General features: G+C 43.5%; 1 protein-coding gene across 1 annotated transcript; it reads right to left on the bottom strand.

Annotated features, from left to right (window-relative positions):
• Positions 1–19,931: 19,931 nt before the first annotated feature.
• Positions 19,932–64,445, bottom strand: HTR2A (5-hydroxytryptamine receptor 2A). Its single transcript, XM_030565151.1, has 3 exons — positions 63,370–64,445; positions 58,625–58,825; positions 19,932–22,217 (listed from the first exon to the last, which is right to left on the bottom strand). The coding sequence occupies exons 1-3, from the start codon at positions 63,773–63,775 to the stop codon at positions 21,418–21,420; spliced, it is 1,407 nt and encodes a 468-aa protein (XP_030421011.1). The 5' UTR covers positions 63,776–64,445; the 3' UTR covers positions 19,932–21,417.
• Positions 64,446–72,089: the final 7,644 nt, after the last annotated feature.

Here is a 72,089-nt window from a genome sequence, read left to right as displayed (position 1 = left end):
CATTTGGTACCTCACTGGCCTTATGCTGTCAATGCAGCTCTCCTAGTGAGTGTCAGCGGCTTCACGGTCAGATTTGTAACACTGTCTGTGAAGATCTTCCCCCTGATAGTTGATGCTGAAAAATAGGACGTATGTCCTTTGCAGTACTCAGATACTGAATCCAAAGTAGATGAGGATGCTTCTGACACAACCAGGTTGAGGAAATGGCAGCCACAAGGCATGAAGAAAGCTCTTGCATTCAGCACAAGGATCCTTGCCTGGACGCCACTGTTTCTTACCCTCATGTTTGCACCATTGTCATAGGTTTGGCCACAGCAGTCCTGAAGCTTTATTTTATTGTAATTCAAAATATTCATAAACAGTTTTGTAGACCTTTTCTAGTAGAGTCCTCCACAGAGCAGAAACAGTGTTCCTTTACTTGGATATAGCCATCCATGTCATTTACAGTAAGATTTGTTGACATCTTTTCACTCTGACTAACGTCAGGAGTGCAGTCCATTATTATGGTGTAGTACTTAACATATTGATGTGGCTCAGCAAAGTGATCAAGTACCTTCGTTGCCATAAAGTCAGTCAATTCGTTTTGAATTATTATGGTACAGTAATTGTCCACAGCTTCTTTATGAACTACTTGACGTAGTTGTTCATGCATGACATCCTCATATATCCCAAGAAACTCTGCCAAAACAAGAAAATTACTATTAATTGTTCACTGAACAGCTTACGAATGAGCCCTGGAGAGCCAAAGTATTCTTTGCAAGGAAGCAGATAATTACGATACAGATGCTCGAGCACATTCCCCCAGTGCTGGGTTTCTACATTAATAACATGCTGGTTTTCTGCATCTGTGCATTTATTAGCATGATCCTGGACTTGACCTCCATCCATTTGGAGGAGGTTGTAAAATGACTGGATGACTTTTCATGTTGCTTCAGAGCATCAGCTAATTTATACCAGTAATTGTAGCCAGAAAGCGCAATGATTTGGCATTCTTATCAAATATTTTGCAACAAAAACAGAATACTTTATCAGTTGATCTTGAATAAACTACCCAACGCCGATTCAGTTTCTCACCATTCTTAGGCACTCTTTTGCAGTGACTTTGAGAAGTGTCGCTTCTGCTCATTTATTGGAAACGTCATATCCTTGATTTTGCCTGGCTCATTCAAAATTGTACAATCAATATTGACAAAGTTTATGATTGCTAGCCCGAATGCAGGATCTGCTATATCAATCTGTGGTGTGCAGTTTTTCTCACTGCTGTCTTCTGTCATCATGCATGGCTCATTCTTCTTTGTCATTTCTCTCCTGTTCATGTAAACCAGATTCTTCTTTATCATTATTCTCCTTTACACCACCAGGAAAACTGGACTATTCTCCATCACTTTTCTCACATTTCCCTTCCTTATCTTCAGGTAAATCTGCTAATTCCTTAGTAATAGGACTTCAGTCATTTACACTTCACTCCTCAATTTCTTCTGCACGGGGATGATCGCTACTGCCTAAAACCTGGTCTGTTTCAGATATTTTGCACTAAAATTTGCCACTTGCTGCAAACTAGATACAATTATGCTTTTTGCTTATTATACTGTGCTCCTGAAGACTTCTTCAGGGGCATCTTTTGTTTCCTTCTAGGAAAAAACAGACAGTATTAGGGAGAGCAAAAGTCTATGTTCCGCAGTCTTAGAAAGATATCAAACATTACATATTAAGCATGGCAAAAGAAGTAATGGTATTTCTTTCATGCTGTTGCATAGATAAAGGTTTGATAGATCTCTCTGGCATCTAATTAAATATGTCCTTTATTGGTTGCTACTTACACTCTTCAAGTCTTAAAACACAAATACACTTTCACAATTACACAATAAGATAAGGTTCACAATATTGCAACTGGGCTCTCACTTTGTTCTTATAACTCAGTGACTGGTGATGCCCTGCCAAATACCTGCAAGGGCATGGCTAACAATACTCTAGGAGGTTCAAGGAAAATATAGTTCTCAAAGTCTGGAATGTTCCATGAGATTCTACAAAGGTTTAGAACATTCTAGGACGTTAATGAAAATGAGTCCACATACAGAATACCTGAAACATTTTACTTCAAACATTCTATTTTCCCCTTTTGTCGCTAACAATGAAAACAGCACCCTGCGCCCAGCACTCCCAAAGCCTGGCATCCCAGGCAGTCACCTGGGTTGCCTGCTCCTAAATTCAGCCCTGACTAGTGCCCTGGGCTGCAAGGGCCACTCAAGGACTCTCAGAAGCTTTCTTAAAATTCTGCTAAATTCTGTAAAATGAAGAGGATTACGAGGATTTTCTTGCCTCTTATTCAGCTAGATTTCTTTTTGAAACTGCTAAAACATCCCTGCCTAAGAAGATTTATCCCTGGGGTTCATAAATAATTCTGAAGAGCAAATGCCATTGGAATGGACCAGATTGTACCAAATGCCAGGCATTTAAAAAAAATTTTTCCCAGGGCAGAGTGTATTCATAGATCTCCCTAATCAAGTTTTCATATTCAACATCACTTCCCAATATCTAACTGAATAATGTTGTCCATCGTTATTATAACAGTTGCTCTGATTGGTGACGTTAAGATTCTACTTGGCCTTTTTACCCTACTCCTAATGTGCCCATTCTAAGGTCAGACACAATGTAACCCTGAGTATGTTGTCCATCTAGCTCCCAAGGGCAATCTCTTAATTTTATTATCAGTATGTAATGTTCTTAGCATGCACAGCTACTGTACAATCAGTAAATAAATACTGAGAGGAAAAAGCCCTATCTCCCACTTGAAGCCTGAGAACCAAAATGGAGCATATGTGGTCGTTGCTACTTTGCAGTAAACATAGGAAAATTGGCTGCTAATGCCTGTGAACTGAGAAATTTAAGTATTCTGTTGTAGGTCAGAGTTGCTGGTTTTGGATTTTGTTTTCTCTATCTGTATCTTTTGTATAAAAATTTTTGTAAGGGTTTTTGTCTGCTTTTTTAGCAAAAAATAAAGGTGAACTCTAGATTGATATAAGACGATTAAAAATTGTGGGGGAGGAGGGAAAACCTACTTATTCAGATACCCTTTTCTGAAAACATTTTACAATGTCCAGGAGCAGCACCTACAAAAGTTTTTCAAAGTTCTTGTGGATCAGTTTTCATTTTCAGTTACATTTTGTTCCCTGAATTTTCTCCAGTTTTCCTGTACTTGATGCAAATAAAATTGTTGAAATTCAGGCCTTTCGTTTATGTAATAAGATTCCAGGAGTGTCACTCTGAAGCCTAGAATGTCTGTCAGTGTGAAACAAAGGAAACAACTGCAAGCATGGTTGAGAGCTCTTTTTGTTCAAATATCACCAGCATACTGAAGCTACTGGGATTCAGTCTGTTACTGTTCAATTTTTAAGAGCTTTGCCATTTTGACTTTATGAATAACATCTGTACAACACAAGCTTTCAGCTACTAGTTCACTTACAAGTTCAAAGCTGGCTAAGTGCTTCTGGGGTTGTGTTGTAATATTAATTACATGTGAGGATGCCTAGAACCTCATATACTCATCTTTTTATTACTTAATTTGAAATAGATAAGTGTGGCCTTATTCCTAACCCTACCCTGTGAATCTTTTTTTACTTAGGACTCAAGTAGAGCCAATTTGTGCTGGACTGGCCCCTTCTATGAGTGCTTTCTTCTCCTTTAGAATCTCTGATTTCATCTTTTAAAGAGTTAATCTCTAGTCTGCAGGGTTGCAAAGAAAACCTTCAAAATGTGACTGATGCAGCAACACCTCCCTGAGTCTGCAAAGAGTCTGAAACAATAGAGCTGAGACCTGTGAACTGCTTCATTCATCTAAATGGACACTAACTTACATGCCCAGTGGTGATAAATGTCAGCATTATTAGCTATTTTGTTCTTCCTCAAAGCATGTTAGAAATAAGAGGGACATCCTATAATGAAAGATGAACACAATCTGCTTTGAGTGGCATCTCATTTTGGAGTTTGGAGGAGTCTTATAACCTATTTTTCCTCAACCTGACCTATGGCATCAAAAGACCAGTGGGTAGGTGTAGAGTTCAGTGGAACTTCTAAGCCCTACCAATCCATGGAGTCCAGCAGGACGTAAATTGCAAGGTGGAATCTACATGCAGCAAAGCTCATAACGTAGAGGTTCAAGTAACAATCATTGAACGCAAGTCTTCTGGGTCATGATTCACTTTCTATGGCACTAAACAAACTGCTAGTAAATAACACTGAAGAGTTTACAAATAAGTCTTATATCAACAGTGTTTATTAGAAAAATTAAATAGGCTATTTGGCCTGCAGACCTCTAAAAACATGTTATTTGTAAAATGTATGGCTCATTAGATTCTATCCCAATTTAAACTTCATTCTTCCCTCCATCTGTAGGAGTTTTTATCCTTGGTCTTTCCACTGTTTCTTCACACTCCCTTTTAGCTTTGTTTCTCCTTTCTTTTTCTTCCTTTAAACCCTCTCCTTCACTTTATTTCCCATCCATGATTTTTGGCACATGGTTCTTGTCTTGTTTTAAAGTGCTAACATGGCTACACCTGCATTCAGCTCTGACCACCATTTATGTATGTCACAGAAGGCCAGATACCCACGCAGTCTGGTATCTTGTATAGTCCCTTATACATGGGCAAAATGGGTTTAAAATGATACTGAATCAGAATGGTAGTGTTTGACACCCAATTTGTACATGTATAAATGACTACTCAATTGGAGAAGCAGACCTGTGGATCGCACCATTGTGATCCATCACTTTAAAACAAACTCTGCACAGGAAATCTCAGAATGAGGGTGTAACAAGGGGTTTGGAGAGCCTGGCGGCTTAGTAGTTGGCATGCCTGACCTCAGGCCCCTTGCTTCTTTGGTTAAGGTGCCTCAGTATTTTAGGTGGTGGGTTGGGGAACCAAAGCCCTCCAGGTCCTAGCCCAGGCCCTGTGGTGAGTCCAGGGCCAAATTAACTCTCCTATGGGCCTGGGGCTATTAGATTTTGTGAGGCCCCTGTATACAAGTCTTTTTCCTAATTTAAAACAAAATGATCACAATTACGGCATTGAGGCTATTAACACTATACTAAACTTGCCTTTTAATTAACATAAAGCCATTCTGTGGTTACATCTCAGTCTTAAAAAATATAGACTAAAGTTAATTCAAAATAGCCTACTTCTTACCTTAAAACAGTTGTTATATTAGTTTCTTTCTGGGAAGGAGTTTGGGTGCAGGAGTGGGTTCCAGGCACAGGCAGAGTTTTGGGGTGCAGGAGAGGGTGAGGGGTGTGGGATATGGGAGGGAGTTTGCAGAAGGGGATTCTGACCTGAGGTAGGAGATTGCAGTGCAGGAGGGGGTGTGGGGCCTGGGAGGGAGTTTGGGTACAGGAGGGGATTCTGACATGGTGCAAGAAGGGGTGCAAGGTACAGGCTCCAGCACTTACCACATGTGGCTCCCAGCTGGCCGGCAGGCAGTGCAGCAGGGCTCAGGCATGTTGCCTGCCTGCCAAAGCCGCATGCTGCTCCCAGAACCAGCTGGCTCCTAGCACGCCTCTGCGGCCCCTGGAGTACAGTGTGTCTGCATGCGCTCCCCTCACCAGCACGCAGAGCTACCTTCCCCTCAACCCTTGCCACGTGCCCCAGAGATGTGCCAGCAGCCAGCCACTTCCGGGAGCGGCATGGGGCCACGGCATGCAGGCAGTCTGCCTGAACCCTGCTGTGCCAGAGCCCCCTTACCCCGGGACCTTGGGCTGCAGCCCCTAAAGACCCTGCATTAATCCAGCCATGGATGAGTCGACCTCTAAACAGGGGACACTCACAGCCAGGAGTATAAGGCCTGATCTACGCTACATGGTTAGGTCAACTTAAGCTGTAGAAGAGTCTTCACTTAAATTTGTGTCAACTTAGCTGTAGAAGAGTCTTCACTTAAATTTGACTCCCCCAACATAAGTGCCTCTCTACACCAATTTAGTAACACCATATCCCCGAGTGTCATAAACTCATGGTCCATGTAATTAGGTTGGTACAGTGTCCGTGCAGACACAGTGTTGCTTACACTGATTGTTACTGGCCTTCATAAGCTGTCTCACAATGCCCCACACCATCTATACAATCAATACAAGTGCTCCAAGTGAAGATGTGCACCACTGACACAGGGAGCCAAGTGTGCATGCACCAAAGCAATTTAATTACTGCAATGGCTGTATGCCGATGTAAGTTAGGTCGACATTGTTTTGTTGTGTAGACATGGCCTAAATCCACTGCCCTGGGTTACTTCCTACCACTGTCCCATTGGCTTGGGGTGTGGACCCTATAATCCAATTCACTGGAGTGGCTTGCCCCCAGTAGCACCCCCTTGTGGAGCTTGGGTGGCACCCTGCAAGTCCCAGGTTTCTTCAGGCAGGGCAGCCAGACATTTGGTGAAGCCAAACCTCACAGTGTCTCTGTGCTTCAGTCACCCAGTTACCAGAGGCTTCTAGGTCTCCTCCCCAGTCTCCGTTGGTGGGGAGACAGTGCTTATTCCCTGGTGGCTACCTTGGCAGCCAGGCTAGTGACCTGTCCCCTCAGGTGGGAAGACAGCTAGCTCCTGCCTTTTCACCAGTCAGCCCTGAACTGAGTTAGACTTTCTCCTTTTTTCCCCCCTCCAGGCTTAGCATTGGCTACAGATATAACAGGGTGAGGCTAGCTGGGTCCAAAAGCTCTCTAACCCCTGCTGCACTGGTGGGCAGTTTCTCCACTTCATCACAGAGGGGTTTCCTTGAAGCCAGGAATGGTGTGATGGAGGGTATGTCTACACTATGGAGCCTGTGCCAGCATAGCCATGTTGGCATAGCTATATCAGCATAGCCCCCCCAGAGTAGAGGCAGCCTACACCAACAGCAGTTTTTCTGTTGGTGCAGGAGCACCATCTCCTTGAACAACATTGGCTACATTGACAGAATACCTCTTCTTTTGATATAGCTGCATCTATATTGAGGGTTTTGTTAGCATAGGTATGCCAGTCAGAGGTATGTTTTTTTTTTCACCTCCTGACCAATATAGCTATGTTAACATAACTGTTAAATGTAGCAAGCCAAAATAGTTATTTTTTTTTGTCCTATACGGATTTGTTTTTGTCTGTTGGATACAGCAGTTAACTCTCTTTTTCTTTCCTTCTTCTTCTCTAGAACAAGTATAAATGATTTCAGACAGAATAATTAATACCAAATACAGAGTAAAGAGAACCCTTCAGATACTGGGCCAGAGCATGAGCAAGTTGAAGTAGGAATTTCCAGTTGGAATTTGCCTCAGTAACTCTTGGAAGAGGTCCTTAGCTCATCCATCACAGTGGCTCTAAAACAGTTGTAATTCCAATCAAATGAATCATCCAGGGCACGCTAAGTGATCTTGATTTTGTCTATCTAAAAATGTGCTATATCTTTTTAACCCACAGAACTGATGTGATGATCTACCCACTTGCTCCTAGGTCTACTCAGGGTCCATCTTGTGTAGTAGGAGGTTCGGATTGACAGTTAATTGAATAGAGCTAGCAAACCTCTAGAGCATTAACTCCTGCAATTGTTACCAGTATTGAAATGAAATGCACAGCTACAAAATGGGGAATCTAGGCTAGGTGGTGATCTTACTGGAAAGGATGTGGGGGTTATAGTAGATCACAAATTGAATATGAGTCAACAATGTGGTGGTTGCAAAAGAGGCTAATATCATCCTGGGGTGTATTAACAGGACAGTAATATGTAAGACACAGGAGATAATTGTACTGCTCTCCTCTGCACTGGTGAGGCCTCAGCTGAAGTATTGTGTCCCATTGTGGCTACCACACTTTAAGAACAATGTGGACAAATTAAAGATAGTCCAGAGAAGAGCAACAGAAATAACAGAGAGTTCAAAAAATCTGACCTATGAGGAAAAGTTTAAAAAAACTGAGCATATTTTGTCTTGAGAAAAGAAGACCTGAGGAAGGGACCTGATAAGTCTTCAAATACAATAAGGGCTGTTTGTGACATACCAGGGTGAACTCCAGACCAAGGAGTAGCTGTCATGCCTGTACTGTGACCTGGAGTGCCCTTTAAAATGCCTTGCTGTTGTGCAACCAACCTGGACTGCTCAAAAACAGCATGTAAGTCACTCCTACCTATGTGTGTGCTGCACCCAGCTCATCACACCTTGGCTCTTACCAGCCTTAAAAATTATCATAGGATGACCCCAACACACTCCCAGTCCCAGATTTCCCCCCAAAACATATGTCCTGTACTGCCCACCCCGTCCTGGATAGTGCAAATATATTAAGTCAGTTCTTCCTTTAAGGGAAGAATATGCACACAACTTGTTACCCCAAATGGAGTTACTCCAACTTGAACACGCTGGATTAGATAAAACAACAAAAATAGTTTATTACCTACAAAGAGATTGATTTTAAGTGAATATAAATAATGAAGCATAACAGTCAGAAATGGTTACAAGAAAAATAAAAATAAAATGCTTATTGGTGCCTAACTTCATTAAATTCAAAGCAAAGTTTTCTCACTACACTCCTTCAGCAGTCCTGCCGACCAAACTCTTTAGGTCAGGACTCCTCCCTCAGAATCCAACAGCTGCTTCCTTTGTCTCTTCCAGTGCAGTGAATGCGATGGGCAGAGAGAGAGAGGGTGTCTTGGTATCTGCCCCTTCTTTTCATAGTCTTATCCTTCCTTTGAGAAGCATTTTGAGCTGGGAGCAAGACCTTTGCCTCTAAGGAACTGGTTTGGCCACGCCCCACACTTATCTGGAAAATGTGTTTAGTCATGACTAAGGCTATGATTTTGATAGGCAGTGGGTGCCTCAGCAGCTCCTCATTTTGCCACACATATTTTTCGTAACGATCATGAACAGGTCACAGGCTGCTTATTTTTCTTTATTGGCTGTGACCTGTCCATGACTTTTACTAAAAATATGCATGACAAAATCTTAGCCTTAGTCATGATTTCATCTTATGTTTATAACTTCATATGTAGTGCTGCTACATGCAATGTGCCATATTATTGATCAGCAAATTATGAGTTTTTAAATGATATCTCACCAGGTATACCTTGTACAAACACTATTACAACAAGGTGTACCGTGTGAACATAAATATATACTGTCACACTGTTATAAAGAGGACAGTGACCAACTGATAGGATTAGAAGTAATCGGGCTTAATCTGCAGCAAGGGAGATTTAGATTAGGTATTAGGAAAACTGTTCTAATTTTAGGGATAGGTAAATTTGGGAATAAGCTTTCAAGGGAGCTTGTGGAATCCCTGTCATTGGAGATTTTTAAGAACAGGTTAGACAAAACATCTGTCAAGGATGGTCTAGATTTGCTTGGTCCTGCCTCAGCACAGGGGGCTGGACTTGATGTGCTCTTGAGGTCTCTTCCAGCTTTCATTTCTATGATTCTATGTGCATTCCTTCTTAATTAGTATCAGTTATGGTCCCTGCCAGAGCTGGTGTGTGGATAAATGGGTTGAAACTACTTACTGTAGGTGGATTACATCACTGACAAGGAGCTGTAGTAGTGAAGTACTGAACATAAATCCAACTAACTAAAATTAAGCACTGATCAAAGGTTGGATAGACTGTAGCACTATTTCTTTCCCTGGCCTGTCTGGCACACTTCCTGGGTACAACCTGTTTGGGTGTTACTCCTTTGTGATGCTGGCAGACCAGGTGCCAGGTCCTGCCAAAGCCCTAGGCTAATTGTGTATTAGTATATATCAAAGTGATTGTTAAATGTATGAGAGTGTATTTGATTTTTAAACTTCATGAAAACTAATGGGATGTTGCATGCATTGTTAAGGGTCCTCTCTTGGGGACCATGGCTTAGTGGTCATGGCTACAACTCCTGACTGCCAAAGGGGTTGTGGGGAGGGGAGCCTGGGCCCTCCCACTTTATCGGGATCCAGTACAGGGCCCTTTGGGCCAGGGCTGGCTTTAGGAAGTGTGGGGCCCAATTCAAACAGTTTAGATGGGGCCTCGGCAGGGATGACTAAAAAACACATGTAAAAAACACATGGGGCTTGTACTCACCGAGTGGTGCTCAAGTCTTTGGTGGCACTTCGGCGGCAGGTCCTTCACTCGCTCCAGGTCTTTGGCGGCACTGAAAGACCCGCCGCTGAAGCGTTGCCAAAGACCCAGAGCAAGCGAAGGACCCACTGCTAAAGTGCCGCCGAAAATGCTGAGTGCTGCCAGGTAAGTAAAAATTAAAAAGGCGCCTCTAGCCAGGGAAGGGATTCTCACTGGGTGCGGGACCCTCTTAGGCGCAGGGCCCGATTCGGGGGAATTGGTGGAATAGACCTAAAGCCGGCCCTGCTTTGGGCTACAGTAGTCTGACAAGCAAGGCTGCTTAAGATTGTCCTCCCTGGGTCTCTTCCTTTCACCACTCCCACCTCTTCCCTCCCGGGTCAGCTTAGTCCAAGGCTTTCCTCTGATGCAGAAACCCAAACCACAATAAGTAAAGGGGATTACCAACATCCAAGTTCCACAGGATACTTCACTCTCAGGTTGCCTCTGGGGTGGGTGTGCTTCCTTCCCTCCTAGATGGCCCCTTTGGACAGGGGTGTCAGAGTCTTAGGCCTGGTCTACACTACGCGTTTATACCGATTTAAACAGAGTTAAACCGATTTAACGCTGCACTCGTCCACACTTCGAGGCCCTTTATATAGATATAAAAGGCTCTTTAAACCGGTTTCTGTACTCCTCCCCGATGAGAGGAGTAGCCCTAAAATCGGTATTACCACATTGGATTAGGGTTAGTGTGGCCGCAAATCAACGGTATTGGTCTCCAGGCAGTATCCCACAGTGCACCACTGTGACCACTCTGGAAAGCAATCTGAACTCGGATGCACTGGCCAGGTAGACAGGAAAAGCCCCGCAAACTTTTGAATCGCATTTCCTGTTTGCCCCGCGTGGAGCTCTGATCAGCACGGGTGGCGATGCAGTCCCAAATCCAAAAAGAGCTCCAGCATGGATCGTACGGGAGATATTGGATCTCATCGCTGTATGGGGAGACAAATCTGTTCTATCAGAGCTCCGTTAGAGAAGACGAAAGCCAAAGCATTTGGAAAAAATCTCCAGGCTATGATGCAGAATCCACAGCACAGTGCTGCGTGACAAACATAACGGAAAGCCAAAGAATCAAATGGATGCTCATGGAGGAAGGGAGGGGGGACTGAGGACTCCAGTTATCCCACATTCCCCGCAGTCTCCAAAAAGCATTTGCATTCTTGGCTGAGCTCCCAATGCCTGTAGGGTCAAACACGTTGTCCGGGGTGGTTCAGGGTATATCTCGTCAATTTACTCCCCCTCCCCCCCGTGAAAGAAAAGGGGAAAAAATCGTTTGTTGACTTTTTTCAATGTCACTGTATGTCTACTGCATGCTGCTGGTAGACACGGTGCTGGGGCAATGAACAGCAGCATCCTCTCCACTCCCTTCCCAGGTGGCAGGCGGTACAGTTCAGTAGGACTGGTAACCGTCCTCGTCATCAGCCCGTGAGTGCTCATGGCTGGCCTCAGGTGAGGTTGGCCAGGGGCGCCTGGGTAAAAATAGGAATGACTCCCGGTTCTTCCCGGCAGATGGTACAGAATGGCTGGTAACCGTCATATCATCACCAATTTACAGTGGCACAGCAGATGGTACAGAATGACTGGTAACCGTCTCTGTTACCTTGCAAAGGCAAATGAATGCTGCTGTGTAGCGCTGCAGTACTGCCTCTGTCAGCGGCATCCAGTACACATACGGTGACAGTGACAAAAGGCCAAACGGGCTCCATGGTTGCCATGCTATGGCATCTGCCAGGGCAATCCAGGGAAAAAGGGCGCGAAATGATTGTCTGCCATTACTTTCACGGAGGAAGGAATGAGTGATGACATTTACCCAGAATCACCCGCGACACTGTTTTTGCACCATCATGCATTGGGATCTCAACCCAGAATTCCAGTGGGCTGGGGCGACTGCAGGAACTATGGGATAGCTACGGGATAGCTACCCACAGTGCAACGCTCCAGAAATCGATGCTAGGCTCGGACCATGGACGCACACCGCCGAATTAATGTGCTTAGTGGGGCAGCATGCACTCGACTTTATACAATCTGTTTTACAAAACCAGTTTATGTAAAATAATAGCATTTATTTAAATATTTTTGGATGCTTTCTACATTTTCAAATATATTGATTTCAATTACACCATAGAATACAAAGTGTACATTGCTCATTTTATATTTTTGATTACAAATATTTGCACTGTAAAAAGGAAACAAAAGAAATAGTGACAAAGGGTCCTGTGGCGCCTTATAGAATAACAGACGTATTGGAGCATAAGCTTTCGTGGGTGAATACCCACTTTGTCAGATGCAAGCTTATGCTCCAATACGTCTGTTCATCTATAAGGTGCCACAAGACTCTTTGTCGCTTTTTACAGATCCAGACTAACCTGGCTACCCCTCTGATAAAAGAAACAGTATTTTTCAATTTACCTCATACAAGTACTATAGTGCAATCTCTATCATGAAAGTTGAACTTACAAATGTAGAATTATATAGAAAAAAATTGCATTCAAAAATAAAACAATGTAAGACTTTATAATCTACAAGTCCACTCAATCCTACTTCTTGTTCAGCCAATTGCTCAGACAGTGAGAACAGGCATTCGCATGGCATTGTTGTAGCCAGCGTTGCAAAATATTTACATGCCAGATGTGCTAAAGATTCATATGTCCCTTCATGCTTCAATCACCATTCCAGAGGACATGCGTCCATGCTGCTAACTATCCAAAGCAGAACAGACCAACGCATGTTCATTTTCATCCGCTGAGGCAGGTGCCACCAGCGGAAGGTTGATTTTCTTTTTTGGTGGTTCAGGTTCTGTAGTTTCCACATTGGAGCGTTGCTCTTTTAAGACTTGAAAGCATGCTGTATACCTCATCCTTCTCAGATTTTGGTAGGCACTTCAGATTCTTAAACCTTAGGTCGAGTGCTGTAGCTATCTTTAGAAATCTCAAATTGGTACCGCCTTTGCGTTTTGTTAAATCTGCAGTGAAAATGTTCTTAAAATGAACAATGTGCTGGGTCATCATCCGAGACTGCTGTAACATGAAATATATGGCAGAATGTGGTTAAAACAGAACAAGGGACATATAAATCACCCCCAAGGAGTTTAGTCATAAATTTAATTAGTGCATTATTTTTTTAATGAGTATCATCAGCATGGAAGAATGTCCTGTGGAATGGTGGCTGAAGCATGAAGGGTTATGTGAGTGTTTAGCATGTCTGGCACATGAGCCAGTGAGAGAACCACCAGCTCGAAGAGGCTAGACCCTGGCCTGGCCCACCCCTTCCACCTGAGGCCCCACTCCTCTCTCCCCCTTCTTCCCCAAGCCCAGATCCCCCCTCCCCCGCAGCCACCAGCCCCCTCCTCCCCCAACCCCAGAGCACCTGACGGGAGGTGCGCAGCCCCCCGGAGAACCAGGCTGGTGGGTGGCACCCTGGAGCACTGGTAGGGCAGGCAGCGTGCAGCCCAGTCCCCCAGAGCACCGGGCAGGTGTGCATTCCTCCTCCCTCCAGAGCACGGGGTGACGCACGGCCCCCAACCCCAGAGTACTGAGTGAGCAGGTGGCATGTGGCCCCCCAGAGCACTGTGCAGGCAGGCAGCCCCCCCTACACCCTAGAGCACCAGGCAGGTGCGCAGCCCCAGGAGCACTAGGTGGGTGGGCAGCACACGGCCTAGCCCCCCAGAGCACCTGACAGGTGTGTGGCCTCCCCCCCAACCCCAGAGCACTGGGCAGCGCGCACTCCCCCACCCCAAAGCACTTGCAATGCTGGCTACAACAGGGCCGTGTGAACACCTGTTCTCACTTTCAGGTGATGTAAATAAGAAGCAGGCAGCATTATCTCCCATAAATGTAAATAAACTTGTTTGTCTTAGTGATTGGCTGAACAAGAAGTAGGACTGAGTGGACCTTGTAGGCTCTAACTTTTTACATTGTTTTGTTTTTGAGTGCAGTTATGTAACCAAAAAAATTTACATTTCTAAGTTACACTTTCATGATAAAGAGATTGCACACAAGTTCTGTCACCTGGTGTGGAGGGGAGACAGGGTCACGTCTTCCTTTTCATCCCTCCTTGCCTCCTTTGGGTGATTATTGCCCCAAAGGGCACATGCAGAGTAGTTCCCATACTCCCCTGATTATCTCTATTAGTATTACAAAATTGCTAGTTAAAACATTGTTGTTTGTAGTGTTGCTGGAGGCATGTTGGTTCCAGGATATGAGAGAGACAAGGTGGCTGAGGTAATATCTTTTACTTGGCCAACTTCTGTCGGTGAAAGAGACAAGCTTTCGAGCTTACCCAGGTCTTGGAAGAAGAGCTCTGTGTAAGCTCGAAAGCTTGTCTCTTTCACCACCAGCAGTTGGTCAGCTAAAAGATAATACCTCAATTACCTCATCTAATTAAAACATGTTAATTAACACATTTCTAAACATGATGCAATTTCCTAGTCTAGAAATAGTTTTACACTGATGTAACCCCAATGACTTAAATGGAGTTACTCCTGACTTTCACAAGTGAAAGGCTCCAACCCTACAAATACTTAAGCATGTGAATAACTTCACATGTGAGCGGTCCCATTGAGTTCAAATGAAAGAATCTGGCCCCTCAACTTTTCATTATATTTGGTCCCTTCTGGCCTTAGAATCTATGAATTTAAGGTTCCTGGTCATAATGAAGTATGTGAAGATTTTATTGAATTAATAAATTTTTGGACATAATTTATCATACTGTGTTAGAATCATTGTTATAACAGTTTACAGTTTCAGGTGAAATAAAGGCCTTTCTGATAAAATGGCTGTGACTAAAGTAGCAATATCAGTGTCAAATAGAATGAGGTTGAAGCACACCTTCAAGTGGTTGTTCCCGGAATCTTGTTCTGTTTGGAAGATCTATAATGCCAATAGTAAAGTCATCTACAGTTATGTGCCATGTGGTAAGTATATAATAAATTGGTTATACACCCCAAAGAACATAACCGCAACACAGAAACCTGCCAAATATAACCCACATTTTCAGCAGTTCAAGAATTCAATTGTCCCCTCAAATCATGCAGTGATAAACTTGCAGACCAGACATCTTCTCTTGTTTTACAGCTGGAACTGCCAGATGGATGAACCAGATGAATTCTCTTTTAACAATTAGGGCAAACTACATAATAAGTGTTAACTCAATGAAGGTGCTTTCAGAAAAACACAGAGGAATTCTGGTACCATGACTACTACTTACAGTAAAGCAGTCTTTATCTCACTCCTCCCACACTGCCACAGAACTATATAACTATATGTAAACATTCACTGATACTGGAGTTGCAATATGCACTTTGCATGTCATTGAAACAGTCTGGGACTTTTACTTAATTCTAAATGGAATTTAACTACATCTGAGTTCATTATAATGAACCCATGCTGCTGAACTGTGAAAGCTGATTTTTATTAGTGACTGAAAAAGCCAAATACCTGTATTCTTGTCTATTTGTTACATTATAGAATACTATGCATATGATTTTTTCAGTGATGGATTAGTTGCAAAATAATACCTGGGGATTGTACTTATTGAAGAGTAAACACCTTATCCACACAGAAAGCAACTATTCAAGACTGAAATCTTCATTCAGATTTTGGATTCTATTATTTTGAACTACTACTGCTTATTGAATTGTCTACTTTAGTTTCCTTCTGTTCAGAGGTGGTGCTACCCCACTGGGGGCCCTAAGCAGGAATATTTTGCCCCCCCAACACATAATAAAAAGTGAATGGGGAGCTCCCTTGAGCTGCTCACAGGCCCCTATGCAATTGCTTAGTCTGGTTATGCCTAATGCTGGGTCTATTTCTGTTAAACCAGAATCCTTTTGTTTCACAAAACTGCAGACTGTTTATCGTGCGAACAAGCAGGATTTATTTAAGACCTTGGTCCCAACTGGCATTTCTAGGCACAATTGTAACATAAATAATGAAGACGATGATACGGCTGGCTTGAAAGAGTTTGAAATTGAGCTTCAGCAATGGAAATCAGAATGGATATGTGAACATACAGGTACTGGGTCTGATTCTTGACTCGCTTACAGCAGTGTAAATCAGGAGTAATGCCACTGAGGTCAATGGAATTACATTGGTGTGAAACAGGAATAAGTGAAAGTAGAATCTGTCCAACATAGAGATGCGATAATATCTTAGTACAAACAAATAGGATTGTATGGAATGATTTTTGAAATCGGGGTTTTCATCAGATACGGTTAACCCAGTGGTGCCTCACTGGTCAATGAGTAAAGGAGGCTTTTTTCCTTAATTTGATAATTTGTGAACAATATGAGGGTACATATTTTTAGCTGTATATTACAAAGCCTGATGAAGCTCATGTGATTACCACTGGGTTTTGAGAGGGCGCTTTATTAATAACCATCGTACTTTAACACACATTACAGTTGCTAATAAAATCATATGTACTGTACAGAACAATTAACAGTTTAATGTTTTAGGAAGTTGTTTATTTTATGCAAATAGCAGGAAAACAAAGCATTAAATAAGACAACACATTTTGATTTCTTCTTATGATAATAGTCACTTTAAAAAAGTACCAAGAGATGGCGCTGCGGTCATGCAGTTGAAGTAAAATTTATGAATATGTGAACTGCCCTTATATTGTAGTTTATTATGGCACTTAGTAATCTTACCTTTATAACACTCCCCTGAGTCAAATGAATTTGATAGGCTGATTAATATTGTAAGTAGCTTGTTGCTAGAACTGAGATATTTACAGTTAGATATATATAGCTCATCTAAACAAAATACGTTTTTGTTGTAGAGAAATACATTCATTGGAAAGGTAGAATGATCATAATTTCCATGTGTTTATTAAGGTCACAAAGTTCCTTAAGGTGCTGTTCTGCTTTGTTTGACTCTAACAAGATGTTTAATATTTTTTAACCTTCAGCAAATATAGTTCTCTTAAAATTTACCAAAACAAACAAACAACCTCCCCCAATAACTTAAGACAAAATTCCAGTTTATAAAGGAACTGATGGCATTTGAGTGCTTTAATCTGCTTGGCTAGCAGTGGGATTTAAGAAAACAACTAAACATTAGAGCACAATTTCACATTTAAAGTTTTCAAAATACAACAAATATTTTTCTCTTCTGTGTATTTACATAAACATATATGTTATGTATTCAAAATAGAATGCATCTTACCATTAGGCACCAATTACATACATACAGTACACAATTGCATGAATGGGATAGAAATGGAGGATTTTTTGCCCTACTGTATATAAAAATGTGCACAGTAGCCACAAACTAGGAAAATATTCTATAACAGAAGCTTAAAATCACTGGACATTTTTCAGATGCTGTTGAAAAGTTATAAACAGCAGAGGCCAGTTGAAACATTTTAGATGAAAGGTCTTTTCCATCAAAAATGCTGTTAGATTGTAAATCAGGGGTAGGCAACCTATGGCACAGGTGCCGGAGGCAGCACACAAGCTGATTTTCAGTGGTACTCACACTGCCTGGGTCCTGGCTACCAGCCCAATGGGCTCTGAATTTTAAATTTAATTTTAAATAAAGACTCTTAAATATTTTGAAACCTTATTTACTTTACATAAAACAATAGTTTAGTTATTTATTATAGACTTCTAGAAAGAGACATGAAACCTTAAGTTAGAGAGTGAATAAATGAAGACTCGGCACATCACTTCTGAAAGGTTGCTGACGCCTGCTGTAAATGTTTCTCTGATTCAGGGTGGAAGAGAGAGAGAGAGAGAGAGAGACCCCATCCCAGAATAGCCAATAGCCTGCTGATTCAGAGGACAGAGACTTTAAATTGGGCCTCCTACATCCCAGATGAGAGCCCTAGCAGCTGAGTTATGTTGGGGTGGGGTCTAATTTTTTTTTTTCACAAAAAATGCCACAAGGTCTCATTTTTCTCTGATGTGGAACCAAAACAAATGTCAAAATTTCAATTTTTTTCATGAAGTGGAATAATTTTCCCCTGCCAGCCCTAGTAAGCAGTATTGTATTTCAGTTCAAACAGTGGCCAGATATCAGCAGGGCGCTATAAATTCTGGTTTTGAAATTGCTAAACCCTGATGTCTACCAGTAATAAAATTTATCTCTTAGTTGATATCTATTTATTAACTGTCTCGCAAATCTATTACTGCAAAGTAGAGGGCTGTGGTCCTTATTCAGGTAAAGCTCATTGACGTCTATGGGAATGTTGCCAGAATAAGGCTACAGGATCAGGTACTGTAGCAATCAAATTGTCAAAAATATTTATGAAGAGCCACAGACATTCATCTTTGTCCGTTATGCATTCCATCATCTTTGTTTAAAGACGCTACTAGGGCTAAAGCTGTTGTTCTCCCTGCATAAACAACTATCTGAGAGCTAATGATATTAAAAATCAAGTGTGTGTGTGTATTATGTGTGTGTGTATATACACCTCTACCTTGATATAACGCTGTCCTCAGGAACCAAAAAATCTTACCGCGTTATAGGTGAAACCGTGTTATATCAAACTTGCATCTAAGTGTGCAGCCCGCCCCTCTGGGGCACTGCTTTACTGCGTTAAATCTGAATTCATGTTATATCGGGTAGCATTATATCAAGGTAGAGGTGTGTGTGCGTATATATATTTATATATATAATATATATATATATATATTATTTCCTATTATTTCCTAATATATATATATATATTATTTATATATATATAATATTTATATATATTATTTCCATGTCTTGTACATTGCTTTCCAGTGGAAAGGTACATTCTATTACCTATATTAATTAATTAAAAGGACACTGTCAGGTAGCATAGGTCTAAAATATAGGTTTTCTTTTAATAAGTGTTAAAGAACTGTACACTAATAGGCATCCTTTAATGAAATGTAAAACAATTAATTAAAATCACTTGTTTAGACTGCAACATTTCTTCCCTTTAGTTTGCAACCTGAGCAATGTTTGTAACCTGAGCAACATTGTACTAGTGTTGTTAGAGACAGAAAATGAAATTTTCTAGAAATTGGGAGTCTGCTTTTCTTGGCCAAGCTGAATAAGATGCAGAAAATAAATAAACAGTATAATCAGTGGAAATTAAATGCTCAGTTATGTCTGTAAAGCACAGCCCAGGGTGGAGATTGTATGCAGAAGCACTCACCCACTCAGGAGCTTCAGAAAATATTGTGGTTCAGATAAACACCATGGCTCTCAAATCGCCTAAGTATGCACTAGTGGCGAGTAATGATTGCACTGAAGTCAGTGCAGACTGAAATGTGACTTGTTCTTTGCACCAGGAAATGTTCCTATGACTCATCCACTGTGCAAGTGGTACAAGGCCGCAATAGGCACTAAATTAGATTTTTAACATTGTTTCATTTTTCATCATCTAAGGGAATTTGGTTTGGGGCCAATTGCTTAAGTCCTCATTCAGTATTTACTCACTCTTTATGCTGGTGAAACTCAGTGACTTAATGAAGATATTAGGGTTTGGCTCATAACTTTTAACCAAATAGTGACCCTTTATTTTCAGTTGATTGGCTCTAAAACTGGACTGTACCTTGCTTTTCTTATACCTGTTTGTAAAGTCCATGTAAGGGTACGTCCAGACTACCCGCCGTATCGGCGGGTAGCGATCGATTTTTCGGGGATCGATATATCGCATCTCATCTAGATGCGATATATCGATCCCTGAACGCGCTCCCGTCTACTCCAGAACTCCACCGGAGCAAGCGGTGGTAGCGGAGTCGACACGGGGAGCCGCGGATGTCGATCCCTCGCCATGAGGACCCGAGGTAAATCGATCTAAGATACTTCGACTTCAGCTATGCTTTTCACGTAGCTGAAGTTGCGTCTTAGATTGATAACCCCCCCCCCAGTGTAGACCAGCCCTAAGTGTCTAATATTTGGCTGCAATCTTGCAGATAGTAGCAACAGCTGTAATTTTACTCCCACACAGAATCCTACTGGGTTCAGTGGAAATACATGCTACACCTAGTAGTAAATGTTTGCATGATTAGGCCTTTTTATCAACGTAAAATATTTGATGCTTTTTTAAATAATCCAAATATCCTGCCATTACATCTGTGCAGGTAGAATCCTACACCATTTGCAGAATCTCATTATTTTCAGTGGGCCTCCACAAAATGTAAGGATCTGCCCAGGCATCCCTCATTAATATTGTAGCCAAATAATGCAAGCAGCCCAGCATTCCTGAGCAACCCTCTAGCAACAGCAAAATAGTTTGCATATGTGATGGAGGAAAATCAAATTCTAGTAAGAAAAGAACAACACTTCTTTTTCAGTCTTCTAATTATTCTCAGTATAGAAACATTAAAACAAAAAAAGGAAAATACCATAATAATGTCCTTTCTAATCAAGCAGAAATGAGGAAAGATATTCTGTTAAAGCCCACTCCTTACTCATGCAGAACTCCAATTGAAGTTAATTATATTTGAAACCTATGGGAGCTGTAAAGAGAAATGTCAACAGGATTAAAGCTGAAATTATTTAGTGGTGTTGGTCCTGATTTTCCACCCTGTTACCTCACTTACACTGTTGTAAAAACAGTATAATGTAGTAGAGAACCAAGCTCAATAGAGGCTTTTTGTAACAAAGTCTGAACCAGTGCATGTGAAACATTCAGAATAGAGGTAAAATGAAATAAAAAATATAGGTCAATAATCATTGTAGGGACAAAGGAACATTCAAATTTAGTTTACTTTTGAAGAGAACTAACTTGAAGAACAGAACAAATGGCAGAACATTTCAAAATTGTAATTGGAAAGGAAAAATATCCATAAAAACACCAAATTTTTCACATAATTGATCTACACAGGTTTTCATAGCATTTTCTTTAATATTTATTTTCTTTTAAATATATATCTATAAATTAACTGATGTTTTCTTTTCCTGTAAAATCCTGTAAAGTGCTCATTCAGTTAATGATAATAAAATTACATTGTAGCAAGACAAATTAATTCAAAGGTAACCAGCAAGTAAACCAAACAATAGCTTTGTTTTCATTTGCAGAAGGAAAAGAAACGCATTAATTTCTTCACAGCCCATGGTATAATAATACAATAAATTGCATTTTTCTTTAAGAAATATATTATTTAGGATACTAAAAAAATAAGTTTAATAACGCCTGTGCTTAAAACAGCTGAAATACTGTATGAATAAGTGCACATTTGATAGCATTTTAACCCTGTTTGTCATTAATTGGATAACATGAGTATGTGATGCTATTGAAGTTCTCTTAGACAGGGCTAATGTTCCTAAGCTATCAAAGCTTCTCAGAGTTAGATGAAGTTTTCTGAGTACGTACCATTGGTTGCCATGGCAGCTGTTGACAGGCTAACAGAGTCACACACCGCTAACCTTTTCACGGACTGGGCTAATACTGCCCTTTGAGGTACTATCTAAAGGATGTATTCCGATTGTAACCATAGAATAATCCTTGGCCATCATTTTAGCCTCTTTTTTTAAACTCTTCATTTGTGCTAGCTGGAGTTGGCTGGAGTTATATGCTAAAGCAGGTATGGTGTTCACTAAAATCAGCTGTAAAGGCTTCTTCTCCTCCTTGTATCGACATTGAATATAACGTGAGAAAGCAGAACGATAGGTTTTATTGAACAGTGTGTATACTAATGGGTTGACAGCTGAAGAAAGGTAGCCAATCCAGACAAATACATTAAGCAGTCCTCCAATGACTTCTTCATTGCAGGATTTCTTGCAAATGACTGCCATCACATTGGTGATGAAAAACGGGCACCACATCACAACAAACAGAAAGAAGACGATACCAAGAACCTTGGAAGCTTTTTGTTCATTACTGATTGACTGCATAGTCCTCCTTCCTGAATTCCCCAGCTCTCTGTTCAAAGAGCGTTGAAAGAGTTTCTCTGATGACAGAGAACTTTGAGGGAGAAAACTAAATGAAGCAAACTTGGTCTTTGTGCCAAGGTCATTAATGCATAAGGTAGCTTCTTTCTGAAGTGATTTTATAGTTAAAAAATAGGTGACCACCATGATGGTTAAAGGAATGAAGAACGCCACAAAAGAGCCTATTAAGACAAAGCTTTCATCAGCCAGCAGGCAGCTACCTTTCTTGAACACTTTGGAATCATCTTGTAGTCCAAGCACAGGTACTGGCATTGAGATACCTGAAGATTGGTTAGAAAAAAGAAATAGAGAATTTCATGCACATTAATGATAAATAAATACCAAAAAATACACATCATTTGATGAAACATGAAGTGTGGTATACAGTTACTGGGCATAACCTATAACTGATACAAAGTGGTTAGATTAAAAGACATTCCAAAACTAATTCAAAGTACCTAGAAACCACTCCCCAGTGCCTCCAACTCATGTGCAACAGTCTGCTGGTTCCATTCCTGTCTCACCCTTTGAGCTAGGACTACAGTGGAAGCACAGGGAAAGAATGCTGTTTGTAGGTTTTGTCTTGGAGCATCAGCATGTAGTTGTTAGGAGAGAAGCTTCTGTTTGGAGTGTTACTATTGTCACAGCCCTAGTAGAGCTCCGCCGAGCCAGACACTCACCAGATTGCTGGGTTTGGGTCCCATCACACAGTGTATTCTTAAGCTTCCCATGGTCTAAGTAGGCTGCAGCACTGTCTCTTTCCCTGGCCTGCCTGGCACAATTTATAGGCACAGGCTGTCTGGTACCCTTTTGTGGAAATAGGGCCTCACAGCCCAGCTGGTTTAGGCCACCAGGGCCAGTGCTGATCCGCTAATCTCCCCAGTAGTTTCAGCACATGCTTACTCAGAATGCCAGGTCTGTGAGCACTCTGAGTTTACAGTTCACCACTTCAGGGGCATGGGACACAAACAGACCCAGAGGCTTTGTAAGGGTTTCAAAAACTAATCAAGTTTTTTACTTTAGCTAGCACAAGAAATATACAGATCTAGACAAAACAATAAAATGCCTGTACACCGTTCCCTGCCTAGTTTCCTCACTACTTTAGAGCATACTTTGGGCTTAGGTCAAGTCCTCTAAGGAGTCCAGGATACCCCTCCAGCATGTGGCTTCTCTGACACTTGCTCACTCATTCACTCTTTCCCCTCGCTGCAGTCAGGTTTCTTCTTCTGTGGCTGGTTTTGCAGTTAAAAGGACTCCTCTGCTACAAAAGCGTACGCCCCTGTTCCTCTCACCTGTCCCTGCTTCTATTGTCTCTGAAAGTCCTTCTGGATTCCTTCCAGGTCTCTCAGGCTGTGTCTACACAGGGCTAAAAGTCCTGTGCCTGGCCTGGGTCAGCTGACTTGGGCTCACAGGGGTTTGAGGTGCAGGGCTAAAAAATGTGTAGACATCTGGGCATGGCCTGGTGCTTGAATTTTGGGACCCTCACTGGCCAGAGCTCAGTTTGGATCCTGAGCCCCAGCTTTTTCACAGCACAGGGCAGGTTCTAGGTTTTTTACCACCCCAAGCAAAAAAATGTGGCTGCCCTCGCCCCCCCACCTTTTTTTGGCTTTTACATGTTTGCACTTTTCAATTTTTTTGTTTGTTTTGTCTTGTTTTTGGCTGTTTAAAATTTTTAAAAAATGAAAAACAGAATTTTTAGTTAGTTTATAAAATCAAACTGGAATTCATAGATTGTACATAGATTCCCCAAATTGTCACAACTATCCTAGAAAGGGGCTGCAGTTACACTTGCAGAGGCCCGGTTGAGAGGGGTGAGAGAGAGAGAGAACAGGACCCTAAGGGGACTTTTGCTGTGCTTGCTGTGACTTTTAAATGCCGAGCTGGAGGTGATCTTTGGCCAGGTAGAGCCACATCCTCTCTTCCTGGCTGACAGATCCAGTTTGGTTGTCTTTGTACCACACAACCCCCTTTACAAAACCTGTCCTTGGTGCAGGACTGCATATTGCTTCTCCTATAGAGCTGTGGTCTAATGGGCTTGATGGAGGTGAAGCGGTCCAAGGTGAATGGAGTTTACCACTTGGCTCTGCATTTTATTACATGAGTGTAACTCCACGTATATTTCAAGGAAAGACCGCTAATGTTTGCACTGCTGTCCTTTCTCCTCGGGTTCTGCTGGGAGAGAGCAACTTTAAGTTGCTCGCAGTGCTCCAAAGGAGCCCCATTGGCCTAAGGGTCTGGAGAATGCACAAATCCCAGGCTGCCTTATTGCTGGTGAACCAGTGGAGCCCAGTGCTTAGTGTTACCCATATACACTTCTACCTTGATATAACTCTGTCCTCAGGAGCCAAAAAATCGTACCGCGCCGGAGTGCTGCTTTACCGAGTTATATCTGAATTCATGTTATATCGGGTCGCGTTATATCGAGGTAGAGGTGTAGTTAACCCCTTCTCTGATTACTACTGTCATCCCTGCCAAGGTTGACTTGACTTGAACTTGAACTGTACCAAAAACTGCAGGCATTTCAATAAAAAGACCATGGGAGGTTACCCTCAAGTCTCCTACAAAAGATTTATCCTTCCCCCTACACATCACTCAGTATTTTTAGCCTAGTTAGAAGCTCTTAGCCAGAGCGCTTTAAATCTCCGACTGAAAAAGGCTGCGCTGCAGCCTTAACTCTCCACAGCAGCCCCAGAAGGAAGGGAAGAAGCAATGTGGATTACAACTGAGAAAAGCATTTCAGAGATCAGCAGGAAGTGGAGGGCAATTTTGAAAATAATGACAAGAGGGCCCAGGTTTCAGAGGCGAGATCACTATTAGCCTTGTTGATGTAAAGACTTTTATGATACAATTTCACACATGCAAACTTACCCTACTGGGCAAGAAAACCTGGGTTTTCTGAAGGAGTCTAGGGCTTGTCTACACTACTCGCCAAATCGGTGGGCAGCAATCAGTCCAGTGGGGGATTGATTTATCATGTCTATAAATCAACTGCTGAGTGCTCTCCCATCGACTCTGGTACTCCACCAGAATGAGAAGCGCAAGTGGAGTCGACAGGGAAGCGTCAGCTGTCGATTTACCACAGTTAAGACACTGCAGTAAGTAGAGCTAAGTACGTCGACTTCAGCTACGCTATTCATGTAGCTGAAGTTGCGTATCTTAGATTGACCCCACGCGGTAGTGTAGACAAGCCCTGAGGGGGTGAAGCACCCAACTGCTATTGGGTTTCAATGGGAGCTGTGCATCTAACTCCCCTGAAAGAAAATCCCAGTCTCTGTGTTCAACTTCTTCAAGTAGAAAAACTGAGGTGAAGAAGAATTGTCCAGTATTTTGGGACAAATTCTGCCCTAGTGTTCACCCCTCCCTTCCTAGGAAAGTTCTTCTTGGCTAGCAGATAGTGTGCTCTGTCTGCTGCTGTTACATTGTCCTCCCTTTTGTTTGTTCTTGTCCATCTATTGTCTGTCATCCTGTGCTTAGACTGTGAGCTCCTTAGGGCAAGGATCATCTCTTTAATTCATGTGTGTACAGTGCCTAGCACAGTGGAGCTCTGATGAGTGATTTGAGCCCCAAGCCTCTACCACAGTCCACACTGATAATAGTAATTTATAACATAATGTTACACAATAACATTAATGCCATTGCTTGGAATGATCAATGCCTGTAATAATACAAGAAGGCTCTTTATTCTGTTAATACTATGATTATTTATTTATCTTCACAGCTCAAAATTGAGAGTCACAGTGACGGCATCCACCATGTTACAAAAAAAGTGTCACTCTTATCTGTGCAGAACAGAATTTGATGGCAGGCTAGTGGTGTTGTTCCAACTGTTTCTGTTGTATTGTTGCAGAAACCTAATAACTCAAAAGGAACCTACACTGAGTTATTGTAAGAAGCGTCAACCTCATGGAGAATTTTACAGCAAGGGACCAAAATGACTAGAACCCCATGCAATCCAACGGAAGTTAGAGGGTATGTAACTCAGACCATACTTCTGATTCACAGCCTAGTCAATTCTACACGAATAGGCATCTACTAGAAATATATTTGTATGTGATTTTTGAGTAATTAGAGGCCCAACTGTGTGAGGTGCTGAGTACCTATTGTGAGATGCTGAGCTTTCTCAATTCCAAATGACTTCATTGGCAAATTGAATGAGAGTTGAGGGCACTCAACAGCTCACTCTTAGGCTTTAGGCATGTACAAAAATACACCAATCAGAGCAATACCATACCAGTTCTGCCTTGTGTAGATAACAGCAGTTCTCTTTTTCTCATTTGATTCAAGGAACTACTGTGAGCTGTGCAGATAAAATACAAAATGGTATCGACAGAATAGAGTCCTTGCACTGCTACAGAGCATAATGATTCAAAAGAGCAGGAGTGCTATTAAGATGGTTAATAATCCTAGAAAGTTGAAAATTCTCAGCATAACTGCAGGCTTTTTCAAATACAAAGCCAGAGACAAACTTGTGAAAAGGTAAAACATCATGAACAAATAATTCAGTCATTCCAGGCTACCTTAAATGGGCATCATAAAATGTCAAAGATTCATCCATGAGAACTGGGATAAAGGCATTGGCAGATTTTCAGTGTCACAGTTTACTGCTTCAGTGATTGGTAAGGAGCTTTATTATCCATCTGTTTTGTTTGCTGTTGGCGATTTCTGGAGAATTGACAACTTCTTAATTTCAGATTTCTTGCTTTTAAATAACCTCACCACTGTGACTGAGTGGACACTATCTTCAGTTTTTAACTGCAGTTATCCCATTCCATTGCAGTTCCCTTACCAAATATAATAAATAAGATTACAATCTAGATTTGGGATTGCCAGATATAGCTGTTATATCTGTGTTGTGCAAAATTGATCTTCAATTTAAATGATGCTCCAGCCATGTGGCTAATGACTGCTATGTTCTATTGTATGGGAGACCCCAAATTTGATTCCCAGTGCTGTTATTTCTTTTCCTGCATTGCCAGAGGCTGGAAATACTGCCAGATATTAAGAGGCAGGAAATCTTACATTGTTCAACAGCAAGCTTTCTGGTTAATTAAAGTGTGGGAATGACAGAATCTAATTAGGCAAAGGAAGTAAATTCAACAAATTTAAAATGTGTTAAAAAAGCATTTCCTTTTATTATTCAATACATAATTAACCTGTGAAACTCACAGCTAAGGCTATTATTTTAGTAGGTGTTTTAAACAGGATCACATGTTTATATGATTAAGAATGCCATCCACATTTATACTAACTGGGATACAACTATAAAGGACATCCAAACTCATGCTTCAGGAGTGCATAAAGGAACAGCTCTGGTCTAAATTTTAATCATTCATTTATTGATTGATTTATAAAATATGCATGTGTTTATCAGGGGCGGCTCTAGGTATTTTGCGCCCCAAGCACAGCAGGCAGGCTGCTTCTGTGGCTTGCCTGCGGGAGGTACCCAGTCCCGCGGATTTGACGGCAGCCTGCAGGAGGTCTGCTGAAGCCGTGGTACCAGCGGACCCTCCGCAGGCATGCCGCTGAAGGCAACCTGCCTGCCGCCCTCGCGGCGACCGGCAGAGCGCCCCCCCGTGGCTTGCCGCCCCAGGCACGTGCGTGGTGTGCTGGTGCCTGGAGCCGCCCCTGGTGTATATAGAAGTTAACAATCATAAATTAAAAACAGAATTGACAAAAGTTAACTCAAAAAATAATCCCCTCTCCCGCCAATCTACTCTGTGCAGGATGCATACTATGAAAAGCCTGAACAAATAGATAGGTGTGGTGTTTAGACGTGCTTGTAATTATTAGAACTGGGAGCACTGGCTCTTGGGAGTCTGAAAGGACAGGAAACAGGAAGGAGGGAGGAGGAGCTGAGGAATGAGAGTTACAGAGGGTGCAGCAGCAGCTCGGTACAGAGGATTCCACTGTAAAAATAAAGTCCTGTTGAAGTTGTTAGGACCTTGCTTGGTTGATACAACAATGGACAATGCAGCATTTCCTAAAGGACAACAAATGTAAGCTTTTTGGAAACAATGGCAAAGCAAATTCCAGACTTTAGGCTCCCCCTTTGAGAATGTCTTGCTCCTTGCCCTCTGGGGGACTTCCAGCTAGGGTTTTCCAGTGCATGTTTGGACAGGTGGTCTCTAGGGATGCATCTTACTCACTGAAACTAATGGCAATACTTCCATTGACTTAAATGGTGCAAGGTCAAGCCCTGAGGTCACCAAAAGCCAAACTACCCAAGACTTTATAAAACTGGACTTTACACAGAGCTTTATAGGATTTTGCCCTCAGAAACAAATGGGCAACCAGTGCAGTATACAAAGCACAGGTGTGTTATGCTCCACATGAAGAACACCATTGAGCAAGGGCCTGATCCAAAGCCCATTGAAGCCAGTGGAAAGATTCCTAGTGATGAATTTTGAATCAGGCCTTAACTGGGTGACCTCATTCCATATAAACCATGGGTTCTCCAAGGATAACTTCCTGACATTACAGTAATCCAGACTTAGCACTGACCAAACACTTTACATGAATCTGTATTTGATAACAAAGACTCAACTTTTATAATTCATTACAGGAATTCGCTGAGTTTATCCTGTAGGATGCAGACCAATTCATTTATTTATGTTTGATGATCCAGACGTGAAGTGTCTCACTCCTTACAATATTCTTGCTCCCATATCCCTGCTGTTGGTGACTCTGTGGATTTATGTTTAGAAGGCATAGGGAACATCCTGAATCTTCACATCTCAAGATCAGGGAAATCAGTTTCAAAGCTCAAGATGTAATCACTGATGCAGAAGCTCACCCAATACTACCAGCTGACAAAGAGCGGCGAAGGCAATATTTTGAAAACAGAATATGTATTATAAATAAGAGACGGTAAATATTCTACTTCCTGTGGTTTAAGGGAATTTATTTATGATTTAAACACAAATAAAAAGTGACTGTCCAAAACTTTAGGTGCTTTTAACAAACCATAGAACATAATGCATACAAAAGCAGTAAGTGATAAATCCTCAACCACATGGCACAACTAGATCAACAAAAAGGCTATCTCAATATATCAAATCTCAACTACTCCAAATCAAAACAATACTAACCATCATGCCTTTCACCCTAAAAGCCTGAACCAATTGATAAAGGGCATGGTTTACTGGTATTCTCTGGTTGCTTTGCAGACACCTAGCAATCATAAACCAAATTTAACTGGACGAGTAAACTTGAGTTTACAGCTGCTTTGCAAAACCAGCATAGCACAAAACAGCTGGAATGTACCAGTAAATCTGAGCTGGAGTTTGCCACATGTTCTGAAGATCAACAGATCTGAGCTATAAAGGAGTGGAGAATGGAGTGAATTCTAAAGTCAAGACCCTGCCATCAGTTCCCTCTCATTTAAATCTGGGAGCACCAACTCAAGGTTCATCACGGCAGCAGTGTTAATTTAAATTGGCTTTTATACTGTGTGAGCACTGTTACATACATTTAAGGATTGTCTGACGTACTATAAAAACATTTTTAAATTTTGTTAAATTTTATCTGTAGCAAAATTCTGCCCCTATACTCACCCCAAATTAAAAAAAAATGATCACCTGCCTAAATCTTGGCCATCACCATATTTCAGACATATTCAAGCAATGGGCCAAATTGTGGCCAGCGTTGGGGACTCTGCAGAGTTGCACTGCCTGGAGGGAGCTCAGGGAGGGATTGTTACTCAGGGAAGTGCAATCTGTCCTTCAAGCAGCTCAGTGTGCCCAGGCACTGCCCAGGTTGCCCCATTTTTTGGAATGGTGTAATTTGCACCCTGCAAAACACTTGGCCTCCTCTGCCAGCTGGTGCCTCTTTTGGAGTGATGTATACCCACAGGATGCCCTCAGGAAGTATCCTCTGTCCTCCTTTGAGTGCAGCGTCTGCAACTGTGATTGGGCCTTGCATTGGGAGCACATGTGTGGGCAAAGCTGCTTGTGCACTTTCCTTTACACACCCACACAGGGGCCACTCACAGTCTGGCTCTGGCTCTCTCCTGGACATGTGCAAGTTACACAACACAAGTTACACCATTATATGAGCACTCTTTATATGTTTATCTGACTTTTGTATGAATCCAAATGTTTTCTCTGAAATCCTGCCCAGCTCTAGTAATAACAAACCTCTCTCTTGTATGTTATAATTTCATCTCTGCCCAAATGCTGCCAGCCTAACATTAACTAGTTCCAGCAATGCATTTCTCTTTCTTAGAACAAAAGCATCTGGTCTAGCCTGAGACAGCAGGGCTGCGCTTCCATTCTGCTCCTCTGTCACACTGCACCAAATCCCATTCTCCACCCACTAATTACAGCTTAATGTTGGTAATCAGAGAGGGGCGGTTTGGCATACCTTTGCTCCTGGTTGGCAGTATCTTGGGATCACAGGTTCTAATCCTATCCAGGCCACTTCATCCCTCCCTTGTAAAGGATGAGTTCTATGAAGTTCATGTTTGGTTTGGACCATGAAAACGGAGGTGAAGATTTTCAAAGCTGCCTAGGGGATTCCCATGGGAATCGAGTGTCCAAAATCTCTAGGTGGTTTGAAACTCTCCACCAAAGGTTCCGTTTGCTCTGTGTGAACCTTAAACATCTCATGGCTCTTTTAGTAAGTTTAGGGTAAATCTCCTCTCACTCATTCTTGGACAGTGCATAATATGCCAGCTAGCTGCCACCCTGTACTCTAGGAAGTGGCTGCATTTCAATGTGTGTGTGTTTATTATTATTTCTTCCACAAATCCACAGAAAATATCATCTTACAAATGGATTTCATATACAGCTAGTAGGACACAATGCCTGATACTATTTCCTTTTAATATTTCAATATTCCCTACAGAGACATAGGACAGTATCCCCTAACATCTTCCCCTAAGGCGCCATCTACACAGGACAGTGTACAATAAATAAAGAAGTTGTTCCTAAATTTTTCATATTACTCCCTGTAGTCATTACTTACTTTTCTATAAAAGTACACATGGCTTGATTTATCTAACTCTGACCTGGAACATTTTATGAATTCATATAAATCATTTAACGCTATTAGTGGGGCAAATTACTTAAGACTTTTCTCACCCCTTTAACTTTTACCTATGGTAACCTGATTCCAGATGGAATATTATATCATATAACTACTGAAGTGACTGTTTCCGGCTGTCCATGAGAACTTTCAGAAAGCATATTATTTAGCCCAGCAAGAGATATATACATTTACTTTTTTTTGTGGGGCTTGAAGAAATTGTTGTAAATTATTGCAAAATAATGCTAGATGTTGTGCACTATGGAACAAGCAAAGCCTGAGGTGTGTCTACACTGCAATCAGGAAGTGTGATTGGTGCACATGGGTGAAACTAGCCCATTCCATAGCCAATGCTGCCAGCTGCTTCCCTGCTATTGTTACCCAGTCTACCTCAACTATGTCTACATGTGTTACAGTTACACTTTCTGATTGTACTGTAGACATAGCCCAGGGGTCAGCAACCTCTGGCACGTGGCTCACCAGGGTAAGCACTCTGGCAGGCCAGGCCAGTTTGTTTACCTGCCATGTTGGCAGGTTCAGCTGATCGCAGCTCCCACTGGCTGTGGTTCACCGTTCCAGGCTGATGGGGGTGGCAGGAAGCGGCACGGGCGAGGGATGTGCTGGCCGCAGCTTCCCACCGCCCACATTGGCCTGGGACGGCAAACCGTGGCCAGTGGGAGCCATGATCGGCCGAACCTGCTGACGCAGCATGTAAACAAACTGGCCTGGCCTGCCAGGGTGGTTACCCTGGCGAGCCACGTGCCAGAGGTTACCCACCCCTGATATAGCCTGAGTCTCTGCCCCAAAATGTTTACAGTCTATATCCTTAGATCTGCAGTCTGTTTCATGCAGGTACAGAGGCACCTGCCTAGAGTAGTTTGTAGGACTGGGACATGTGTTAAACAAGAACAAACCAGGAAAAGACGAACCCTATAGTGAGTGGTTAGATAAGAATGAAGGTGATATGATTACCCAGTCACTGGGATGACTAATGCATGCATCTTGAGGTTTACAATTTTTAAATATCCACAAAAAGACTAAAGTTTATAAGTCTCTTAAAGAAGATTTGAGAAGGGATTTAAAGGATAAGGGTTCCCTGTGAACTGGAAATAAGAGCATGGCATAAACGGGTTTGGGATCTGAACCAAACCCCAGTGAAGTAATTGGAAAGACTCCTGTAGCCTTAGGGAGTTGAAATATAGAGTGCAAATATCTTCTGATATGGGCACATTAGGATTTGAGTTGATCACATCTCATAAACTTAGCAGAATTTGCCTTAGTCAGTGTTTGGAAGGGAAACTTTCAAGGGAATAAGAGAGTTGCAGGAATTGTGCTCTCTAGTCATTAAAGTGCAGGACAGGGAAGTCGGAGATCGGAAGTGCTGATTGGTTGGTGCTGTGCCACAGTTCCTAGTAGTACTACTTTTTGGAGCAGTATTGCTAATGTCATGTCTACACTAGAGCTGGAAGGCAAAATTTCCAGCCTGAGTACACATAGAACCATAGAAATGTAGAGCTGGAAGCAGGGCTGACGCTTCCATTAGGTGACCCTAGGTGGTCGCCTAGGGCGCCAGGATTTGGGGGGCGGCATTTTGTGTGCTCGCCATGGGGCGTGCGGGAGGTTCTGGTTCCACTCCAGTCGTGCCGCCGAAGAAGGACCTTCTGCCAACGTGCCGCGGAAAACAGCGGCAGGCAATTGAGCAGCTCAATGGCTGCCTCTGTCGCATGCGGCATTTTGGCGAAGGGTCTTTCTTTGGCAGCGCGATGGGAGTGGAACCAGAAGCTCCCACGCGCCCCATGGGGAGCGCACAAAATGCCACCCCCCGAATTCTGCCTAGGATGCCAGAAACCCTGGTACCGCTCCTGGCTGGAAGAGACCTTGAGAAGTCATCTACTCCATCCCCCTGCACTGAGGCAGGACCAAATATATCTAAACCATCCCAGAACTGGACACAATACTCTAGCTCTGAGGCCTTACCAGTGCTGAGGAAAGCAGAACAATGACTTCGGTGTCTTACATATGACACTCCTGTTAATATACTCCATAATGATATTAACTTTTTTTGCAAATGCATCACATTGTCGACTCATGTTCAATTTGTGATCCACTACAACCTGCAAACCCTTTTCAGCAGTACTGCTACCTAGCCAGTTATTCCCCATGTTGTAGCTGTGCCTTGACTTTTCCTTTCTAAGTAAAGCACTTTGCACTTTTCTTTATTGAATTTAATATTATTGATTTCAAACAAATTCTCCAGTTTGTCAAGATCAGTTTTAATTCTAATCCTGTGTTTCCAAATGCTTGCAACCCCTCCCAGCTTGGTGCCATTAGCTAGGACTTTTCAGCTTGGAAAAGAGGAGACTAAGGGGGGATATGATAGAGGTCTATAAAATCATGAGTCGTGTGGAGAAAGTGAATAAGGAAAAGTTATTTACTTGTTCCCATAATACAAGAATTAGGGGCCACCAAATGAAATTAATGGGCAGCATGTTTAAAACAAATAAAAGGAAGTTTTTCTTCACACAGCGCACAGTCAACCTGTGGAACTCCTTGCCTGAGGAGGTTGTGAAGGCTAGGACTACAACACGGTTTAAAAGAGAATTAGATAAATTCATGGAGGTTAAGGCCATTAATGGCTATTAGCCAGGATGGGTAAGGAAGGGTGCCCCTAACCTCTGTTTGTCAGAGGGTGGAGATGGCGATGAATGGCAGGAGAGAGATCACTTGATCATTATCTGTTAGGGTCACTCCCTCTGGCACACCTGGCATTGGTCACTGTTGGCAGACAGGATAATGGGCTGGATGGACCTTTGGTCTGACCCAGTATGGCCATTCTTATGTAATTTTATAGGCATACTCTCCACTCCATTATCCAAGTCATTCATTTTGACTAGTACTGGACTCAGGACTGATCCCACTAGATACAGCCTCCCAGTTTGACAGTGAAGTATTGATATCTACTCTTTAAGCATGTTTTTTCCATCATGCCTCCTCCTTATAGTAATTTCATCTAGACCACATTTCTCTTGTTTCCTTGTGCTAATGTCATGTGGCACAGTGTCTGATCGAGCTAGCACGCTAAGACTGAAGTGTAGCCACTGCAGCGGGAGTGGCTAGCTGCCCTGCGGATGATACCACGTGAGACCCTGGGTACATAGTCAGGTGGCTTGTCTCTCCCACTACTTGTGCTGCTGCAGTTACACTTCTCTTTTAGCACACTAGCTCGATCAGAGCTAGCGAAGGTACGTCTGCTCAAGCAGGAGATTACTCCTTCGGCTCAAAGTGTAGACAAACCCTAAGAAGGGAATAGCTACAGCATCTTTTTTAAAAAAAAAAAACAGAACGGGATAACTTAATACCCAGTGTAATGCCACTGAACTCAATGTAGTTACCTCACAGTTGAATTTAGTCCAAAGTGTGTACTCATAGGCCCTCACTAATGGTGTATTGTGATGAATTTCCCAGGTAATGCTTGGTGAACCCCTTATAAGTCTTTATTTTGATGTAATACTTCTAGTTATGCTCCGATACGTTTCAAGATATTCACAGACACTAGCAATTTGCTCTATAGCCTTTGCTTCCTGGCAGCATCCTTTTGAAAACTGAAGCCCTAAAGCGCTTCAGTCTCTGAAGGTAAAAAAAAAACATACTGCTTGGAATTAGCAATATGGTGACTTGAACACCTGTGGTCCTGGTTTACCAGTTGCATGTCCCAAGCCAGAGAAATAGAAACAACAGTTTCCCCTTGATAAGCTGCAACTGCTGAGAAAGTAGAAGATTCCATCCAGGAGAAGGACTGGCCTTACAATTTGCATTCTAAGTGACATGCATCCTTGATTTTCTAATGCTTGTTTACTACGGCACGTATATCTGCTGACACATAGTACTTTTTCTGCATAGATATGAAGTAATGACCTATCTAACAGATAAAATTCATCCATGGTTCCTTTAAAGAATAAAATCATGTATATTACATTTAAGGATTCATACCTCCCTGTTATAGTAGGAGGTACATGGATAGTTTAAATTCTGTCTCCTCTAAATCCAACTCATTTGGATCAGTGAGCATATGCGTAAAATTCCTGTATGAAAAATTTCCTTCAATAAATATTTCCTTTATATTCCACTCTCTGAACATGTCTATGCAAATTTGGAGATTTCTATGTAACAGCTTTTACTAGCTGGTACAAGTGGATTAATACTCTAGAGACTGTGGGAACTTCTTGTTCTAAGACATTAAAGTTAATAAAATGCCTACATTTTTCTCAGGATATACTTATCTAATCTGTATCGAGACAGTATTATATGGTCCCCCAGACAGAGTGACTAATCTAATGGAAGATTATAATGAAGTGCAGTTAAATCTTTTATCATAAATATAATTTTTTTGCAATGTTTCACAGAATCATAGAAGTGTAGGACTGAAAGGGACCTCAGAAGGTCACCTAGTCCAGTCCCCTGCACTCAAGACAGGACTAAGTAACAACTAATGAGGCAGCTTTTATGATTTAAGCAATTTACAATAATAACAGCAGGGCAAGACGTAGTATGTGTGTGGCTGAGGTACATTTGGGCTTAGAATAAGAGAGTTGAGAGTAAAGATAAGAAAACCAGGCACCTGGCCACCCTAGTCTGAACATATTTTCACACAGCGGTCACTGCAGGAAAACAATGAGAAAGGTGTTTCTTTACAGACTTCTGTTAAAGGAAGGCCCTGTAAGGTATATTCAAGATTGAATGGTATGAAATAAGTTTTGATTAATACTATATCACAAAGGTCTACAGGCCTCAGGCATGTAAGGTATTTAGCTTAACCAGACAATGCCTCAGGCCTAAAAATAGGCTGACATGAATAGCTAACCAATGAGTGATCCTATGTCATAAGATGAAACAGTTACAGTAATAGATGTGTTAACTGCTGATATTCAAGGAATATATATTGCAATGCATCAGTTAAAGCTGGTGAAAATATTTTGGGAATTTTTGGAGATACAGGGTGTCAGCAGTGTGCTAACTACAAGTTCCTATGGTAACTGAGTTATGTAAATGTTAATGAGTATAAGGGGAATAACAAGTTAGCACATTTAAAACAAGACACCTCAAATTTAGTGGGGTGTGAAAGTATAGATAAAGAAAAGGAGTTGAAACCTTCATAAATATGTCTGAACCTCAGTGGATGTCAGCATGAAACATTGTAAAAGTTCTGTCTTGGCCTGTGTGCCTTAGAAGATGCCAGGATGACAGCCACTGGTGATAATGGACACGATAAAGTTGATGATGATGAGGAGGAGGAAAATAATAGCTGGCACTCTGGGGTTCCCCAGAAGGAGATGTGAATGATGTGAGTAATAGGGCTAAACATTTTGCACTATCTGCTATTGTATTTGTGGGATTGTGTATTTATTTAGTGGATTTGTTAATAAGGGATTTGTGATAAATTGCAATTGTTTCTCATGTGCTCTTTAGGTCTCAGATTCTAATGATACTGGAAATAATTTTCTTGATGTTGTAGCACTCAGGAGACTGAACCCTTATTGACCACTGCAGTCTAAGAAATTAATCAATACACCAGTCCACTACTATGTTGATCAATACCCCCCACAACATAACTTTCAAGATTCAGGGGTCCTACATATGTGGTGTACCTTATCCAGTGCATCAAATGCCTCAAAAACAACTATGTGGGTGAAACCAGATAATCACTACCATCTCAAATGAAAAATCACACAGAAAAATGATAAAAGACAAAAACACCACACCACCCGTAGGCAAACACTTTCCACAAAATAATTACTCCATGTCTGACCTCTCAGTCCTCATCCTCAAAGGAAACCTGTGCAACATCTTTGAAAGACGAGCCTAGCAGCTTAATTTCAGAACTCTGCTAGACACCCAAAATCATGGACTCAATAGAGTCACTGGTTGTATGTCTTATATTTACATTCTGTAACCCATTACCAGTTTGTGATCCAAACAGAAGCTGGGGACACCATCCCTGCCCATCTTGGCTAAGAGCCATTGATGAACCTATTCTCCATTAATGTATCTCGTTCTTTTTGAACACTGCTATAGTCTTGGCCTTCACAACATCCTCTGGCAAGGAGTTCCACAGGTTGACTGTGCATTGTGTGAAAAAATATTTCCTTTTGCTTGTTTTAAACTTCCTGCCTATTAATTTCATTTGGTGACCCCTAGTTCTTGTGTTATGAGAAGGAGTAACTAACACTTCCTTATTTACTTTCTCCACACCAGTTATGACTTGATAGACCTTTATCATGTTCGCCCAAGTCATCTCTTTTCCAAGCTGAAAAGTCCCAGTCTTATTAATCTCTCCTCATACGGAAGCTGTTCCATAACCCTAAACATTGTTGTTGCCCTTTTCTGAATCTTTTCCAATTCAAATGTATATCTTCTTTTTTGAGATGGGGTGACCATATCTGCATGCAGTATTCCAGATGTGCGCGTACCATGGCTTTATATAGAGGCAATATGATACTTTTGGTTTTATTATCAACCCCTTTCTTAATGATTCTCAACATTCTGTACACTTTTCTGACTGCCGCTGCACATTGAGTGGATATGTTCAGAGGACTATCCACAATGACTCCAAGATCTGTTTCTTGAGTGGGAACAACTAATTTAGACCCCATCATTTTATATCGATAGTTGGGATTACGTTTTCCAATGTGCATTACTTTGCATTTATCAGCATTGAATTTCATCTGCTATTTTGTTGCCCAGTCACCTTGTGTTTAGCTGTGACACTCTGATTACTAGACATGAAGAAGAGCTCTGAGGAGCTTGTAGAATTGTCTCTTTCACCAACAGAAGCTAGTACAATAAAAACTATTACCTCGCCTACCTTGTCTCATACACTAACATAGACAGCCTGGCATGCAGTAAGACTTAGGCCATGTCTATATGTACAGCACTGCAGCGGCACAGCTCTACTGTTACAGCTGCACCACTTCAGCATGTCTGGTGTAGACGCTCTATGCCGACGGAGAGAGCTCTACCATTGGCATAAAAAACCCACACCGGTGAGCAGCATAAGCTTTGTCGGTGGGAGAAGCTAGTGCTTATGTTGGTGTAACTTACGTCACTCAAGGAGGTGGAATGTCCATACCTGTGAGTGACAATAATAGGGCCCTACCAAATTCACAATCCATTATGGTCAATTTCACGGCCATAGGATTTGAAAATTGATAAATTTCATGTTTTCACATGTTTAAATCTGAAATTTCACCGTGTTGTAACTGTGGCGGTCCTGACCCAAAAGGGGATGGGGTGAAGTTGCAAACCTGTTGTAGGGGGGTCATGGAATTGCCACCCTCATTTCTGTGCTGCCTTCAGAGCTGGACAGAGTGGGGATGAGGCGATGCAGAGCTATCTGCTGCCAGGAGAGATACCCAAGAGCAGCCCTGCAGGGAAAGAGCAAGTCCTGTCCCTCCCCAGCCAAGCAGGAGCTAGGAGCCCCCTTTGCTCAGGTGCTCGTAGGAACAAGGGGAGATCAGATTTCCTGGGGAAGGACATGTTTCATAGTCTGTGTCGTATTTTTCATGGCTGTGAAATTGGTAGGTCCCTAGACATAAGTTTTGCTGACATAGGTGGTAATGTAGACATAGCCTTAGTAGTCCAAATTCAGAGGTAATGGGGGTGTATGTGTTACACATTGGTATTTAGATGTGAGTCTAAGGAGTCTATATCGATGTAAGCAAATGTAAGGTAACCAACTTAGACCCTCTTTACACTCACCTGTAAATATGGACCTCTTTCTGTGTAACAGCTGCAACAGAGGCAGAAACAATGCAAATTTCCCTACACTCTTCCATTATGGTGCTGCAGCCATATCCTGGAAATACCACCCTCACTGATGAATTAGAGTAGACTCTTAGCAGGACCAGTCACTGGACCTTATGGAGGAGAGTCTCAGCTTTCATTTTAGAAAAAATAAATCTCTAGCCCTTTGCCCTGTGAAGGTAGCCTGGGAAAACAGAAAGCAAAGTAAACCTATCAGTAGGGTGGAAAACAATCAGCCATCTGGGCTCTACTGTTGTAGCAGAAGGCTGGGTGTAAGACATGCCTTTCGGCCTCTCTAGCCCCAGTCTGGAGACTGAAGAGCCAGTATTGGGAGGGAGGGCAGTCTGTTTCTCTCCCTTCCCTTTTCATCAGTCATGGGTGACTCACTCCTACACCAAAAACCTGCCTGATAAAAGCTTCCCTACTTGACCTCTGATACCAACTAGGGGATGCTGGCAGCAGTCAGAGGTGACCTGCTCACCTGAAAAACCACAGTGCCCCGTTCCCCAGCTGCCTGTTCAGCCCATGACAAGAGAGGGTGTCCCACCGACTAACATGGAATAGTTCTGAGGGAGCAGCTTGTTAGTATTTTTGGCAGCATGTTACTGTACCACCCATGGTGTGAGAAGGTCTCTTTGTCTTCTCAACTGAATTTGTCAGCTTGTTTCCAATTAGTGGAACTGTGAAGGTGTTTTTTGTTACACGGACATATGTCTATTGGGAACTGGACTAATGATACTTCACATAGGCCATCACATAACTATCACATGGTAAAAACTTTCAGCCAATACTGGCCAGCGCTGGATTAGATTTGATTTGGGCTGGATTAGATTTGAAGTGGTGACAGGCTCTGTCTTCTATTACCAATCCCTTCAGCCAGCTAGGTGCGCTATTATTTCTTTTTAAATTGCTTGAAGAAACAAAGCGGGGTGGGGTAGGGGGTGGGGGACCTGCCTGAGAAAAGTTGTCTTCATTTTGACATCAGAAACATTTAAAAATCTGACAGGATAAAATACAACTCAAAGAGGATCTGTACAGACATGCTACAGGCTAGTTAGCTCCAGGGGTGGCTCTAGGCATTTTGCCGCCCCAAGCACAGCAGGCAGGCTGCCTTCGGTGGACCCTCCACAGGCAAGCCGCCGAAGGCAGCCTGCCTGCTGCCCTCGCAGTGCCGGCAGAGCGCCCCCCGTGGCTTGCCACCACAAGTTAGCTCGGAAGAACATGGGTTCAAATAGCATTGTCACTCCCTGTAGTGAAGTACTCCGAAAGATACATGGGGCTGGTTTTAAACACACACACACACACACAAAATAAACAAAAGTTGCAGATACACTCGGATTCTTTTTAATAATTGAGCTACAGATACTGTATTCTTGATTAGTAGTCATCTTTGGCTCTTTCACTACTTAAATCAGACTTTTTCCCGAAAACGGCCCTTGAGATAATTAAAAATAATTGGCTTTCCCTTATGGTCCACCTAAGTCAGACTTTGGCAAACTTTAGCCTTCAGTTTGGCAATGGTCCAAGATACATCTGCCCAACCAATACTTTTAGCCAGCAGGAAATTTGCTATTAGCATGTGGGATTTGTTGCTGATTGATGGAAATTAGAGGTGACGGTTGGTGTAGTTTAGTAACCTGATTGTTTATCTACTAGTATTTAATTTTCATTTGAGTGCAACAATGAGCCTGCTACTAGCACTTTCCACTGTGATGGTAGCACTGCATCCGCTAGCAGTTGCTTCTGACCCTCTCCATGCTCCAGCCCTCTTACCTGCAACCTCCCATGTATGTGTGTTCCTGCACCCTGCTTCCTACCCTGTAAGGTCTGTGTGGCAGGTCAAGGGCAGCCTGTAGTGGAGATCAAAATTATAGGTTCAAAATCTACACGTGGAAACACTTCAAACTTAATTTTTATAATAATTAAAACAAACTTTAATCATTTTGTATAAAGAGTTTGTTATCAGATTGGAAGTAACCACCTCCCTTAAACCTTGGGGAAATAAGGGATAGTAGGATTCCCTTTGAAGCCTGAAATGAGGCCCAGAAGCTTGCTTTTATGTGGTTGAGTGGGAAAGAATTTCAGGGCAGTCAGAAAGCAACTACAGTTCTGGTCTCCTTGCAGAGATTTGACCAGAGCTGGGCTGCTATCAAAAATCTACCACACAGATAGACACATGCTTTTAATTTTTGCTCTCAAAGCCAGATATTGTGTAATGATGGCCACATAATCAATCAATTAGTAAATCAATGGTTCTTTATCTGGTTCCTTTAAAATTAAATGTTAACCTTAAAATTGAGAGATTGTTGATTAGTTTGAAATCCTTCAAGAAATACACATATTTTATAGCTGTTAATTAATGATGACGAATCCAGTAACATTTATTGCTAAGCCAAAGGTTAGATAGAGGGCTTTATGCAGCTTCAACAACAGCAAGAAAAACTGTGCATTCAGCTAATGCTATTTAACTTGCTTAGGTGTTTGCATGTTCCTGGCAGCAATGGTTTAGTTTCTGCTTAGAAAGAGTCATAGTTTTTCAGGTGTCATTAGTTTACGTAAAACAGCTGTTTGCAATAGTCCTACTACTCTAGCAATTTATTTTAATTGAGTTTTAAATTTTACTAGGATTTTTCTATCTTCCTTGCATGCCGGCTGCTTTTCGGCAGAGTGCATGCGCGCGCGCGCGCACACACACACACACACACAAAATGGGATCTAAAACAATTAACAGTGACAGTGTCTTCCACTGGGTTTCCCTGTACATCCTACTTTATGTGTCTGCCTTTTAGCCTTTAGACGAGGGGTAGGCAACCTATGGCACGGGTGCCGAAGGCGGCACGCAAGCTGATTTTCAGTGGCACTCATACTGCCCGGGTCCTGGCCACCAGTTTGGGGGTCTCTGCATTTTAATTTAATTTTAAATGAAGCTTCTTAAACATTTAAAAAACCTTATTTACTTTACATACAACAATAGCTTAGTTATATATTATAGACATAGAAAGAGACCTTCTAAAAGCATTAAAATGTATTACTGGCATGCGAAACCTTAAATTAGAGTGAATAAATGAAGACTTGGCAAACCACTTCTGAAAAGTTGCCGACCCCTGCTATAGACTCTTTAGGGCTGGGACAGTCTTTATGTGTGCATTGTACAATGCTGAATACACAGTCAAGGTTTTATAAATAATAACAACCTAACAAATTACTAGAAGTCCCTAGATATTCCGGTAACATTAGCAATTAATGATTTGACTCCCACAGGCAGTCTAAACCACAATATCCCCTGCTATGTCAGTTTTCCCTGGTCTTATAATTATTATAATTTATTATGAGTTAAATGCTGGCAGTGTACTTAACTCAGGTTTAATGCTCCATTGAAGTGAATAGTGGTTTCCAAGGGGCTAGATTTTTTTGAATTTCTCCAGCAGTATATCTGGGTTCCTTGTGTGATACTGCAGTTTAATAGTTATTCTCAGTCCACTATTAGACTACATTGATACACACTGAAATCAGTATTTCACTGCTGCAGAAATTTCCAGTGATGCATTTAATAGCCTTATTGGTATACTCATCCTCGTAAATTGCATGACTTAAAAATTGAGATACCGACTGGAACTGTTCTAATCTTGGGCACATGGCTCTCCCATGCTCCCAACCACTGGTCAGTGGTAGAGAAAAGACAGAACTTGGTTGTAACGATTATAAAAGGGGCTTTGTATTGAGACTGTGGGACACAGACAGACCCTGTAATTCTTTCAGACTTTTAGATCAATGGCAAACACACACAGCTTGTGCTGCTCAGTGTCTCTCTAGGTCCTGAAGTGGACTAAGAAGTCATGGAATGGAATCTGATCACACTATTTGGTTCATAGTTCATGTTCCATTCTCTTATAGTACCTTCCTCACCATTTCCTTGCATTGTTCTATCCCCATTGTGGCTGTTTGAAGAAGCATGTACTTAAGCTAGTGACCAGCTTATTATGACGAGAGTGAAAATGGTCTAAGCCTGTGGATGGTTAGTTATTGTGGCAGAAGTCTCACCACAATATATTGTTTTGAGGAGAAAATATGATGAGAAGCAGGAGACTGAGTTTTGCTGCTGCACACCTGATGGTCCATGCTACCTACCTTGTTCACCACCATTCACATAAGGGATAATGCTTTTAGTACAGATTAAACGGCCTTTGTATCCAGGCTACTTTTACCACAGTGACATGTCAAACATGAAAGAGTTAAGAGTGGCGGGAAAAAAACAATAGACTATCTCTACCTAAAGTTGTAGTGAGGCGACTTGGCTCCCAGCCGCCCCAGAGGACGAAGAGCCCAGCTGGAGGCCAGACTAGGTGGAGCTAAAGAGCTCTGAGCCCACCCCGCAAAGGGTCAGGCGCTGACCTGGAACTATAAAGGCGGACCCTCAGAGCTCAGTCAAGCTCCACCAGCCGGAGCGAGCAGACGTCCCTCAGGGAGATCGGGACTGGGAGACTCCTGCGACCCAGGGCAGCCGCCCAGAGTGGCCCGAGCTCCCCCACGCCTGCTACCTAGAAGAGCTACCGGAGCTCCCCTGCGCCTGCTACCCGGAGGAGCTGCCGGAGCTACCCTGGGCCGACTTTCCGGAGGAGTTGCCAGACCTACCACCCAGCCCCGGCCGTGACGAACCCATGCACCTGGACCCTGTGAAGGACGACCCCAGGATCCAGGTAAGCCCCAAGGAGGAGACTGGAAGTAGCCCAGAGGCAGCCGACCCTAGTCTGGCTGCAGCACAACCAGAGCCAATGTGAGTGTGTTGTGGTCAGGATCCCCACTGATATAGCAGCAGACTGCCTGCCGCTGTTAGGGCCCCGGGCTGGGACGCAGAGGAGTGGGTGGGCCTGCGTCACCCCTGCCACCCCACTCACGGGTGGCAGTCTCCCCCTCACCCTGACGCTCAGGCCCAGGAGCCTGGGCTTCTTACCTTGCAGAGCTGTTTGCTCAGCCCCTGCCTGAGGGTCTGAGCCCTGAACTATTGTTTGTTGCCCCACCCTGACCCAGGGCCTGGGCCTAATAAACTGCACTGTTTGCCCAGCCCTGCCTGAGGGTCTGGGCCCTGAGCTGTCATTGTTGGACCAGGTAGTGAGGTGGCCTGGTTCCCAGCCATCCCCAGAGAGGGGTGAACCCCAACAGCGGACACCTACACGAGTTCACATCAATGTGTTGTTATTTAGGTTGTGCATCATAATCTCTAGGCTCATCTATTTTGCTAAACTGCACAAACCAGTCAGGAACTGAAAAACTTCATTGTCCTTAGAAAAAACAAATGGGTACAATGTTTGCTGAAAGGACCTCCCCCATGACACACTAGTTCTACAAATGCATGCAAGGCAAGGCTAAGTGTTCAAGAAAGACAGCAGGTTCGGCACAAGTTTGGATACATTGAATGAAAAGTAATCTCCTTTGATGAGAGTTGTAATATTTACCCAACACACCTTGATGTGCCTGTTTTACAGACCTCTCTCTCAAATTGGACACCTCATATTAGTGGATACTTTTGACATTAAACTCTGTCTCTTAATATGTATGCTTACTCTATACAGAAACAGACACTATTTCAGTTAATAATTTTGACTTTCCCCAGGATCATTTATGAATTAAGTGGGCATTAATTCATCAGTAGCCAATTTTGGTGAGGTCTGCTACTACAGTAATGAATTTTATATTGATATAATTCTTATTGATTAATGGGCCCTGCACATTAGGGAGCTGGGGCACATGACTTAGAAAGAGAAGCTAAGGGAACTGGGGTTATTTAGTCTGCAGAAGAGAAGAGTGAGGGGGGGATCTGATAGCAGCCTTCAACTACCTGAAGTGGGGTTCCAAAGATGATGGAGATGGGCTGTTCTCAGTGGTGGCAGATGACAGAACAAGTAGCAATGGTTTCAAGTTGCAGTGGGGGAGGTCTAGGTTGGATATCAGGAAACACTATTTCACTAGGAGGGTGGTGAAGCACTGGAATGGGTTACCTAGGGAGGATGTGGAATCTCCAGCCTTAGAGGTTTTTAAGGCCCAGCATGACAAAGCCCTGGCTAGGATGATTTAGTTGGTGTTGGTCCTGCTTTGAGCAGGGGATTGGACTAGATGGCCTCCTGAGGTCTCTTCCAACTCTCATATTCTATGATTCAGTACTGTAGGGGAGGGACAGGGCTGGGGGGGTCCTACCATGCGCCAGGCTTCAGCTGCTGGTCCTGGCTGGGCTGGGGAGCAATGAGACTTCCTCTTCCCCTGCCAGGACCACTCCTGGGGCCGGGTCAGACCCACCTCTGGGAGCCTCCCCGGGCCGCAGGAAGCTCTGCCTCAGTGCTACCTTCAGAGCCCAGCTGGGTGAAGCTTCCTGCAGCCAGAGGAGGTTCTCAGAGGTGGGTCTGACCCATCCCTGGAGCAGCCTGTGCAGGGGAATAGGAAGTCCCAGCCCTTCCCAGCCCTATTGGGACTAGAAGCAGGAGCCTGATGCATAGTGGAAGCGCCCAGCTGTGGTGTCCGTCAGCCCTGCCCCTCCCTGGCTGTGGGCCCAGACCTCAGGGGTTAAAAGAGCCTTGCGCTGGCTGGGGGTGGCAGACCACGACACCCCTCTGACCTTGGGGCTTTGGGCAGTCGTCCACCTGTAAAGTCCAGCCCTGCCCCTCCCCACAGTGATGACCCTCCCCATGCCTTCTTACCCTCACATCTGCACTGCTGCTGGTGGTGGCACTAACTTTAGAGCTGGGTGCAGAAGTAAGGGTGGCAGTCCTGCGACCCCCCCCTCACCCCCCACCTATAATAGCTTTATGACCGCCCACAACCATCTTTTGGGTCAGAAACCCCATGGTTACAACACTCTGAAATTTCAGATGTAAACATCTTAAACTATGAGATTGACTATTTTAAAATCTCATGACTATGAAATTCACTAAAATGGACCATAAATTTGATAGGGCCCTAATCGTAATGCATATACACATAGGGGGCTGAGTTTAGGTTGAATGGGCAGCTTTAATTCTGACTAACCTAACTCTTGAGTGTTTACTTCTTCTTCGAGTGATTGCTCATATCCATTCCAGTTAGGTGTACGCGCCGCGCGTGCACATTCGTCGGAAAACTTTTACCCTAGCCACTCAGTGGGCCGGCAGGTCGCCCCCTAGAGTGGCGCCACCATGGCGCTCCATATATACTCCTGCCGGCCCACCCGCTCCTCAGTTCCTTCTTACCGCCCGTGTCGGTCGTTGGAACAGTGGAGCGCGGCTTAGCTGACCTCCACTTCCCTAGCTACTCGTTTTCTCGTATATAATTATATATATATATTTGTATGGTTATACGTTTTTCCTTTGCTAACATGGTTAGTTTAGTTAGCGGGGTTCAGGAAGTAGCCCTTCCATGAGCCCAGTGCCGGAGCCATGCATGGCTCACCAGATTTTCAAAGGGGCCCGGCTTACCAGAAGCCGCGGCCGAAGAGAGATCTACATGACTCCTGTTTGAAGAATCACACTTGACAGATAAGTGCCCCATTTGCAAGGCTTTTAAGCCGAGAACAAAAAGGTGCGGGACTTTCACTTGCCCCTCCACCTTGGGCGCGGAGCGATGTTCAAGCGGCGGGCAGAAGCGCCTCCTCGGCACCGGACCCCGCCGGTACCACCAAGGCCTTCCGGCACCGACCGTCGCCGGCACCGATGTCGACTCGGCACCGTTCCCTTCATCCGAGGTCGAGAGAGTCTACGATTCCTGCTGGTGCCTGGCGGCTCCCCGGCACGCGCCGTGGTTGAGCCCCCTGCTCCCGCTACTTCCGTGCCACCTGCATCGCAGCCAGAGAGCTCGCCTCAGTTGCGTTATCCGGCCTGCAGAGGCACCGATGACTTCGGCTCCGTCGATTCCAGTCCCCCAGGACCAGGGAATCCGGTGCCTGGCAGCTCCCCGGCTCGCGCCGTGGTAGAGCTTACTGCTCCTGCTGCTTCTGTGTCAGCTGCACCACAGCTAGACAGCTCGTCTAAGATGGCTCGCCCGGCGCCGACGACGTCGGCATCGTCGATCCCGGTCCCACGAGGACCGTAGAATCCGGTGCCTGACGGCTCCCCGGCACGTGCCGTGGTTGAGCGTATTGCTCCTGCTGCTTCCGTGCCAGCGGCACCGCAGCCAGAGAGCTCGTCTAGTCGGATCGCCATGCGCTGACACCTACTACGGCACCGATGACGTCGTCACCGTCGATCCCGGTCCCATAAGGGCCGTAGAATCCGGTGCCTGACGGCTCCCCGGCACGCGCCGTGGTTGAGCGTATTGCTCCTGCTGCTTCCGTGCCAGCGGCACCGCAGCCAGAGAGCTCGTCTAGTCGGATCGCCCGGCGCCGACGCCTGCTACGGCACCGATGACGTCGTCACCGTCGATCCCGGTCCCACAAGGGCCGTGGAATCCGGTGCCTGACGGCTCCCCGGCACGCGCCGTGGTTGAGCGTTTGCTCCGGCTGCTTCCGTGCCAACGGCACCGCAGCCTGAGGGCTCGTCTACGTCGGATCGCCCGGCACCGACACCTGCTGCGGCACCGATGGCGTCGGCACCGTCGATCCCGGTCCCACACGGGCCGTAGAATCCGGTGCCTGACGGCTCCCCGGCACGCGCCGTGGTTGAGCGTATTGCTCCGGCTGCTTCCGTGCCAACGGCACCGCAGCCAGAGCTCGTCTACGTTGGATCGCCCGGCACCGACACCTGCTGCGGCACCGATGACGTCGGCACCGTCGATCCCGGTCCCGCAAGGGCCATAGTATCCGGTGCCTGACGGCTCCCCGGCACGCGCCGTGGTTGAGCGTATTGCTCCGGCTGCTTCCGTGCCAACGGCACCGCAGCCAGAGCTTGTCTACGTCGGATCGCCCGGCACCGACACCTGCTGCGGCACCGATGACGTCGGCACCGTCGATCCCGGTCCCGCAAGGGCCATAGTATCCGGTGCCTGACAGCTCCCCGGCGCGCGCCGTGGTCGAGCTACTTCTCCAGCTGCTTCCGTGCCCACGGCACCGCGGCCAGAGGGCTAGTATAAGTCGGATCGCCCGGCACCGACACCTGCTTCGGCACCGTCGATCCCGGTCCCGCAAGGGCCGTAGAATCCGGTGTCCGACGGCTCCCCGGCACGCGCCGTGGTTGAGCGTATTACTCCCGCTGCTTCAGTGCTGACGGCACCCCAGCCAGACGGCTTATCTAACTCGGTTCTCCCGGCACCGGCACCTACCGAAGCTCTGATGACCTCGGTACCGTGGATCCCGGCCCCACGAGGGCCGTCGAATCCGGTGCCTGACAGCTCCCCAGTACGCACTGTGGTTGAGCCTGCTGTTCCCTGCGCGCCGGAGATGTTACCAACGGCGAGGGCTCTCAGTGCCATGACGGAGTCAGTGCTGCCTGACCCGGGCACCGCCGGTACGGGTAATACAGTCTCTTCAAGGGACTGTCCCCTGTCAGTACAGCAGAGCGGCACCGTCTATGATCACGGTCCCGCAGACGCGCCAAGTCCTGTCGGCACACCGGACACCACTGGCAGTCCCGGTACTGTTTTCCTCGGTACGGGTCACACTCACTGCACCGGTCGGTGTCCCGTTCGCCGACCCGCTATCGGCACCGTTCCGACATCTGGCACCGGGGCAGGTACCTTGACTCCTGTAGCTCTTCTCCGAGCCTCGAGATCTCGGTCGACCTCCCGACACCGTTCTGGTTGCGGGTCTGGATCTCGTTCCAGGTACCGATAAGCCTCCCGATGCCGGTCCCCGGTGCCGAGTTGGGCAAGGTCCGAGTGAGTCAAGGACTCGGCCCGTGCCCTCTTTTAGTACCTCCATGGCCGTCCGGACACGCATCCGTGTCACCCCATATGCGCGGATTTTATGCTCAGGACCACGATCCTGATATCATGGCCAGCGGGCGCCAGCCCCGAAGCGGAAAGAGCCTTGGCGAATGCAAGGTGTACTCTGCAGGGGCCCTACACCTCTGGGGTGCGAAGCAACAAGCCTTGCTTAGCTGCGATACTTATGGCACCTGGGTGGAGGAGTTTCTCCCTCGAACCTCCCACCTAGAGTTCGCTGCCGTCTTGGAGGACGGGGGAAAGGATTTACCCTTTGTTGGTAAAGGCATCTTCGCGGCAGAGACAGCCCCAGACTGCGAAGCCTGCTGGACAATAGGGTCCTAATGCGTCTCAGCATGTATACGCCTGCGACCAAACGCAGGCCTTTATGGCCCCAGCCGCCATACTCTGTGCCTAGCCAGAGGCAGAACTCAGGAAAACGGCAAGGCCAAGGTGGTCGCAGACAAACGTCAGGCCCCCTAAAAAGCCAAAGTCGAGGTCCCTCGCAATTACCACTGGGACCAAAGACGGACCTTCCAAGGTTCACCGGAGGGCGGTGTACCAGTCGCAGGACGGGATCCTGATCCCGCTTTCTCCTGGCATGGCCCCAGTTACTTTTAGGTCGCTGGGTCCTGCGCACGATGGAGCATGGGTACCACCTTAAAATTGCTCCAGCCCTGTCCCCCTTCAGCGGACAAAAGGGGCTAGCGGTTTTACTCCCGTTATGCCCTAGTCCCCCACTCGACCACAGGTCAGACCTTCCTGGTCCTGCATGGACTCAACCGGTTTGGGATAAGGTTGAAGTTCTGCATGGTATCCCTGGGAACCATTATTCCATCCTTGCCTCCGGGGGGCTACTATGCCGCCCTGGATGGGAAGGACGCGTACTTTTGCAATGCCATCTTCCCTCCGCATGGGAGATGCCTCCGCTTTATAGCCAGCGGTGAATACTCCCGGTGTACGGCCATAGTCGCCGCCTACCGTAGCTATGTCGGATATGCGTTTTTCCGTATTGGGACGATTCGCTTATCCGAGGAGACTCTGACACACAACCCACTCAGCCGTGGGCATCGTCACGGTCTTATTCACAGATCAAGGCCTGATGATTACTATAGAGCAATCCACTCTGGTTCCCACGCAGAGGTTGGGCTTCCTAGGGGCTATCTTGGTCTCCTACCTAGCCGGAGCCTGCTTATCGCAACTGCGGTTTTAGGCGATGGCATCAATCATCTGAGGTCTGAAGGCTTTCCCAACGACCTCAGCTCGTTCTTGTCTCAGTCTCCTGGGTCCATGGTTGCCCGCAAGTTTGTAACCAAACACGCCAAGCTCCGCCTCCGTCCTCTCCAAGTCTGGCCCACCTCGGCGTACCGCTTGGACAGGGAGCCAATGGTCATGGTAGTCACCGTTCCCTCGAACGCCTTAGGCTCCCTAGAGTGGTGGCTAACCCCCTCCTTGGTGTGGACAGGATGCGGTTTCATCCGCCCCAGCCCTCACTGCCCCTGACGGCGGACGCATCATCTCTCTGCTCGAGTGCTCATGGTCACCTCCGAGCTTAAGGCCTTCGGTCTTCTAGAGAGCTGGCATTCCTCATTAATGCCCCAAAAATCAGAGTAGTCCGCCTGGCGTGCCAGGGGTTCCAGCGGCAGCTGCGAGGCCGTTGTATCTCGGTGTTTACAGCCAACACAATGGCCAGGTGCTTCATAAGCATTCAGGGGGGACATAGTCCTCCCCCCTTTTTTGTCAGGAGGCCATCCATTTCCGGGTCTTTTGCATGGCCCGCTCGATGGAGCTGGCGACGTCCTTTCTCCCAGGCGTTCGGAACGTCTTATCTCTTTGACTCAGCAGGTCTTTCCTGTCTTACGAGCCATCACTCTGCCCCATGTGAGGCGTCCCGCTTTCCGGAAGTGGAAATGGTTCCTCACACAGACCTGTTCGCTCACCGCGAGTGCAGGAAATGCCAGGTGTCCTGCTCCTTCCAAGGTCTCTCCTCGGAATCGATCTTGGACGCATTCCTGATACCGTGGAACGGCCAACTGCATTATGCCTTCCCGCTGTTCCCACTGGTTCGTTGCGCCCTGCTCAAATTCCGCAGGGGCGGAGCGTGCGTCATCATGATCACTCCAGAGTGGTCCAGGCAGCACTGACATACCACGTTGCTCGGCCTGTCAGCCCAGACCTCATCACTCAGGGCAATGACAGGCTTCGTCACTCGGACCTGCAGCCTCTTCGCCTCACGGTGGCTCCTGCGTACCTGAGTTGGGGTGACAGGCAGCCTTCCACCTGGTCAACGTACCGAGCCAGGTGGAAGCGTTTCCTTTACAGCTGCAGTACGCTCGATCTTGCTCCTGCTGAGGTCTCGATCCCCTCTTTCTGGCCTGCCTCTGGCCTTTAGCGGCAGGATCTGGCGGTATCATCGCTGAGGATACGCTCAGCAGCCGTCCCTACCTTCCAGCAGGCTAAGATGGACGTTCAGTGTCCCACGCTCTATGGGTTCGAGGTCCCTCAAGGGCTTGGAGCGCTTGCACCCTCGGGTGCGCCGCCCAGCCCCGCCCTGGGGCCTCAACCTAGTCTTGGCCAGACGGGTCTCTGAGATCAGAGCTCTTACGAAGGTTCCACAAAGACAAGGTGCAGTTGTGACCGCACCCGGCTTTCCTCCCTAAGGTGTTTTGGCCTTTCATGTTACCCACAGCTCAACGCAATGGGCATAACCTTTGCACTCCTTGGACATCTGTGGAGTGCTCGCATTATCTTGTGCTGACAGAATCATTTCCTAAGGTGCCCCAGCTCTGCCCCGGTAGCGGGCCAAAGGGAGGGCTTGCTTGTTTTCCTCTCAGAGGATCTCATCTTGGGTGATGGCGGACATCCCCACTTGTTCTGATTTGGCTCATATTTCACCAAGCCACATCACCGTGCATTCTACCAGGGCTCAGGCTTCATCTGCCGCCTTGCTGGCTCGTGTTTCTACCCACGAGACCTGTCGCGAAGCTCCATTGGCCCTGGTTCAGCAGTCAAGGGAGGCTGTAGCCTCTGGCTCGGCAGTTTTATTCTGCCATATTTCACTCCGACCCCACCGCCTTTGTAAGGCTTGGGATTCACCTAACTGGAATGGATATGAGCAATCACTCGAAGAAGAAAAGACGGTTACTCACCTTTGTAACTGTTGTTCTTCGAGATGTGTTGCTCATATCCATTCCGCACCCGCCCTCCTTCCCCACTGTCGGAGTAGCCGGCAAGAAGGAACTGAGGAGCGGGTGGGCCGGCAGGAGTATATATGGAGCGCCATGGTGGCGCCACTCTAGGGGGCGACCTGCCGGCCCACTGAGTGGCTAGGGTAAAAGTTTTCCGACGAATGTGCACGCGCGGCGCGTACACCTAACTGGAATGGATATGAGCAACACATCTCGAAGAACAACAGTTACAAAGGTGAGTAACCGTCTTTTTTCAACCTTAACAATGGTCTTTTAACATACCTTGTTTATGTAATTATATACAAATTTAGGAACTTTTAACAATATACTAAATTAATCAATGCTCTTAGATTATGCCCAGCTGCCCTTTAATGTGCCTTTAATTAGTTGGCTGAGTACTTGTAGGCATCATGGAAGGAGTAGTATTGAGAAAGGATCTGAAAAATAAGAGGGTAGATAATGCCCTGCTTGCATCTGCCAGTTCTTCAGGTTGGCTCTCTACTATGGGGTGCAGGATCTTGGGGTAAAGCTCCTGATCCAGATGCTTGTGTCAGCTCCACAGGTGGAATGAGGTGACAATGCTTCTCTGTCTGCTTCCATTCCCACCTGATCCAGTGTGTATAATACATCACTGACATGTGTGCCGCTGTTTAGCACTGCTCTGTTCCTCAAAAAGAGCTGCTATGGTACTTGGCACAAAAATTTCAAAAGAGGAGTGGATTACGTAGCAAGGTCCAAGAAAAATTGTGAGCCTTTACATCAGCCCTTCCCTAGCTTTTGAGAGCTGAGTCTCTCCCTTACAGGAAAATAAAACCAATCACACTTCCCTTCAGCCCTGCCATATTGGCTAGGCAGCACAGAGGAAAGTTACATTACCGCCATTCCATGCCCCCTAGGCTGTTCCTTCCTGTAGCCATCTCCCCTCTCGGTGTTGGGGCCGACCCCTCTCAGTGAGGCGAATGGCCATAGGTCTGGGCTTTGGCCCCTTGTTGGGGCAATCAATAGTCATTTTGGCTCTGGTCCCGTGGGTGGGGCAGAGCCAGGAAACAGTTTCCCAGTCCCTGGTATAGGCCTTCTGGCTTAGGTTGAGTTGGCGGACACCTCAGGTGTGGGGTGGTAGTAGGGAGTAGGGAGACCCGGGCCCACCCTACTCCACCAGGTCCCAGCTCATGCCCCTAAAAGTGGTGGATGGTCCTGCCACTGGGTCTGCAGGAGTATTACAAAATGGCTGGAGCATGCTGCCTCACTTCCCAGCAGCACAACTGGAACAAGATCTGTTTTCCCTGGACTAATTCCCACCACTCTTGGTGAGAGAATGCTCCATCACTGTGGAGATCGGCTTTTTAATCTAGTGGCAAAGCAACACTTCCTCTGGTTGCTCCCTGGTTGCTCCCTGGGCTCCTCAGTCTCCAGTGACCGAGGTGTGCATTCGCTTCCAGCAGCCATGTGATGGTTCTGCAGGGGGCTTGGAGAGATGTCTGCTTCTTTCCCTGGTCCAGCCACATCTGAACTCCAGGACACTGCTCTTCTACTTCTGGCCCTGCCCTTGCACTTCCTGTAAGGGGGGAGGGCGGGGTGGGTTTGGCTGTGCCCACCAGGGGGCATTAACTCCTTCAATACTGGAGGGAGGTCCTTTGGCCTTACTAGACTTCCGCTTTGGGAAATGCTCATCTACATTTTGCAGTAATCACAAATTTGAAGTCTCCAAAACTATGGAAAAGGAATTGGCAAAAGTTTTGAGAGAAATGTTTCAAAAGTTTTTTTCATCATTTTTCCCCAGCCCTATTTGGGATCCTTCTGGAGGAAAATTACTTTATAAATCTATGTGGCTACTGACTAGGGAGAGCTGAGAGTGCCTGAAGGCAGTGAACAGATGTGTAGGCTGAGGAAGGAAGGATAAGAGAAGAGACAAACTCAGCTAAGAGGATTTGGCCTTCATCAAACTTCACATGACTTAGATCACAATAGGAAGGCGAATCCTATAATAAAGAGGGCTAAGAACTGAGGAATGATATAAGTGAAACCTTAACATTTATTACTCTAATTTTTATTTTATGTACTGTTTTCAAAGTTCTGCTAAAAGGAGAGAAGGCTGGTTTTTAGCCCTTTTACAGGGGATTGTGTTTCTTAGGCTTAGATTCCAAAATTTTGCTCAAAAGAAGTGAACTAGATTAATTTTATTGAGCTTCTGTGGAGTTTTTCAGTGCAGGCTTTATTTATAGTACCACATATGCTAGCTGAATGTTATCAAACTGGGTTTCACCTAGACCACTGTAATACATTTCAAGAAGTGATAATGTCTAGTTTTTGACACCTATATTCAGATATCACCTCTATGCTCTAAAATAAATTGAATCATTTTCAGAGTTTAGACATTTAAGGTTTCTAGAATAAAAGGCCTGCCCTTGCAATAGCCACACATAACCTAATTATCCAGCCACTTTGGGTACTGTTTGAATTAAGAATTAAAGACAGATTTAGAATCTGTTACAGTAAATAGATTCTATCTTAAACCAATTGCCCTTGGCACTTCATGGTCTAGAAAAATAAAGGTTGCTGGCTTAATGTTATTCTGCTGTTAAATATAAAAACTTGTTTTAATACAAAATTTAGGCTGAGAACATGAAGATTTTCAGAAGTCAAGTAAGTCACATTTCCTGTCCCATATTGTTATGTAATACATTAGGAGCTCAGTCCAAAGCTCACTGAAGTTAATGGAAAGACTGTAATTAACGTCAGTGTTGTTTGGATCAGACCCTAATAAAACTAGAGTTCACACGAGGTTCATATTTAAACAGGAAATCAGGAACAAAAATATTATATAATGGTGATAAAAACTTCCAGAATTTTATGACTGAAATGCTTGATTTCTCAACCTCATTGTTGAATTAGTTTTAATATTTAATTTCCTTGGCCAAGATTTTCATACGTATCAAGTGATTTTGACTGCATTCATTTTTTGGGTGCCCAATTTGAGACACCTTAAAGGAATCTGGTTGCAGGTGCTCATCACTTTCTGAAAATCTGCCCATATCCCCTGCCCCTACACTCAGATTTTTTAAAATAGAAAAGAAAAAGGAACAAAAATCCAGAGCTATTCATCTTGCAGAGCTGATCAGCAAGTCAGGAAGCTCCTGGCACCTTCTTTTCCTTGGCTCGTACTATAGTGACCACTCTATTGAGCTCTCCAGGAAAAGAGGAGAGTTTGTGCCTCATTACACAACTTTTTGTTATAATTCCACATACTACAGTTCAATTCACAAATAGCTCAGGTTTTGTTTTATTAATAAAACACATCATTACACCACTCATCAACCAACACTGTAGCTTCCTAGCTGTCCCTCTTCAACAGCTCCTCATCTTGCCCTCCAATCTAGCCTGCACCTTCCTCTCCCAAGGAAAAACAGTGTCCAAGCTATTAAAAGAGGCAGAACTACAGAACTGACATAAAGCAACAATACTACTCCTGATTTCAGGTTACAGCAAGTGGCAGAGAGACACCTTGGGCCTGATTCTCTCCCGTTACTCCTACCACTCTGTATCATTCAGGTGATGCAAAGAGGTTGGAATCTGGCTTTAGCTGGTCTGCTGAGAATTTCCTTGGCATGATTAAGGTCTATGTTGGCATACAGCCAGCACAGCCAACTCCTACACCAGCTGCACCCCCAGCATAGAGGGCATGGCACCTGAGCTTTGTCAATTCTTATCTGATGTATGGTGCCTTGGGGCGCATAGTCAGCCGGCATAAATAAGAACAGCCACTAATTTATGCCAGAGCTGTTGGTCTAATTTATTCTGGGGCAGGGGCCAGGGGCCAAAGTAACTTGACAATCAGGAAGCTGTAACCTGCTCTCTGATTGGCATGACCCCCATCTAACCTGTGCTGAGCAAAGGTCAGTGAAGGAGAGTATCAAGGCCTTTATCTCTTTCCTTTACCCATATACCCTACAGCTCATCCATAACAGAGATAACAAAAACTCTCCAAAGCAACAGAAGTCATGGCCTAACTGCAAGCCACAGGAATAGGGGTACAGCAGACTGACAAACAAAATGGGACCCAGAAGGCAGAGTCTCAGGGGACCTGATAAATCTATTCTCTCCTGACAGAATCCCTTGAAGTTACATTATGCTGCATTTTTAGGTCTGCCTCTGCTAATTGTATCTGCGTGGAACTGCAAAGAGTTAAATAATGTATAGACTAAGTCCTATAAGTAGCACGGGGCACCTGGCAATTGGTAAATGATAAAGCATCTCTTTGTTCATAAGCCATTTCCTAACTTTGCTGCAGCAGATTTTTGCGGCAAGGGAGTGCTGGAGGAGAACAGGGTTTCATTGCATTGACAATTGATTGACAGTTAGTTGCACTGAAGGGCTGAGACCATTAAGATTCCTTATGGGGCTGGCATTTTTCTTTGTCCCTTTTATGTGGCAATCTGCCATGGTGCACACTCACTCTACTTTGGATATGAGGGATAACCAGATGCCACGCTGCCGCTCCACTGCTTATTGTGCAGCTTCCTCCTTCCCTCTTTCCCAGAGCACATCACATTCAAGAGATATTCACCATCTCGGGGGCTTGAATCTTCTTCCTTCAGCTTGTTTCTCTATGCCTCATTTTACCACAGTACTGACAAGGCAACTGAGCACCATTCTATTCCTCTCACTGCTCAGTCTGTTAACTGGATTTTTATGTACATATATTTAATTTAACAGCTGTTATGATTAGGTACGATATGTAAATGAGATAGACAGGTTGCACCATATCATCCCACTAGACTTCCAGGATTACATCACAGGTTTTGTTATCAAAACATAACAGAGTTTTGATTCTAGAGAGACAAGATGGGTAAGGTAATATCTTTTGTTGAACCAATTTGTGTTGGAGAGAGAGACAAGCTTTTGAGCTACCCAGAGCTCTTCTTCAAGTCTGGGAAAGGTACTTGGAGCATCACAGCTAAATACAATGTGGAACAGATTGCTTTGCATAGGAAGTTAGCACATATTCTAAGGGACCGTTCAAGGTGCAGTGGCCTGTTAAAACCTCTGCAGTCATAGGACCAAAAAGGAAGAGTTAGTGGGTTACAGATTGTTGTAATAAGCTATAAATCCAGTGTTTCTGTTCAGTCCATGATTTTTAGTGTCTAGCAGAGTTATGAATTTAAGCTCCCAGGCTCATGTTTTGAAAATATTGTGCAGGTTTCCTTTGAAGATGAGGCCTAATAAGTCAGATAGAGAGTGATTGCTTTGTGAGGGGTGATAGGTTGTTTTTGTCTTTAATCATTTTCTGATGTGACTTCATTCAAAAACAGAGTGATTGTCTGGTTTCACCCACATAGTTGTTATTGAAGGATTTGGTGCACTGGATGAAGTACACCACATGTTGTGATAGGTCTGTGTAGGATGCAATATTTACAAATATTTTCAAGACACTGTACAACCTTCAGATATCCACCCCAAATACATTGTCATCCCATTTCATCCTCACCCATAACAATTGTACATTCAATAACAAACACATTGTCCAAACCATGGGAACAGCCATCGGTACTGGGATGGCTCCCCAATATGCTAACTTCTTCACCTTGAAGAAGAATTTTTGAACAAATGCACCATGAGGCCAGTGACATGCCGGGGATATATCAATGATATTTTCATTCTCTGGACAGGTGACTTAAACTCCCTCATAGATTTCCACCATAAGTTCAACAAACATCTACCACCCATTAAACTCTCTCTGGAACATTCCCACACTAGCATCAACTTCCTAGATACCATGATCAGTGTCATCATTGGAACCCTACAGACAGCCATATACAAGATCATGATACCTACCTGCACTGATCCAGTAACGACCCCAAACAGACTAAGAAATCTGTTATCTACAGCCAGGCACTCAGATCCCATAGAATATGCTTTGAGGAGGAAGTCTGGGATATACACCGTAACACACTCAAAAATGCCTTCTCCAAACAAAGACACTCCACCAGAGAAATAGATCACATCATGGAATGGGCCACTCAGATACCCTGAGAGAACCTGCTTCAATATAGAAATAAAAACCACTCCTATCCCACATCCCTAGTTGTCACTTACCATCCCATACTGGAACCCATATGGGTATCATAAAAAAACTACAACCCATACTCGATGGAGACACCATCCTGAAAGAAATCTTTCTTGAACCCCCTCTTCTGGACTGCAAACAACCCCCCAGTCTCTCCAGACTCATCATCAGAAGCAAGCTCCCCACAGACCAGGACACACCTACTCAAAGCAGCACCAGACCTTGCCAGAACAACAGATGCAAAACTGCAGACCTGTGTCAACTGCCGCAATGATCAACACCCCCATAACACACCTTTCAAGATCTACGGGTCCTACAAATGCCTATCATAACTTATGGTGTACCTCATCCTAGTGCACTAAATTCCCCAATAACAATTATATGGGTGAAACCAGGCTATCACTATGCTCTCGGATGAACTCACACAGGAAAATGAAAAAGGCAAAAACACCACATCGCTTGTGGGTGATCACTTTTCACAAAGCAATCACTATATATCTAATCTATCAGACCTCATCCTCAAAGGAACCCTGCACAACACTTTCAAAAGACGAGCCTGGGAGCTTAAATTCATAACTTTGTTGTGTTCATTCACTGCAGAGTGCTGCTCAATATTTCTCCACTTGCCATTGTCACTGGTGATTTTTATCATATAATTACTATATTACACCATATCTAATATTATGGCAAACAAAATCTTGCAGCCTGAGATACAATTTTAATCTGTAATGTATGTATCAAGTCTCTCAAACCAGGAATCTATAATTATGTGTTGAAATGTTGCCTCACTTACCAACAGATATGGTCCAAACAGCAATTATTTTTGTGAAAGCCTTAGTTCTGGAGTTAAAGCGGCTGTGATGGATGGGATTTCGTATGGCAATATAGCGATCCAGAGAGATGGCACAGAGGTGCATGATGGAAGCAGTGGAGAAAAGCACATCCAAATAGATCCAGACAGCACAGAGTTTTGTAGGCAGAGGCCATGTATATCCTGCAAAGGAGAAAGTTAGCATCAGCTAAGCAGAGTATAAATAGATGGATGAATTTTACTATTGCTTATAACTTTACCAAACTTAACCTTTGGGGCTGATACGTTGTTGGCCTGCTTTCTGCCTCAGGCTGATTCTATATACACAGGCATTTCTGAGAAAGATGTTAGGGGAAAATAGGCACTTTTGTCAATGTAAACCCATTTCTGCAGTTTTCTCTGAAGAGCTCTAGTACCTGCAGGGTTTGGAGCAAATTTAGCAGGGGGATGGTCCTGGGAGCAGAGAAGTGCATTTTGTTTTTGCTGTGAAAATACATACCAATTAGACCAAGTTATAAGAAAATTACCACTTACTCATGCTTAGTAGACCTTATCAGAAGCCTGCTGCTAAAATCTCTGAAAGTTCCATTTGCACTAAGCATACTCCGGTCCCACAGTGCTAACCACACTGAAGGTCCCAGGCAGAGAACTAGAGTGCCAGGTGGGGATGATGTGGAAGCTATAGCAGCAGCTGCTGCTACCCCTTTGGCACAGGGCAGAGTTTCCTAAAGTGTGTGTGGCATTTGAAGGACTAGCTGGAAGTGTGTGGAATAGGGGCAGTGCAAGTTTCCGCATGGTATCCTGCTAACATGACAGGGTGGAAGGGGAATGTGATTGGCTTAATTTTTCTGAAGTGTATCTCAGTTTTCAGTCTGAGAAATACTGGTCAAAGAGCGTAAAGTGAGCGGAAGCTGAAGGGAGTACAGCTCTCCCTTCCACTAAAACCATAGGAAGAACTCCTCTGCTCTCCCTCTTTCTTGGCTGGAGCAGTGAGAGCTCCCCTTCCTGTTTCAATGTGCTCTGCCCACCAGGGAAGGTGTGCTGAGTTCTAGGGGGAGACAGTGAGTTCTAGTCTCAGCTCTTCCACTGTACACTTCATGGTCCTTATTATTAAGCAAGGCCTTCCCCAACCCGAGGAGGCAGGCAGTATCATTCCTCCATATTACAGATGGGATAACTGAGAAGTACCACAAGGTCTTTTGTGACAGTGCTGGGAATAGAACCAAGACACCAGATTCTGTGCTGTGCTTCTCAGTAAGTGTTGTACAGAGAAATGGGGAGGAAAGTTAGTTTCAAATCACCTTTGTACTGCCCAGAGTCTGGGCTATTCTAAGAGCTGGGTCCATCCCCAGCATAAATTAGGGGTCCATAGACTACTCTAAGTTACAGCCCATGGGATTCCTCAGAGCTCAGAACTGCTGCAGCACAGACCTTTGCCTCCTTCCATTGGCATGTCCCTATGCGGAGGGCTGCAAGAATGTGAAGTGTAGGGCCAGGGGCCCGGCACTGGAGGAATTTCCCAAGTGGCCACTCTATATCCTTTACAGCCCCTATATACCATACTGAGGACCAGAATTTGCCTATATGGTAGACTCAAGTTTCAGCCACTTAGCCACAATGCTTTTCTGAAGGGATGTGCCAAACTTATGTGTTTGGCTGTGCACATTCCCCTTCAGAGCCAGGAATATAACCCCAGGTTCTGGATTCCCAGTATTCCCTGCTGTCCAGTAAACAGTTATATAACATTGGTGAAACATGTGTCACAGTCTTCTCTAGTGGCTGGTCCTCATAAAGAGTAACATCCTCCTCCTACTACTACCAGTTACTCCTTCAGCAGAAGCAGTAGAGATCTGTGCAGTGAATTGAAAGGTCCTGGGCTCCAACTCTGCTAATGATACGTGTAGAGGAACAAGTTTCCACATGAAGGAATATCCCTTTGTCTTGTGTTCATGGCACTGGACTGCTATGTAGGAGAGCTGCGTTCTGCTCGTGCTTCTGCTACAGACTTCCCAAGGGATGTTAGACAAAATGTTGTTGTAATGACTACACACAAGGAGGTTGAGTTAAAGCTGCCTGGGCAGAATTTATTTTTGTCATTTCTTATCTTTTTAATCTTTGATTTTGCAATCTTAGCAATCTTTTAATGGATTTTTTTGTATGTATTTTTAAAAAATCAGAGAAGGGCCATTTTTTTTTATGATGGTAGTTGTATAGCACAAATACAAAAGGGACTCAATATCTGTTTGAGTCCTGGCCAGTACTGAAATACAAATAATATTGTATGTATATTAATACACACCCACATACACACTTCAAATTGAGGCCCAAGCCACATTCAAATCTGCATTTCAACCATTTCTCCAACACTCTAAAGTTTAGAGTGTTCCTATCCAGGCTTCTGATCTGGGGTGCTAGTAATTTATACGTAGAAGGGGAATTCAGACCTAAGGGATAATTTCAGTTCCCACTTAAACCAATGGCCAAACTCTTAGTGACTTAATCTGGAATTAGATGAGACTCTAAAAGCCTGAAATAGTGCTGAGCAACTCTCCAGGTGCTGAGTGCCCTGATGATAGGAGTTTAAGGTTCTGGCTCCTTATAGGATTGAGCTCATAAAGCCAGATTATCAAAGGTATTTAGGTGCCCAACTCCTATTGATTTTGAGGATCTGGGCCATAATGACTTCTGGTTTGAGTTCAGTGCAAATAGCACCAGAAGTGCTTTGGTGCCTGGGATAATATGATCACAGGTTATTGGGAGTCTGGAAACTGGCTGATTCCTGGCCTTTTGCCTCTGGTAGTTGGGGTGAAGTTCTTAGTTCTGGTGAGGGAGGGAGATTCTCTAGAATAAACTGTTTCCTGGTCACTCTGATGCTGATAATGTATCATGCTAATGCTGCATTTCTAGGAAAGCTCATGCCAGAATGATGGAGTGATTTTTCAAAGGCATGTATCCTGGAAAGGAATCTTTCCTTGGGCAAAAGACATCACACTGAAAAGGAGAAAAAAGAGGAAAAAATAGAGAAAAAGCAAAGTGAGAGTCCTGCCTCTGTCAAATGGAAGAGATGGAGTTTTTCCCCTTTGCAGTGATCAAGCAGCTGCCTTCCTATTGCTGTGTGTGTATTAAGGGTGCATTTGACCATGTAAATATTGCAATTAAAATAAATGAATGGTCACAATTTAATATGGATTTCTGAGCAGAGGCAGGGATTAGCTTCCTCAGTGGCAGGCACTGGCCAGCAGGAGTCTCTGTTGCATGTGTCAGTGAACCATCCAGGGCTTGAGTCTTTCACTTATCTCACAAATCAAGCAATTACTGCTTCTCTGGCACTATTTTTCATTTGCTTCCCCACTACCAAAGGTAATGATACTACTGATACAATCAGTCACGGACCCATGCCAATTCCAAACCTAATTTGATAATACTATTTAGGGTCGTTTGTCTAGATCACAGGGAAAGTGAAAGAGGGAGATTTGGAAATAAACTCTTATATTGCTGTTTCCTAATAAAATCTTCCTAAAGTTACAGTTTAGTGGCTGATGATTTAGCTTATTGAAACAAGCCTAGAAGCTATTTCATCTCATGACTCTTCTCTTCTTGTATTGAGTATTTTTCTAAGTTTTGAAGGAAAATTACACAAAAATAGGAACATATTTTTATTTAACACTTAGGCTGCTGCTTTTTAACCTTCTCTGCTGTGTAACAGAGGCCGCTGAGGTTTTTGGTCAAAATGACAAACTTCCGTTACCAATCTCAATAAACTGTGTCACAGTTCAATTTACACTTTCACATTATTCATTAGAATAGATAGAAAAGATCTTGATGTTTGATTATTTATTTATAAATATTACTAACAATTGGGCACAATTAAGTCTATCTACTTTTTAGCCTCCTTCAAACCACTTATTCCAACATTTCGTGGTAGCTAATGAAATTTAAAGATAGACATATGAATAAGGATCTCAGTGGAAAGATAAATATTTAGAATTGCAATGCTTGATTAAAAAGTGAAATGAAATAAAATAAAAAATAGAGGCAGGCTATTTTAACTCTGAGGGCACCAAGTCATTAATGCTTCTGTGCCTATTTGCAGAGCAAAGTAATTGTCAGGACATTACTTATTTATTAGTAGCAAAGAATCCTGTGGCACCTTATAGACTAACAGACGTTTGGAGCATGAGCTTCGTGGGTGAATACCCACTTCCTCAGATGCATGTCCTCACATGCATCTGAGGAAGTGGGTATTCACCCACGAAAGCTCATGCTCCAAAATGTCTGTTAGTCTATAAGGTGCCACAGGATTCTTTGCTGCTTTTACAGATCCAGACTAACACGGCTACCCTCTGATACTTATTTATTAGTAACACTGAAAATTATGTGTCAAAGATAAAACTGATACAACAAAAGGACACAATATCTGATAGAAATTACAAGACAATTCTATCAGAATCAAACTGGCAAAGTGGCAAATTGATATTTTGGACTGTGTTTAAAATGTCCATACTTAGAAGTTAAAACTAAATACACGGGTAAATATTGCATCTGTTCTTTACATACATTTACCCCTTATAGTTATTTTTCATCTTGCACAGGGAGATGGCAAGAATATACTTTAAAACTAGCTTGTATTTACATTTTCCTTATCAAGCTGAAATAATAACAGTGTGTGCATGCAATTTATATAAAGCTACTCAATGCATGCAATAGGTTAGACAAGTGATACTCACCATACAGTATGGTTAACATTGACACAGGCATGACAAGGAAACCCAAGAGCATATCAGCTATTGCAAGTGACATTAGAAAATAATTAGTGGCATTCTGTAGCTTTTTCTCCAGTGACACGGCCATGATAACAAGAATATTTCCAGCAATGGTTAGAATAATCACTATAACTGTCAGCAGAGCTGGCCAGTTTTTCTCTGGAAGATGAAATAGTGATGAATAACACGGCGGAGTCAGGCTACCTTCACATGAAAGATTAGTTAGGTTTTCAGAGTCCATGGTCAAGTTAAACAGATGAGATGCGTTAACCTCTCCAGGCACAAAAACATTTTTGTAGAGTCTTCTCTCATGATTTAATTGGATTAAGGAGTTTGCAGTTGGGTTCTCCTCGTCACAAAGAATATCCATTGCTAAATCTGAAACCGGGGAGGATGTACAGTGAAAAAACAAAGTTATAACCCTTTGTCACCATCAGGCTTTATATTCCTCTGTTGTTCAAAGCTGATGCTGGTGGAAAGAAGAGATTCTTATTTTGTTGATTGTTTTTTCATCATTAATATGACTGAGAAAACCAATGGAGTTATTCTGGTTGCTCAAATACTTTTGTTTTCAGTTTCATGTAGTCCAATATCAGCAACTGTTAAAAATCCAGTTGAAAAGCAAAACTAACTTACAGGGTAGAAAATGTGGACTCGAGGCTTCAGAGAGCAAAAACATTGGCCAAAAAACTTTTGCAACCACCAGGACTCCCTTCTGTAGCTACATCCTAATTGCTATTGGTAACTGTAATCACACAGTTTTAAACACAGCAGTATGAAAATAGCTTGCCATACAAAATAGCAGAGCTCTCTGTGCTCTGCATTAAGAAAGTTGATTAAAGATTCCATTCAGCATCTTACTCTCACAATAATTAGATATGCTCTTATTTATAGTTCATCTTCAATATTATGGCTGATAGTCTCTGTCTTTTGTCATATTACAATATCATTTTAAGTCTCATACCAAAATTACAAGTAATGTTCCATATTGATTTTAATATGTAATTGTAATGATTACTTTTTAGTCCAGCGTGGCTTCAAAATAGAAATAAAATGACTAAGTACTACAAGTATAAAAAAAATACAAGATAAGGTAAGACTTACATGGTACTTCAGAGCCCACACTCAAAGTGCATTAGTCACTTTATACCCTGCTTTATTGTATCCTTCACTGTGTTCTCCACTTTTGTGTCCTTTCTCTTCAGTCTGTACAAAAATGATTGTATTTGATTGTATGTTTTGTTGACTTCTACACTATACATTAGAATGAAGCCAGTTCCTGTGCTGCCAGTCTTGTTCTTTTCTTCTGAGAGATGGGCAGCTTGCTGTCTCTTTCCTTGTCCATTCCACCCCACCCTTCCCAAAGGCAAACTACATTTAAAATAATAATATTAGAGCCCTTTTCAAAGTGACACAAAAGAAATCACACCAATAGAAGGAGCAGTCTCCACAAAGAGATCACTGATTTCAGCAGGAATGTAATTTCTTGCTCACTGCCTTGTTCAGTTTGTCAGACCTCCCACTAGCTAGATGTCATAAACTGCAAGGTAGCAACAGCAAAGGAGGGCAGACCAAATAGGGTCTTTTTAAAAATAAATACTAGCTTTCTCATTTTATTATTTGGAGGGCTTAGTTTAAAAAAAATTACATTTTTCATTTGTATAAGATGCTGAGTAAACCAGCTGCATGTGCTGATAATATTTTACAGGGTGAAGTTTTTAGGAAGACAAGTAAGTCTCGTAATGGTACATGCTGGTAAAATCGTAAACATACAGCTTTTTCCATCGTAAAGGTTTCAGCTTTTATGCTAGCCCTAAACTGAATTAGTAACTTTTAGATTTTTATAAGTTTATTTCCAGGTCTTCACTGATGTCATAACCAACACGCCAACAGATAATTATTATATATATGTAATATGTGTATATATATCTTGATAATAAATATAATAGATATAACATATATATCCTGATGACAACACTGCATATATACCCTGATGTCATTTTTATTTGTCAAATGCTGGAAGCTACATTTATTCTCAATAACTTCTTTGAAAGAAAAGCATCCCAAGTAAAGTAATCCAATCAGGTAAACACTGTCTAGATTAAATAGTGAAAATAAATGCTCTTCCAGGATTATGGCCTATTCCTTTGTAACGTTTGTACCAGGATGCCTGTGGGGAAACTAGCTAACTGATAATGATACGTTTGAGGGTAACTGAGAATAATTTATGTGTTATGTTGAAAATAAAACAAGTTACCTACTTGATGTGGCCAATTACCACCCCACTAACATATAGCATCCCTTCCTTTCTACTGTCTGTCTGTAGATTGAGCTCCTCCAGCCAGGGCTTGTACCTTCTTCTACCTAGGTTCTTATATGGCCCTTATCACCATAGTATGTGAATACCTTGCAATCACTGGTCAATTTTATCCTCACAGCACTCCATTTTCCAGAAGGGAGACTGAGGCACAGAGTAGATTAAGTATTTTGTTCAAGGTTGCACAAGAAGCCTGTAGCTGAGCCCAGCTTTGCACTCAGTTCTTCTAAGTCATATCCCAGTACTCTAGCCCCAAGACAATCCTTCATTCCTCCTTCCCTGTTTGGAAGTGCCACTGGAAACAGATTATGCATCATAATTTTTGTTTATCTAAAGATAAATTAGATTATCTAAAGACCTCTGGTTTCCTTTGCATTTGTTAAAATCATGGGAACTGATCCTATGAGGTGATAGGGGGCCTTTAAACCATGTGGTGCAGCAGCAGCACCCTTAGTTCTAGCACCTATGCCTCCACTCAGATAAAAGTAGAGCACTTCCTTCTTTAAATCTGTGTAACAAACTTAGACAGTACTGACTACAGTTGCAAAGCCCATCTGTTTTCTTTGATATTTAGGTATAGTGTGGGTGACATTTGGAGGATTTTTTGTTAACCTTGATCCGGGTTGTTATTAGTTGGCATTCATTATTATTTTTATTAGTGATTGTTGGAGCAGTCTATTCCAACTGTTGTGGAGGACTGATAGCTGTGAATGGTTGGCTAAGAGATGGGGGAAAGCTGACTGCTGCAGAGGAGCATGTGGATCGGTCAGAGACTTCTCTTAGAGGAGAGTCTATTGATAGAGATTCTCTAGGTTTTAGTCAAGAGGAGAGATGGAAGAGGATAATCTAGGGGCCAGATCAGACAAGAAATATTCACATAAAAAAGAATCGGACACATCAGAAAAGGGCAGACAAATAAACAGTGACAGTTTTTTAAAGTGCTTGTATATAAATGCTAGAAGTCTAAATAATAAGATGAGTGAATTAGAGTCCCTCGTGATAAAGGAGGATATTGATATAATAGGCATCATAGAAACCTGGTGGACTGAGGACAATCAATGGGACACAATCATTCCAGGGTACAAAATATATCGGAAGGACAGAACAGGTTGTGCGGCGAGGGGGTAGGGGTAGAGGGGTGAGTGGCAATATATGTGAAAGAAAATGTAGAATCAAATGAAGTAAAAATCTTAAGTGAATCCACATGTTCCATAGAATCTATATGGATAGTAATTTTATGCTCTAACAAGAATATAACATTAGGGATCTATTATCGACCACCTGACCAGGACAATGATAGTGACGATGAAATGCTAAGGGAAATTAGAGAGGCTATCAAAATTAAGAACTCAATAATAGTGGGGGATTTCAATTATCCCCATATTGACTGGGAACATGTCACCTCAGGATGAAATGCAGAGACAAAAATTCTCGATACTTTAAATGACTGCTTCTTGGAGCAGCTGGTATGGGAACGCACAAGGGGAGAGGCAACTCTTGATTTAGTCCTGAGTGGAGTGCAGGAACTGGTCAAAGAGGTAAATATAACAGGACCACTTGGAAATAGTGACCATACTATAATAACATTTAATATCCCTGTGGTGGGAAGAACACCTCAACAGCCCAACTCTGTGGCATTTAATTTCAGAAAGCGGAACTATGCAAAAATGAGGGGGTTAGTTAAACAGAAATTAAAAGGTACAATGTCTACAATGAAATCCCTGCAAGCTGCATGGATACTTTTCAAAGACATCATAATAGAGGCCCAACTTAAATGTATATCCCAAATTTAAAAACACAGTAAAAGAACTAAAAAAGAGCCACCATGGCTTATCAACCATGTAAAAGAAGCAGTGAGAGATAAAAAGGCATCTTTTAAAAAGTGGAAGTCAAATTCTAATGAGGTAAATAGAAAGGAACATAAACACTGCCTAATTAAGTGTGAAAATGTAATAAGAAAAGCCAAAAAGGAATTTGAAGGAAGGCTAGCTAAAAACTCAAAAGGTAATAACAAAATGTTTTTTAAGTACATCAGAAGCAGGAAGCTTGCTAAACAACCAGTGGGGCCCTTGGATGATCGAGATACAAAAGGAGCGCTTAAAGACGATAAAGTCATTGTGGAGAAACGAAATGGATTCTTTGCTTCAGTCTTCACGGCTGAGGATGTTAGGGAGATTCCCAAACCTGAGCTGGCTTTTGTAGGTGACAAATGGGAGGAATTGTCACATATTGAGGTGTCACTAGAGGAGATTTTGGAATTAACTGAAGAACTTAACAGTAACAAGTCACTGGGACCAGATGGCATTCACCCAAGAGTTCTGAAAGAACTCAAATATAAAGTTGTGGAACTATTAACTATGGTTTGTAACCTGTCCTTTAAATCAGCTTCTGTACCCAATGACTGGAAGATAGCTAATGTAATACCAGTATTTAAAAAGGCTCCAGAGGTGATCCCAGCAATTACAGACCGGTAAGTCTAATGTCAGTACTGAGCAAATTAGTTGAAACAATAGTAAGAGTAAATTGTCAGACACATAGAGAACATAAATTGTTGGACAAAAATCAACATGGTTCTATAAAGGGAAATCATGTTTTACTAATCTATTAGAGTTCTTTGAAGGGGTCAACAAACATGTGGACCAGGGGGATCCAGTGGACATAGTGTACTTAGATTTCCAGAAAGCCTTTGACAAGGTCCCTCACCAAAGGCTCTTAAGTAAATTAAGTTGTCATGGGATAAGAGGGAAGGTCCTTTCATGGATTGAGAACTGGTTAAAAGACAGGGAACAAAGGGTAGGAATAAATGGTAAATGGAGAGGGGTAACAAGCGGTGTCCCCCAAGCGTCAGTCCTAGGACAAAACCTATTCAACTTATTCATAAATGATCTGGAGAAAGGGGTAAACAGTGAGGTGGCAAAGTTTGCAGATGGTACTAAACTGCTCAAGATAGTTAAGTCCAAAGCAGACTGTGAAGAACTTCAAAAAGATCTCACAAAACTAAGTGTTTGGGCAACAAAAAGGCAAATGAAATTTAATGTGGATAAATGTAAAGTAATGCACATTGGAAGAAATAACCCCAACTATACATACAATATGATGGGGGTTAATTTAGCTACAACTAATCAGGAAAAAGATCTTGGAGTCATCGTGGATAGTTCTCTGAAGACGTCCATACAGTGCAGTGGTGGTCAAAAAAGCAAACAGGATGTTAGGAATAATTAAAAAAGGGATAGAAAATAAGACAGAGACTATCTTATTGTCCTTGTATAAATCCATTGTATGCCCATATCTTGAATACTGCGTGCAGATGTGATCTCCTCATCTCAAAAAAGATATATTGGCATTCGAAAAGGTTCAGAGAAGGGCAACTAAAATGATTAGGGGGTTGGAAAGGGTCCCATATGAGGAGAGATTAAAGAGGCTAGGACTTTTCAGCTTGGAAAAGAGGAGACTAAGGGGAGATATGATAGAGGTATATAAAATCATGAGTGATGTAGAGAAAGTAAATAAGGAAAAGTTATTTACTTGTTCCCATAATACAAGAACTAGGGGCCACCGAATGAAATTAATGGGCAGCAGGTTTAAAACAAATAGCCTCTGTTTGTCAGAGAGTGGAGATTGGTATCAGGAGAGAGATCACTTGATCATTGCCCGTTGGGTTCACTCCCTCTGGGGCCCCTGGCATTGGCCACTGTCGGTAGACAGGATACTGGGCTAGATGGACCTTTGGTCTGATCCAGTACGGCCATTCTTATGTTATATTCTGATGTCTTGTAATTATAAATCAAAACAAATAATTAAATAGTATTGATCTGGTTTCACCATAATCTCCAGGGAGTTTCTGTACCCCTAAACTCCTTAATCCTTTTTTACTTTGTACTGGGAGGAGATCATCTAAGGTTTGATGTTTCAGTTCAGATAAGCACTCTTAAAGTTTGGCTGCCTTTTCTTCATAGAACTGGACTCCAGTTCATATGAAAATATTTTAATGAGATTTTTGGCCTGTCACATTTCCAGCAGGGCCAAAAATACCCCAGGAACACCCTTTCTAATAGGACATAAACTCCTCCTTTTCCCATTTTGTCTGAAACCAGGAAATGCAGCAGAAAATACATATTAAAATAAGTTAAGCTCTTTCAACCCCAAACATTTGGTTCAGTTTCTATTTAATTATGGATGAAATTTCAGATCAGATCTTCCTTTATCCCCAATGATTCACTACTCCCTGCATTTTGGACTGACGTACACTATTTGTGATGTTTGATAGATTGTTCCACTTTCTATTATTATTCATATACCTCCAAAAGTGTGTCGGGTGTACTACTATTAAAAAAACCACAAACCAGGTCCTGCAGTAAACAGATTACAATTTAAGAGGAGATAAAACACAAGTAACCTAAACTAAAAACAAAGTTGAGAAAGAAGAGAGAGTACAAGGAAACAATACCATATCCTTACTTAGGTAGTTATACACACATCTTGAAGGGCTTGTATTATTGAGCTTTCATTTTTATTATGGTTGTTGGAAATTCATTTTTAAAGGGCATTGCAAAAGAAGTGAGTCTAGTTTTATGTACATACTTTCTATAATTATTTGCTTGACATGTTTATATGCTAGCTTCACATTCAGTTCTCTGTTATTGTTTATGGCCTCTTGGGTTTTATCTATGCAAGGAAATTGACCAGCAAAGTTGTAGAACAATACAAATAGAGTAATTAGTTCAGAATAAAGTCACTTTTATTTCAGAATAGAGTGTCAACACAAGTGAGTAATATCAGAATAGCAATAGCATAATAGTTATTCTTTAACTTTGTTGGTAAATTTCCCCTTGTAGGCAAGTTCTTGTATCTGAAAATGCTCTACTTGCTAGCCAAAGTACTACTTTGAATGGGCCAGGAGCTGTGAAGAAGGGAAGAGATCTTAACCAGGAGCAGCACTTCATGTGGTCTGAGGATGGGCAGACCTAATGTAAGGGGACGTGAACTTCCCATCCATCCTCAGTTTTATAGAACCTGGGGCCATTGGTGTCAGGTGAGGTCTGCTTTGGAAAAACCCTGCCAGGTAGTTTGGGGTGGTTACCCCTCTTTGGTAATACTCTGCATTTAACCATACGATAATGTATGTTTCTCATTGTTATCTTGTCCTCATCAATGTCTCATTCCCATCAATGTGTTAATTCCTTTACAGTTTGTCATACACGCTGTTATTTCTTCATAACATTACTTATGAATCTGGGTAAAAGACCACTATATCTGACATCCTCGAAGCCACCAATTATAAAGTGTAAAGATATAAAATGATAGAAAGTCATGTAAGTATAATGGGCCTAATTCTGCATTTGGTTATATTGGTTTTATGCCAGGTTACCTCCATTGACTTCATCAGCTGCTAAAACAGTAGGCAGGAGAGCATTCAGTGCATCAGCCACTGTGGCAGGGTGCTGCTAGGGAAGCCTCAGTCAGCTCCTGCCACTCCAGCCCCAATCAGGGGAAATGGATTGGGGCTGGGTAAATAGCTGGGGTTTGCCCAGAGCCAGCCCACAATATTTTGGCATCTGAGGCGAGGAGCTCAAATGACGCTCCCATGCCCCCTCGCTTGGGCCAAAACTTTGAAAGGTCTCAGTTCAGCCTCCTTCCTGTTTTACTCCTCTCATGGGTACTGCTCTGCTACCTACCCCAGTAAAGGAGAACTAACAAGTTAAAATGCCTTGTTCAAAAATTTTAAGTAACACTTAACTTTCAAATGCTTGAACAGCAAATATAACTTTTCTTGTCTGCCTAGTAAACACTGGCATTTTTATCTGTTTGAATAATCAAAGTGGTGCTTTCCGTGCCTTCTTTGTTGCAAAGATTTGAACTGCTTCCTGCTGAAGGTCCACAGTTTGGGCCAGCTCGGGCTCTATTGAGATGGTTGCAAGACTGACCAGCCTCTCCTGTGTCATTGTGGCATGTAGATGTATTTTTATTAACTTCTGTTTGGAAAAGCTGCAATCTTCACTGGCAACTGTTACAGGAAGTGTTAGAAGTATGCACAGAGCAACAAAAGCATTTGGAAAGAGGGTGGTCATCTCATTTGTGCACATATATTCCAAAACAGCCTTTGGAGTTGATCCTGCTGAAATGTATCTTGAAATGGCTTTCAATTCATCACCTAAACAACTCGCATCAATATCGTGCATGTCATCATGTGTCAAAACTGTCTCTAGTGCCCTGCATTGCTGGTGTAGGTCTTCTTTAGGTATAATGAGGAGTTTTGGAATATCATACAACGTTCCAAATATAGTGTTGTGTTCCTTGAACTGCATGAAGTGTTCTTCAACTGATTGTATTGCACAATCTAGCACCTGGTTAAAGAATTCAACTTTGA

Source organism: Gopherus evgoodei, chromosome 1 (assembly GCF_007399415.2).
Source record: "Gopherus evgoodei ecotype Sinaloan lineage chromosome 1, rGopEvg1_v1.p, whole genome shotgun sequence".
Lineage (NCBI taxonomy): Eukaryota > Metazoa > Chordata > Testudines > Testudinidae > Gopherus > Gopherus evgoodei.
This window is presented reverse-complemented; position numbering and strand designations above follow the sequence as displayed.

Bases quoted from the DNA above. Each gene is read 5' to 3' on its own strand.
- HTR2A (XM_030565151.1), bottom strand. From the start codon at position 63,775: ATGGATATTCTTTGTGACGAGGAGAACCCAACTGCAAACTCCTTAATC. The intron at 58,826-63,369 runs GTGAGTATCACT...TCTCCTTTGCAG, and splicing joins AATGTTAACCATACTGTATG to GATATACATGGCCTCTGCCT. The intron at 22,218-58,624 runs GTAAGTGAGGCA...ACCAATCTTCAG, and splicing joins TGTTTGGACCATATCTGTTG to GTATCTCAATGCCAGTACCT.